The sequence below is a fragment of the Cucumis melo genome, chromosome 6 (genome assembly GCF_025177605.1).
Source record: "Cucumis melo cultivar AY chromosome 6, USDA_Cmelo_AY_1.0, whole genome shotgun sequence".
NCBI lineage: Eukaryota > Viridiplantae > Streptophyta > Magnoliopsida > Cucurbitales > Cucurbitaceae > Cucumis > Cucumis melo.
Window position 1 is genome coordinate 34,835,337 of NC_066862.1, and position 65,628 is coordinate 34,900,964.

The 65,628-nt window shown below is 34.3% G+C and overlaps 2 protein-coding genes across 2 annotated transcripts; both read left to right on the top strand.

Moving 5' to 3' along the window:
* The first annotated feature begins 25,435 nt into the window (after positions 1 to 25,435).
* Positions 25,436 to 28,338, top strand: LOC103493398 (probable pectinesterase/pectinesterase inhibitor 59). The gene is made up of 2 exons (XM_008454116.3): positions 25,436 to 26,369; positions 27,378 to 28,338. Exons 1-2 carry the CDS (start codon positions 25,463 to 25,465, stop codon positions 28,070 to 28,072), a joined length of 1,602 nt encoding a protein of 533 aa, XP_008452338.1. The 5' UTR covers positions 25,436 to 25,462; the 3' UTR covers positions 28,073 to 28,338.
* Positions 28,339 to 32,844: 4,506 nt separating this feature from the next.
* LOC103493397 (uncharacterized) lies at positions 32,845 to 33,774 on the top strand. Its single transcript, XM_008454115.3, has 2 exons — positions 32,845 to 33,383; positions 33,528 to 33,774. The coding sequence occupies exons 1-2, from the start codon at positions 32,933 to 32,935 to the stop codon at positions 33,578 to 33,580; spliced, it is 504 nt and encodes a 167-aa protein (XP_008452337.1). The 5' UTR covers positions 32,845 to 32,932; the 3' UTR covers positions 33,581 to 33,774.
* The last annotated feature ends 31,854 nt before the right edge of the window (positions 33,775 to 65,628 follow it).

Here is a 65,628-nt window from a genome sequence, read left to right on the forward strand (position 1 = left end):
TGAATCTTAATCATAACATTCTTAATCATAAGATTAATATTTCATGCGTATACATCAACATCATCAAATATCATCATCAACATAACTCAGTCATAATTATCAGTCATCATAAACATAAACTTTGTCATGACTATCAGTCATCATAAACTTAAACTCAATATGCATCTTAGCTACATCAATGCAAAGTGGAAAATTATATATAAACTCTTACTTCAGTTCGAATTTCTAGTAGAAGAATCTCTTACCTAGAAATTAGCTTAATTCGAAAATATTTCTAACAACAAGGTCAAGCTTTCCAAGAAAAACCCTAAACAGTAAGCGTAAAATACTAAGATAATAATTTAATGGTTCCTTAAAGACCCAAAATTCATTTAATTCAATTTATCCAAAGTTAAGGTCGAATCCAAATTACTCTTGGTTGGGAAAATTCCATCACTCAAACTTCCAATTAAAATCTAACCAAATTAATCCAAAATTAAATTATTTAGGGTTCAAAATTAATCTTTGTTGGGCATTAACCAAAACTCAATCAAACTTACCAAAAATAGGTAAAAAAAAAAAGGAAAAATAAGCTTGATGGCTTCAAAATGGCTTGGCTAGAGGGAAAATCAACTAGGCGTCTCGGCTGAGGGAGGGAAACGGCTCGAATAAGGATCGACTCGAGTAGAGACCGACTGGGATGCGCTTCATGGGAGTAACGGCTCAAGACGGGTCGGACTTCATGTGTGTGGCTTGCGACTGTACTCACGACTAGGCTCGGTTGATCGACAAAGGCTGACAAAATGCGAAGCTCGGCGATGCGCTTGAGGCTCGAGAGGAGGTGGCATTCGAATGGTTCGTAGATGACGGTTGACACAATGAGACGAACAGAAAGAGTATCTTGCAAAAGGTGACGACGTTTCAAGGTTCTACAAAACAGAGAGAGGGAGTCGACGAAGAGTAACGGAGGTGGACGGTAGACTTGCGGCGGCTAGGGTTTGTGAAGCTAAAAACTTTAGAGTTTTTTTTTTTTTTTTTTTGTGAGGAAGAAGATGGTGAGTCAGGATTTCCAATGAAGATGATAAATAGTAAATGCATGCACACTATGCCTATTTAAACAAAATAATAATAATAATAAAATTATTATTATTTTCTTTTATTTTTACTTATTATTTTCCAAATAACCAACTTCTTCTCTCTCTTCATTTAAAACACACCAAATCTTCTTTTTTTAAAAAAAAATCAAATATTCTCTCTCTTCAATAATTTTTTCTATCAAATCTTCTTTTTATCTTCCCTAAAATAAATATATCCTTAAATAATTATATTATCTTCATAATATAATTATTTTAACTTCAAATTTAATTAATTATATAATCATATATACAATTAATCAAAATTTCTTTAAATACAATTCCACCAACCACATTTTTACTTAAAACAACCAATTTCAATCATTAATCCAAATAACACCAACAATAATTTCAACAAGCTCAAAATTAAACTTAAGGTAATTAATCTTAAAATTTACTTACTTTGGGGCGTTACACTACTATCTTGTTGAGGAAGTCATTAGGCGACAAGAAGAAGACTTGGAGTAGGCGTTTAGAGGAATGAACTTAGTGTTTTGTGAGTGATTTTCTTTAAAGAAGGAACATAGCTTTCTAAAAGTGTTCTTTCTAAAGTCTCATGTTACCTTAGTAATGTTGTATTACATGTTAATGTTTATGAGAAAGTATGATTTCTAAAGAAGGCCAGTTTCTATGTTATATTGTCAAGCTAAAGTTTCCATGTTTAATGATTGTATGAATGTCATGTATGCGAGTAAATTATTAGCTTTATTCCTATCACAAGCTAGATATTATGTGCACATAATGAGTCAAGGCAACCATGGGGGGAAAGGACCACAGGATAGTAAAACGTTAGCCAATGCATTAAAAGAAGTGTATTGAGCTAACAGCCTGAGCAACGAGAAATGAATTAGAAAATTCTCCAATGAATGCTGATGATGCAAGAAATCACAGTAGTCTATGCATGAGAATGGTTCATGTTCTTGGCGAAAGGAATAACTAGAAGCTAATGTGTGATTTACGTTTTAAATGAAGCGTTGAGAGCCTGTTTATGAAAATGAATTTATATATTTTATGCTAAAAAAGATTTCTAAAACCTCACTCACTAAGTACTTGACTTATGTTTTAAGTTTTCCTTTCCAAAGTTACAAGGTGTTGAGGTTAAGTTGAGGAGGGTAAGGTGAGTAGCTACGCAATGAGGCGTTAGCCAAGCATTTTAAGTTTAAGTTTGAAGAAGTTGTGCTGGGCGTTGAAGGCCTGAAGTCTTTGTTGTAAAGAAATCACGTATTATGTATCAAAAAAAATGTTGCTAAATTGATAAAAATAAGTTTATTTGTTCTATCTTGCGTTATGAAGTTTGTTGCCCAATAGTAGTTTAAAGTTTCAAGTCGTTTAGTGATTCTAAGAGTCCAAGTTCAATCTAAACGTTAAGTGTAAGATTAAAAGGTTTAGGGGGCGTTTGGGGGAAGGGTTGGGTTATGGGGGGTTAGAGTTATGTAATCCAACCCTCGTTTGGGGAAGGGTTATGTAACCCTAGTTTTAGCCCCTTAACCCTTCCTCAAATCCTTCTTCAACACTTCTTAACCCTTCTTCAAATTTTCCTTAACTCTTCTTCAACTCTTCCTTAATCTATCATAACCCTACCCACATAACCCTTCTCCCAAACACATCTTATCAAAACATTATCATAACACTTCCTTCATAACCCTTCCCCCAAACACATTTTATCATAACACTTCCTCCATAACTCTTCCCCCAAACACATCTTATCATAATCCTAGGTTTATCATAACACTAGGTTTATCATAACCCAACCCTTCCCCCAAACGGCCCCTTAAAGTTTAATGTTGAGTGTTTTAGCGTTTCGTTTAGAGGCGCCAGGACTGCTCAAGTTGCGTTCGCGTGCCACAACGTAAGGGTTAAGACTTGTTGCAGAGCGGGGAGTGACAGTTTGTGTGAGTGATGGAAAATTATGTGGATTGAAGACTTATGACTCACATATTCTACTTCAACGACTTATTCCTATTGGTGTTTGGACCCATCTAAGAAATGATGTTTATACACCTATTGTGGAGTATGTAAGCTTTCCATGATTTAGGCGCAAAAGTAATATGTGTTACAGAATTTGATCGATTACAATCTAATATTGTACTCGTATTATGTAAATTTGAAAAACTTTTTTAGCTGGCTTTTTTATGTAATGGTTCATCTTGCTGTTTACTTGTCATATGAAGCAAAGGTCGTTGGTCCGGTTATGTATAGTTTGATATACCCTATTGAGAGAAGCTCACAAACCTTGAAACAATAAGTAAGAAACAAACCTAGTTCTAAGGGTTCAATAACAAAAGGTTTTATCATGAACAAATCCTTGAATTTTTGTTCGATATATCTAACTAAAATAGAAACATGATTTAATAGGGATGCATGTAATGATGACTCAATTCCGGAAAGCATAAGTTTTGGAATTTTTTTTATGCATTTAGGCAAAATGTATGACCATTAGGAGGGTCAATTTCGAAGTTGCTAACAAAAAGTGAGAAACAAATGGCGCATTGGTATGTATTGAACAATAGTTCGAAGATAACATCTTATCATATGTATGTTTCTCGTATCCTATAAGTTTAGTCAATGTCTTTCAAATTTGATATTATATCTAATGAAAATTTTGTTTCATTATGTGTTATTACTTATAAATAGGGAACATTTGATATTGATTCATACTCGTTCAGATAGAACATTAGAATTACAGCAAACACATTGGTCATAATTTCCTGCTTCATTCAAAGACTATGTAAGTATAGTTCTCCAATTTGAAATTTATTCAGTAATAATGAGTTATATAATTTGAGTTGTAATAATCAATTATAATTAATAGGTTTATCCATTGTGTCAAATAGGAAAAGCATACGACGATCTTTACTTAATATCACTTGGTTCTTTCAATCAAGTTCGTTTTTATAATGGTTGCATTGTCAATGGAGTTCGTTTTCACAGTATTGTCTAATTACTCAAAACACTGGAATCATGGTGCCTGGACAAACAGATAGTAGAGTCTAATTATTTTGGTGTACTCGTTGATGTTTAGACTTAGAAAGTAGCCATGGAAGACGTGTGGTTCTTTTCAAATGTAAGTGGTTTGACAAAGACCCTGAAAAAATAAAGTATGACAAGAATTTAGGGTTCATGTCTATAAATACATCTCATTATTGGTATATTGATGATCCCTTCATCTTTGCAACTCAAGCCAAATAAGTTTTTTACATCAATGACAATAAACTTGGCAATAATTAGAAAGTGGTGGAAGTTTTCCAAAATAAACACCTTTTGGATGTTCCAAAAGCAAATGGACTGGTAGATAATGAATTAGAATTTTTGGAAGTAGAAGGAATAATTTAGGTCGACGTATCTATCCACGATACAATATTATGTCGAGACGACGTTCATCCTACTATTGTAGAACGTCCAGTTTATCCATAACAATCCAATCAAAGTATACCAGTATATTTAGAGAACGAAAATTTTGTAAATGATGCCCGAACATGTAGAAGCATCTATAGAGAAGAGTTCTAGTTCAAATGAATATCTAGAGTTTGATGATCAAAATAGTGAATAAATGTATAAAAAAAAGTTTAATTCATATTTTATAATTTTTTTTGTTATATATGTTCATAATATGTATAATTGTAAGATTATAGTAGGACAACATCAAGATCGTTTGGCTGATGAACTAGTTCGAGAAGTTAACACTTTGGCTATAGATCCCTCTACAAAAGCGGACACTACCCTCATATAAGGTGATAGTAATGATCTTAAGTTGACCAACTAAATGTTATAGTAACATTTAATTGAGGTAGTATATTTGTTCTTGTTACATGCAAGATCAAGTTGATCTGAACTAAAAAAAAGCATGGGTGTGGTCATAGTCGAAACATTAGTAAACACATGTATGTACAATGACATGGAAAGATCCTAATTACAAATGATGAAAAGGTTGGAGGACCAGTTATGGTTTTTGTTACAAAGTTTAGCAACGCCATTGGAACTGCAACTCGAGACACCATTTCATTATGTTGTTCTAAGTGGAAGGCTCGTCTACAAGTAAGTACATGTCATTGCTAATATCATACTTGCCTAAACTTTTATTATGATGATCACATACTCATACTTTCCTAAACTTTTATTGAATATGTAGACACATTTTGTTGTGGATATGTTCTCGATGGTCATCAATAAGTACATGCATTGGTAAATACAAACCTCATTTTGAGAATATAGATCAACGCTACATAAGCACTATTGTTCGTTTGAGAATCCTATTAATGCTCGTGAAAGCCCACCAAACAGGCTAGTGAACAAAAAAGACTAGGAAATTCTTTGTGATCATTGGGAGACCACTAAATGGAGGTAAGTTTATGTATTTTTCGTACATATATTGTACTAACAAATTGATTTGACTAATAAACTATATACTTTTGTGTAGGAAAAAGGGTAGAAGAACAAGAAAAGTAGATAATGTATAAATTTCAACCATTATTATGGGTCAAAATCTTTTCTTCATGTGCATAATGAATTGGTATGATAGAAAACAAATTCATTATCATTTTATTCATTCTTATTGCATCTAAAGAACAATTTCTTTTATTAAATTATAGAGGGTCGATAAGAGTGAAGAAGTAGACCAAGTGGAGTTGTTTTACAAAACTCACTTCTCAGAGAAGAATGGATCGGTAAGCGAGTTAAACAAAGAAGCATATGTAAGTTATATTGTATAATATGTTTGTAAGTTTATACTAACCCTTGTATGCAATATTTAACATCTAAACCATTATAAATATAGTTGACAATGCAAGAGGAGACGAGAAAATCATCAGAACATGAATCTAAACAACCCCATAGGCAATTATTTATGAATAGATTTTGGGAAAATGTTTAGGTTATACTAAAGGTCTTGGATGGAAGGCAACCTACAATGTACCAACATGCGGTACATTGGTCTGTGTGTTTGAGAAAGATATTGGGGATAAGTATGAAAAGCTTCAAGCATAGGTAACAAACTTAAAGGAGGAAAATACCATGTTGAAGTCAACAATTTTGTGCTTCCAAGTTCAATTGACTAACATCACAAGACAACTTGTTGCACAATAAAGGTAAGAAGGTGGACTTTCAGACAACTAGGTATGTCATAACAACTTTGAATTATGCTTAATAGAGTTAGGAATTTAATTTCATTGATTTATCGCTATCATGCAGTTATGGTAACCAAGTACGAGCATTTTAGTGTAGTTAGGAACTTAACTTGTTGTGTTGTTATCCTGCAGTTATGGTAGCCAGTTTAAATATGAATGCATCAATCTCTATGTTTGAATAAGGGTTTTTTTTTATGCATGGTTTAGGAGGGAAGAGTTCACTTTGTCACTTTATATGCATTTGTCTTACTTCTTTGTAGTTTGAAAGGGTGGTTCATTATGTGGAACTTAGGACATGTTTGTAGTTCTTATGGTGGGGGGAGTGGGGGAATGGTCTTTTTACATTACAAATTTTATGCATTATGAATGAATCCATCTCTATGGTTAAATAAGTTTTCTTTTTCTTTTGTGTGCGTGGTTTTCTCTTGAAAGAATTTTAGTTCAATTGGGTGAAGTTCTCTTTGTCTCTTTATATACATTTGTCTTGCTTTTTTGTAGTTTGAAAGGGTGGTTCATTATATAGAACTTAGGACACGTTTATAGCTTTTGTGGTGGTGGTTCATTATGTGGAATTTAGGACATAATTGTCACTTTGTCACCTATTGCTATTTTCTTACTTTGCCACTTGTTTTACTTTGTTGCTTTATCGCTTTATGTTTCCACTTCGCCATTTTTGTTACTACTTTGTCATTTATATTGGGTTTCTTATTTCAGATTATATGTATGAATTCTCAAACATCGGTTTTTGGAGATTGCAAGAAGATTTTAAGATGATTACTTATTTTGGTGTAACACGTTTCACTTATTTTATGTTAAGGGTATATTTTGGTTAGGAGAATGAAAAACTTTTTTGGTGTAGGAGATTTGTGAAAAGTTAGAATGACAAACTTTGACTTAGGGAATGATGAGGTTTTTTTATATGTGAGATTTTGGAAAACTTAACAATCCTCAAATGTATATATACAACTAATGTTACATTGTTGAATTGAATATTAGTTTTATTTTTAATATAGAAGCTTATTTTTGTTATACTTTTTTTCCTCAATCGATTTAGTTGTTGATTAATTATTGTTTATGCATAATTAGTTATTATTGAAAATTTTTGCCTAAAAATTGCTTATTTAGCAATTACAATTTATATATAAAACTGTAAACCACTTATGTCGATGAAACAACGTTGGCAAACATATGTTTTTTACCGCATTTTGAAGAATGGTTATGCCGGCAAAAAGTATATTTTCGTCGAGACAACTTATATGCCAACATAATAATTTTCGTTGGTAAAACAATATTATGCAGACAACGTTCATTTTCATTAGCAAAACTTGTACACTAATGCAACCATATACGTCAGAGAAAAGGTACTTATGTTGGAAACTCAATTTTGTCGACAAGAACATCTCCTGACATGAATATGAAGACATTCTTGCCACACAAAAAATACGTCGGCATAACTTAGGTTGACGTTTTGTGGAGTTTGGTCGACATTTATTTTTGTTAGTAAAGGGAAAATTCTTGTAGTGCCTTTAGCTGATGACACCCTTTCTCACTCATACGATTTATGTGGAGAGAAACCCTAGAGCTTGATTTTTTTTTAGAATAGTTAGATTGATAATAAAAGTTGTTGATGATAATACTAAATTAGTTACCATTTAAGTTGCATGAGAATGAATTGTTTTTTAGAGAACATAATTTTGATTTAAGTTTCTATACTTAGATATAATGTTTATTAAAAATTTCATGATTGCATAAGTCACAACTTAATGAAACATGTAAAAAAATCAATACCGTAGAACATCTCATACCTGGAATTCTCACTTTGATTATTGTTTTCGCTATTCAATATCACTTGAAACAATTTCAATTTCATTTTCCATCTGCTTAGATAAAATTAAATCAATTCAAGAATAGCTAAATTAAGAATACAAGTTTGATCCATAAGGAATACTCGACCTTTCAAGCGAATTTATTATACAACCTAACCACATGCACGTGTGTGTCCCACGTTAGTATTAAAACTTAAAAAAAAAACAAAACTATAAAAAAGTGGTAACTTAATCGAGAATTTTTAAAACATATATATAAAAAGTATTTTATATACTGTATTTTTAAGAAAATTTTCATAAATATAATAAACTACTAAAATATTTACTGCTCGCGTAATAAAATCCATGAAATTAGTCCTTTTTAAATAGGGGTCTTTCTAAAAATATAAAAAAGTGGTAAAATATTTATAATTTATAAAACAATTTCGAAAATGAAAAAAGTTCAGAAGTCTACCATGTAAAATATCAAAAATGCCCCGTCAACAACGTGCATATAATATATTTGCGATCGTTTAGATTTGGTTATTGTTTAGTAGACGATCATTTAGATATGACTACGATTTATCTTTTCAATTCTATCATTTATTTTTATTACACGATCGTTTAAATTTGAATTTGGTTACACCATCGTTTAGATTTTAGGACCCAAATCTAAATGATTTTTTTTTCAAAATTTGGTACACGATTTTTTTAATTCTTTTGGTACACGATCGTTTAGATTTCTCTAAACGATGATTTTTTTTTTTACACAATCGTTTACTTTTTTTACACCATCGTTTACATTTGGCTACTCCAATCCAAATGATTTTTTTCAAGATTCTTTATACACTACACGATCTTTTTTTTTTTTTTTTACACGATCGTTTAGATTTGGGGACCTCATTCTAAATGATTTTTTTTTCAAAATTTGGTTCACGATTTTTTTAATTCTTTTGGTAAACGATCGTTTACATTTCTCTAATGATGATTTTGTTACACGATCGTTTACTTTTTTTACACGATCATTTACATTTTGCTACTCCAATCCAAATGATTTTTTTTTCAAGATTCTTTATACACGATCTGTTATTCTTTTTACACGATCGTTTACTTTTTTTAAACGATCGTTTACATTTGGCTACTCCAATCTAAATGATTTTTTTTCAAAATTCTTTATACACGATGTTTTATTTTTTTAATACGATTGTTTACTTTTTTACACAATAGTTTACATTTGGCTACTCCAATCTAAATAATTTTTTTTCATGATTCTTTATACACGATCTTTTAGATTTTGGTATTTTTTTGTACATAGTCATTTAGATTTGGTTAACCAAATGTAAACGACGTAAAAAAAGAAGAAAAGAAGAAAGAAGATGGAAAGAAATTGCAGTGAAAAGAAAAGAAGAGGAAAAGTAGAAAGACGATCAAAAGAAATCGAAAAAAGAAGAGGAAAATAAGGAAGATAGATTAAACGACGTAAATAAAAAAATTGAAAAATAAGAAAGATGATGGAAAGAAATCACAGAAAAAAAAGAAGAGGAAAGAAGAAGGACGATGAAAGAAATTGCAAGAGGAAGACGATTTCATCACGAGGAAGAGAAGAAAGATGGAAGGGCAAACCTGGAATATTTAAAAAATGACTAACTTTATGGATTTTGTTATACGAGATGTAAATAGTTTGGTATTTTGTTACATTTATGAAAGTTTCCCTTTTAAATATTCTAGGTTTGTCTCTCCGCCTTTCTTCTCCTCTTGGTTCTTTTCTCTACTGTGATTTCTTTCTATCGTCTTTTTTTTCCTCTTCTTTTTTTTCCACTGTGATTTCGTTCCATCGTCTTTCCTCTTTTTCTCTTCTTTTTTATGTCATTTAGATTTGGGTAACCCAAATCTAAATGATCGTGTACAAAAAAAATAGCCAAATCTAAGGATCGTGTGTAAATAATCTTGAAAAAAATCATTTAGATTGGAGTAGCCAAATCTAAGGGATCGTTTAAAAATAATAAACGATCATGTAAACAAATCTAAACGATCATATACCAAAAGAATTTTTAAAAAAATCGTTTTGCCAAATTTAAATGATCGTCTACCAAATTTTGAAAAAAAAATTGTTTAGATTTGGCTATCCAAATTTAAACGATCTTGTAACTAAATCTAACGGTCGTGTAACCAAATTAAACGATCAGATTTGGCTATCCAAAACTCAATGATTAAATTTAAACGATCTTGTAACCAAATTAAACGATATAATTGAAAAAATAAATCATTTAGATTTGTCTATCCAAATTTAAACGATTGTATACTAAATAATAGTCAAATATTGTGTACCAAATATATTACGTACGTTGTTGACAGCGTAGTTGACGATGCATTTTTTGTATTTTTCATTGTGGGCCTATAAGCTTTTTCCATTTTCGGAATTGTTCTATACAGCGTAAATATTTTGCCACTTTGTTATATTTTTTAAACGATCTCCTATATTTATTTAATATTTTAAAAATAAATTAAAAAAGCCAAACGAGGACATGATACTCTCCCCAGCCCTACCTCGTCCCAACTGAGTCGCCTAATTTTAATCCCTAATTTGACCCTTATCTCTAATCAAAACGAGAATTCTCTATCCCGATCAAGGCAGGGATCCATAAGAACCCATCCACACATGTTTTTTTCTTTTTCTTTTTTTTTTTTTTTGGGTTATCCCCAATTTTAATATCTCATATTAAAATTAATAAATGTTTGAACCATATTCAAATTCATTAATTATCTAATTTTCTCACTAACTTGAATTTCATTTGAATTAAATAATTAAGTTTTTTAATCATGTTCAAAATAAACTAATCCTCCCATTCTCTTTAATTTGAACCTTATTTGAATTAAATAATTAATAACCTTATATTTAAATAAATTATTTTTCTATGGGTCAAAAGTTTGTTTTACCTCTATAATTATTTATATTTTTTTAAGTACCATTGATCCTCTAATAATGAATAATTTATTTATGGTCCAATAACAAACTAAATCTCTCTTGTGATAGTAAGAGAGGATGGGGACTCGTATATGAAGCCCGCACATAAGAGAACAACTCATCTACTTATTTTATATGAAATGAGTGAATTATATCTTGTAACAACTTCCTATTTGGTCAAGTCTCAAAATGGTGTGGATATTAAATTAATAACTCGAATCACTCTTACTCATGCAAATCAAAGGACTAATCATTATAAACAAGAGTTTACAGCTCAAATAAAATTAAGATTGGGGCAAATAATTAAGATCATCATGTGAAATATTAACCTCAACAATTACTTTGCATAGAAAAATTAAATATTTTTCAATCCAGTCTTATACAAACTCTTTGTGTTGGAAACTATCACTCACATGTCTCTATACATTACCGATTTAGATTAACTTGTTTGTAAAAGTTACAAATTTTGTATCCATAGTGCCACCAGAATAAGTCATCCAACTTTATCCACGTATTATATGCTCTCTAGGTTATTGCTTGAATATAATTTACTTGTTTGTCAACCACATATTGTAGATTACACATATACTAATCTTGAATTTTCACAATGTTAGCTTTTGTTAAGCAAAACAAAACAACAAATTATCTTGTTAAATATCAATAAATATTTTTGGAAAACTATCAATTTAAATCCTGAATTTTGAGAGTCGTATCAATCTAAACCATAAACTAATAATTGTAACAATTTAAACCATAAGCTTTGGGGTTGTCTCATTTTAATCCCCAAATGAATAGTTATATCAGACTAATAGTTATATCAAATTAGACTGTGAAGTTTCATAAGTGTATCAATCTAACCTTTAACTTTCGTATTTGTATAAATTTAAATCGTCAATTATGTTTTATTTGGATACACTTATAAAGGTTGAGGGTTTAAATTGATACCTTATGAAAGTTCGGAGTCTGATTTGATATAACTATTAGTTTGGGGTTTAAATTGAGATAACCACAAAGTTCAGGTTTAAATTGCTACAATTATTTGTTTATGGTTTAAATTGATACGACCCTAAAAATTAAGGGTTCAAATTGATATTTGTTCTAAATATTTTATTACAAAACTACGAGCTTTATGACATTAAATAAACAATCTCTCACTTGCACTAAAGGTAATGTGACTTTAAAAAAGATGAGGCATATCTCTTAGACCTAGATTTTCTAAATGACTCTCAAATACTTTAATCACGAGAGTTTCTATATACGAATCGACGTATGTTTTTAGATGCACTTTAACTTTCATGACAAGGACATCTCTTTGCACGATCTCTCTAATGAAAAATGATATTTCCTCTTTATATAATTTCATCTCTTATCGATTTTAGTTTATTTGGAGTTTGCCATTTCACCATTGTTATCACAATATTACGTGATGGGTAAATACATATCTTGAACCACTTCCAAATCTTTCGATAACTTCTTGTACCAAACAACTTATTTTACTACTTCAGAAGTAGCTATATACTCGACTTCCATGATAGAGCCTACAATGCAACCCTATTTGATGCTCCACCACATTATTAGTCAACAAACAATGAATATTGATCTCAATGTAGTTCTTCTTGAATCCTTATTAGTCTAAAATTTGAAGTCAATTTATTCGGTAAGAATCAAATCTTTAGTTTCATATAGAAGCATACAATTCCTTGTTCTTCTTAGATATATGAAGATTGTTTAGACTGTGTTCCATTGATCATATCTTGTATTGTATTAGTATATATCTATTGGTAGTCTCTACTCCATAAGAGAAGTTAGATTTTATAGCAAACGTGAGATATATAAGGTTGCCTACAATTGAGGTATAGGAAATGTGTCTCATCTTCTCGATTTCGATGTCTCTCTCAAGACATTGTTTCTTAGATAAGATAAAATATCATGTCTAAAAGGTTAATTTTTCTTCTTGGAGTTTTTTCAACGAATACTTAACAAACAATTTGTCAATATAAAAGTCCTTACGCTGCAAAACAACACAGATACCTAACTCAGAGAAATAATCATATTGTAAAATAAAGATATTAAGCATGCTTTCTAACATTAAAACACAAAGAAATCTTACTCCATTGGATACTCTAGTACACCAAAATGTTGTTGAAACATCACCAATGGGAGTTTCTTCTATTCTTTGAGTAACTCTGATGTTCTTGATTTGTGGGAGCTAATTGAGATTGTGAAGACTTATTGAAGGGGGTGTGACAGATGGTATCAAAGCGAAACCTCTCCCAGTTAAAATGTGGTTTTCGGGGACAAACCAAGTGGAAGCTGGTGGTCATGTAACGACATGAGTTTAGTGATAGATAGCATACCAAACGCAGTGGAATAAGGATCGAAAAATTACTCTATATGCAACTAAAAGCTTTAGTGTGTGCTTGGGGGAAAGGTTGGGTTATGGAAGGGTTAGTGTTATGATAAAACTAGTGTTATGATAAACCTAGTTTTATCATAACCCTTGTTTGGGAGAAGAGTTTAGAAATGTAGTTTTATGATACGAGGTGTTGGAGGAAGAGTTATGATAGTGTTATGAATAAGATGTGTTTGGGGGAAGGGTTATGTGGGTAGGTTTATGGGGATTTTATGATAAGATGTGTTTGGGAGAAGGTAATGTGGGTTGGGTTATGAAAATTTCATTTCTTTATTAATTATTTTTTAAAATTCACATTGTACATATACGAAAGAAATTATTTTTGCATATATATTTTTTTTTTTTACGAAAGCGTCAAACCTCTCTTATTGCAAATTGTTTTTTTTTTCTATGTCTAATGTGATTAAATTAGTAAACACAGTTGACCAATTTTGAAATAATTTGTTAACAAATTGTACTAATTTTATTCTATGTCATTTTTTACGAATACAAAAAGTTATTTCGTATTTGTAATTAGCGATAGCATCGTACATTTATTTTTAACATATTTAATTACGTGGTCTAACGCATGCATCCATATTTATATTCATTAATTAAATTACTTATTACATAGCACTTGAATGGCATATTGCTCGAATTGTTACTATTTGCCTTCATTTGAAAGAAACATTTTAAACCGAATTGAAAGGATGTAGAAGGAAAAAAAAACATATGCATAAACAGGTTAGAAATCATATAAGGGATCCAAGTATTGTACATACGAAAAAAAAGTTTGTTAAAATAGGAAAACAAAGAACAGTCAACAACATAGTCTAAGTGAAGTAAGAACAAACAAACAAATGAATGAAGAACATAAACTATCTAAAGATGTCTCGTAGGAGGACTTTGCAAAAGTTATGTCTCTCATCATCAGTCAATTGTACGAAACCCCGCATGTCGTCCATACGAGACAATAGATGCCTTTGGTACAATGCCCTATCCAAACTGGTTAGTTCCAACATCTCACGCAATAGGCATAAGAATTCCTGGTACACGTGGGTGTCATTCGCAGGGCGCATGCAGGCCACTCGACAATCGTCCTGAGTTAGTCGTTCGTACACTCGAGGGCCATATGTATGACTTCAATCTTGCCCTCCCGTTGGCTTCCCCTCTTCCTATTCGATTCGCTCGATCCTACCCTACCCTCTGACGCGCGAGAAGGTCATAATGCGCGTACATTCTCCTGGGACACGTCAATCCCCTGGCTGTACATGGCGTTCCCATTAGACATGTCAAATCCCTCATATCTGGTAGGCTCGTTAGACCCGACGTCAGTGAATGTCTCAGCGAAGCAACCCATTACCCTATCGCGTCCAAAATCATATGCAAGTTCGTTGTAATAGGGAAAGGGTTTGTTAAGGAGCCCCTTCGTTGTAGGATACAACTGCATAAAAAATAGGACCACTTAAAAATACTAATAGGAAAATTGTGAAGTAAATGTACACTACGCAAGTAATGTGATGTTTAGATTATTTTTCTTACCATAACCCAGTAATCTAAGACTTCTTTCTCCATAATTATGCATTTTGTGTCATCGTTCCAACCAAACCTACTGCACGCTGGCCTCCGCATTTCTACGATGGCCTGGAATGTCCGCTTAAATGTCTTTATTCTGCAGTCGATTATAGTGGTTGCGCGGACACGACATCTAAGCAATTTTTTAACCAACAAGCGTACCAGTTGGGCCAGATAACTTGGTTGAAACGTACCATTGTTGGATTTCTATCCCCCATGTACATCAACTCCACTAAACACATTTACGGGACGAGGTTGTCATACTGAGAATGACAAAGAATAAAAAATACATGGAATACATTAGTAATTTCATATTTTCACATTTACGAGACAAAAACGACTAAGAAATAATAGTATGACATATAATTTATGTAAAGCATGCACACTTACATTACATATGAAAAAATACATAGTATATGTCATTTAAATTGGCATACAACCGATGGATTCTAATTTAAATCATTTTAACCAAGCGTTATGCAACTATCATTCTGTAACATTGCTTCAGCTAATTCGTCGCGCCATTGAGACCACTCATTTGTGGTCTCAATGTATTGAATGTATTCTGCAGCGGTGGTCGTGACGTACGCGGAGTCCCCCTCGTTAACGTTGTCAATGTCGTCGCAATTTGTCATTTCTCTGTTTATCAAATTATGTAGCAAGCAACATGCTAGGATGGCGCGACACTGCACTTGGAGGGGATAATATGACTTCCCACAAAGTATTGTCCAACGACCCTTCAAAACACCGAAAGCGTGCTCAATCACATTTTGTATAACGCCCCGAAAAATAAGATAATTTTGGAGTTAATTATCTTAGTTTTGTTTAATTAGATTTAATTTATTGGGGGTTATTTTGAATTCATTTAATAAGAAGTATTTGATTTTGTGGGAATTGAAATTAATTAAATATAATATTTGTTGGATGAATATTTAATTAATTTAGAGGTTTTGGCATGTGCTATTTATTGAGATTTTGATAATTATATGTATATATGGATATATATATATATATATATATATATATATATATATATTATGTTGAAGAAAAAGATAATTATATTTGTTGAAATATAATTATTTAAGGAAAAGATAATTTGATTTTAGAGAAAAGATATTTTTAAGGGAGAAAAGGGAAAATAATTATATTTATCCTATATTTTGGATAAATATAATTATTTATAAAAGGATATTTATTTTCGAGGAAGATAAATAATAATTAATTATTGTGGAAGATAATTAATTATTTTGGAGAAATATAAATAATAATTAATTATTGTGGAAGATAATTAATTATTTGGAAGAAAGATAAATAATAATTAATTATTGTGGAAGATAATTAATTGTTTTGGAGGAAGATAAATAATAATTAATTATTGTGAAAGATAATTAATTGTTTTGAAGAAAGATAAATAATAATTAATTGATAAATAATAATTAATTATTGTGGGAGATAATTAATTATTTTGGAGGAAGATAAATAATAATTAATTATATTATGGAAGATAATTAATTATTTTGGGAAAAGATATTGGAATAAAGATATATGTATATTTTGGTATTATATATATATATCCTAAAAGGAAAAGGAAATAATAATAATAAATATTATTGTTATTATTTGGGTTTATAAATAGCATTGGAATGCTTAAGTTGAAAAGAAAAGGAAAAAGATAAAGGTTCTTCATCTTCTTCACTAAGATAACATTCTGTTGTCGCCGCCGCCTTACCAGTTTTAGTTATGATTGGTCCTTTTGGCCAAAGCTGGAAGAATTGATGAATTTTCTCATCAAGGTTTAGACAATTTTTCAACCTCCATTTGGTTAAGTTTGGATCTGCTTTAATTGGGAGATTACTGTGAGCAAAGAAATATTTTAGATAATCTCCAGGTAAGAGATTCTCCTACTAGACCTTCAAACTAAATTTAAGAGACTGCATGTATTTACGATTATGCATTGATGGTAACTAAGATGCATAATGTGATGCTATAGATGATGATTGATATTGTTTTGATGATGATTGATATTATAATTGATGATGATGACTGATATTATGATTGTTGATGATGACTGGTATGTGTATGATGTTTATGATACATGATATATTAATCACATGAATAAGGACGTTATGATTAATATTCATGTCATGTTGTGATGTTTATAATGATGTTACATGCTTTGGATTGTGGTGTATCTGTTAACTTTGTCTGTTGAGCTTTTTACCCCACATGTATTGTGATCCTATCTATAGGGTCACTTGCACAATTAGGGGTGTTCCTACAGGATCACTCGCACGATTTAGGGATGTACCTACATATCGCATTCACGGTTAGGGAACAGTTATATTGTGTATACGGGGTCACTCGCACGACTAAGGGTGTTCCGACGGGACCACTCGCTCGATTAGGGGTGTACCTACATATTACATATATGTTTATGGGGTGTGTACCTACGGTCACTCGCACGACTAGGGGTGTTCCTACGGGATCACTCGCACGATTTAAGGGTGTATCTATGGATCACATGCACGATTAAGGGACAGCTATATTGTGTATAAAGGGTCACTCGCACGATTAAGGGTGTTCCGATGGGACCACTCGCATGATTAGGGGTGTACATACGTATTACATATATGTTTGTGGAGTGTGTACCTGTGATCACTCGCACGATTAGGGGTGTTCCTACGGGATCACTCGCACGATTTAGGGGTGTTCGTACGGTCTCACTCACTCAGGTGTGCTTCATTGGACACACAACGTTACGATTATGTTTCTAACGGAAAGTTAACAGATTACCTAGCAGGACTAGTAGTGAGTCCCTTACTGAGTATATTTATATACTAACTCTTTCCCATGTTTAATATTTCAGGCTAAGGTAAAGAACCTAAGAAGCTGGCGAGCGACAACGAGGGATCTGTGGCATGCCATATGGGGATATAGTTCAGCTTTCGCACTCATTTATATGTCTTTCAGTATTTTTAAATTTTAACCATTTTACTTAAAGATTTTATCCTATTTATTTGTTTTTAGTTCTTTAAAATTGTTAGAACCCGCGGGTCGCGTTTTCAAATTGTTTTTGTTAATTTTGAAAATCTTATGTTTTTTGTGAATGTCTTGATATTAATTTTATGAAGATTTTAGTTATCCTCTTTTCAAAAAAGTGTCTTTTGATGTTTATCTTTTGAGTAATGACCTTAACTTAGTTTAAAAGTTCGGGTCGTTACATTTTGTGCATAATAGTACTTCATGTTGAAGTATTCCTTTGCAATGGTTCGGACATTTCCATCACCACACCACTCTTGCAAGTGGTACTGTTGGCCTCTGTATGGAACGAGAAATCCCTCAGCATTTGGATAACATGCATCACACAGATAATAATATCCTATACCGAAAATCAATGCTTTATGTGCGTTGAGTGGTTTGATGAAAAATTGTAAATACCCTTTGGCACTTGCAGTTCATTTTTTCGGACAAGGGCATCCCAGAGAATCTACGAGTCTGCTGCAGATCCTTTTCAACCGGCGAGGACATATACAAAATCTCCTTTTGTATCACAGACGTCGAGTACATTAGTCGTAATTTCCCACTTAGCGTTCTGAACGTAGGGCGATCTGCTGCAGGCACGTTAACCTTTATGTACGTCCCGTCCAACATCCGAAGGTAATTCTGCAGGTCTAAACAAACACGCTTACATTAGTGGCACGTACTGATATGTGACATACAAACTACTTCTACTACGCCCACATTAAAACACTTCAAACGTTGATCAGTGCAGTTGTTTATTACCAGCATAGGTTTCTTTATCAACTCGTCGTGGAGTCGTAGCACAACCAACAAGATGAGGTTAAAATGTTGTGAGACTATCTCTCCTGATCGTACAAATTTTCGTTGAATTACGCAGTCCTTCACGTCATGTGCAAGGACGTTCAAGAACATGACAACCATTTCCTCAACATCGACAATCACTATCGACGAAAGACTATCTACAGTCCTAAGTGGCATAGAATTGTGAATGTTCGCCTGTCCATACGCGTGCTTTGGCGACACACAAGATCAGACTCGTATATCATGCGAAAATATGCAAGTTGCCTAATCCTATGCTTTGTATTGTACAATGTCTGTGGGAGACGCTTATTATCATTCATTAGTGCCTCAAATGTTAGGAGCATTTGATGTTGGCCCATTGTGAACGCAGTTAGGACTCTAAGAAGGGTTTGTTGATCCATTTGAAATTACCTAAACTATCCTAAAAAATATTTACTAACTATGTTATTACAATGACCATATACAATGCACATAAAGTTAGTATATGGAAGGTACAAACAAGTATTTCAAAACAAATAATGTGAAAACCAGGGCAACACGTGTTTCATCATGTTTCCAAAAAACAATTTGTTGTTTAGTACATATAAAGTGCTTCATGTTTACTTCTAGTCATTGAGTTTAGGATAATTGTAAAAACTCTTCTCCAAAACAAATAACTTATTTTTCTTACAAGTTATTTTGAACATTATATGAAAAGTTATACTAAATTGCGTTTCCTGAATCTAAACGACCGTGTACCAAACAATAGCGAAATCTAAACAATCGTGTACCAAATATATTGCACGCATCGTTGACGGTGTTGTTGACGGGGCATTTTTTGTATTTTCCATTGTGGGCTTGTGGGCTTTTTCCATTTTCGAAATTATTCTATACAGTGTAAATATTTTTTCGCTTTATTATATTTTTTAAAAGACCCCTAAATTTTTTTTTAAAAAAAGTAGTTTTCATTGGGGTATTTTTTTCATCAACTCTTTCTAACCGAAAGTGTTTTTGTTTACCAGTTTATTTGATTTGTTATATGCCAAAGTATTGTTTTTGTTATGTCTAATTGTTATAAAGAATGTCTATAAAATACTTATGAACTAATACTTAAAATAATGGTCGATAAAATGTTGGTTGTTTGGGTGATTGTTGTCGAAATTGGCGGCTAGTGGTGTATGGTGATGGCCAAAGTTGATCAACAACAATGGTACCAAAGTTAGTCGGTGGCAATAGTCGAAGAAGTCGACTAATGCAAAGTGGTGGTAGTCACAACAATGTAGTGAAAATGAGGTAGATGACATTTGAGATGTATTGATAGTTTTAAGAATTATATCAATTAGAGAATGACATTTTACGCTTAAAAGTTTTTTGTTTTAAGTTGATTTCAAATATTTATCTTCAACTTATTTATATTTATTAGCTTGTTTTTGTTTTCTAAAAAAAATCTAAATTATGAGTTGTTTTAAAAAAATTTAAAGAATTCTTTTTTAAAAATAAACACCTTATAAACTAATTCTAGCACATCCTAAATAGTTTTGACATATCATACAGGGGTTTAAATATTTTTTTACTTTTATAATAATTTAATCTTTAATTTGAAAACGCTATTTAATTGAAAATTACTTTTTTTCTTAAGGTTGTATCAATATTAAACATAATATTTGGTATCAGTTTAGAGTTCATCCTAGGTATTAAATTAATACAACGTAAAAGAAAATTATGAATATATATAAATTGAAAATATTGATTCTACCATATATATTGTTTAAAAGAATTAAAGTGATCTGTCAAAGATCTTATAGCTTATTAAAGGATTATCACATGATAAGTGGAAGCCTATTGATCATATAATTAATTAATTGGTTAAGTATTTTAAAAAACTTTCCCTTAATCTTAAAGACTAGTCTATATTAAATACATATCAATGGTCCTATCCTATTTAATTAATGATCTACGTATCTTTCAAAGGTAGCACATGGGCGTCCCACATATTAACCCTACTTCCCCTTTTATTTATTCCCTTCTTAATTATTCAATTTACTTCTACAAAACTTAGAGATCCAATCTACCATACTGCTATAAAATATTATTACTATATTTTTGATCTAGTATCTACTTCCTTTCCTTGGATTTATATATTAACTTCAATTCAACAAATATTGCAAACTCAAAAGAAGTACTAATAAGACGTATCAAGGGATTCTCATGTAATATTTGAAAAATTAAAGCCCTCACGTCTTCACATTTTTTATAATATTATATGAGTTTAATTTTCCTATTGTCAATTACTTCCCGAAAGACATGTTGAAGTGATCTACTCTTCTCATCATCTAATAGAGATAATAATAAATGATAAAGTATTTAAATCTAATTTTGAAATGTTAACTTATTTATCTCTCTCGTATATTAAAGGGGTTATGCAAGGAGAATGATCTTTACATAATCCTTTTACCCGTACATTTTTTATAAATTTCCATATTATTCTTCGTCGAGTAGTCGTAATTTTTCGAGTGAAATCTTTGGTGACTTAGTTTATTTGATGTTGATGGGATGCGACTCTTCAAGACAAGACATGATACATCTATTCGATGTAAAGATGTCTTACATTAGTACATTGATTTTTTCTACGTCTTTCTACGTCTATATGAGATGAATGTGTGCAAAATAAAACTAAAATAAATATATTTATTATTCTTAAAAACAATTTAATTAAACTAAAATACTTTTTTTTCTCTCATTAAACTAGATAGATTTTTTTTTTTTCAAAATGACAATAATACAAAAGCATTAAAATAAAAATTATTGCATTATCTAATTTCTAATTCTATCTATTATATGTCCAGAAATTACAATTTAAAAGAAATTAATTGAAACTACGACATTTTACAGGGACTGTTTTATCTCAAATATTTACAAAAACTTATTGATATATATATATATATATATATATATATATATATATATATATATATATATATATATATATGTGTGTGTGTGTGTGTATGTATATGTATGTATGTATGTATATATATATATATGAACTTGACTTAAGGTATCATTTGCAAATTATTAAATTGATAAATGAAAACTTAAGTTTCTATTACTTATGTTTTTCTAAACAATCTAAGCACAAAACATGCACCTCTTATCCCAATTCTAAGCTTTTATCAAAACTATGGGCCTAACGGCTCTTTAATAATTTAAATTCGAATAAAATAAACTTCAATAAAATGTAAAATAAAATAAGTTTATCTTGGCGAAGCAATTAAGCAAGGCTAGTTTATTTAATTTATTTATATTTTTCTTTTCCAATTTTGTAATGATTGATCTATGAATTTTAAGAAAGGGTACTTCGAATTGCGATTATTAAAGTCTTCAAAAGTTTTAGTAATGTATATGTCTTGAAGAAAAGTAAGGTAATTATATTTCTGGTTTTTAAAATTTTTTTTATAAAGGACATCGAAAGTAATCTTTTCTTTAAAGTTTTCCTTTCTCAAAGTTATTCGTCAATTTATTTTATATATTTAATAGAAAAACTTTCATAAACATAATAAAATACTAAACTATTTACATAACGTGTAACAAAGCCTATAAAGTTAGCAATTTTTTAAATATTCCAGGTTTGTTCTTTCATCTTTCTTCTCTTCTTCGCGGTTTTTTTCATGTTTTCCTTCTGCGATTTCTTTCAATCGTCTCTCTTCTTTTTTTTTCTACAATTTCTTTCCATCGTATTTCTTCTTTTTCTCTTCTTTTTTTTCTGCTGTGATTTCTTTTCATCATCTTCCTTCTTCTGATCTTTTTTTACGTCGTTTAATCTTTTCATCGTATTTCTTCTTTTCCTCTTTTTTTTCGTTGTGATTTCTTTCCATCGTCTTTATTCTTTTTCTTTTTTTTACGTTGTTTAAATTTGGGTAATCAAATCTAAACGATCATATACAAAAAAAATATCAAAATCTAAAAGATCGTGTATAAAGAATTTTGAAAAAAAAATCATTTAGATTGGAGTAGCCAAATATAAACGATCGTGTAAGAAAAGTAAACGATAAGATCGTGAAAAAAATAAAATATCATATATAAGAAATCTTGAAAATAAACATTTAGATTAGAGTAGCCAAATGTAAACGAAATAAAATAAACGATAAGATTATGTATAAAGAATCTTGAAAAAAAATCATTTAGATTGGAGTAGCCAAAAGTAAACGATCATGTAAAAAAATAAATTATCGTTTAGAGAAATCTAAACAATTGTGTAACAAAAGAATTAAAAAAAAAAAATTAAAACAAATCGTGTACCAAATTTAAAAAAAAAATCGTATACCAAATTTTGAAAAAAAAAAATCGTTTAGATTTGGGGCCCCAAATCTAAACGATCGTGTAATCAAATTTAAACGTAACCAAAATTTAATGATCGTGTATTGTCGATTTTTAATATATTTTAAAATATGATAGGCAAAATTTTAGATTCTAATAAAGATAGATATTAATGCACTCGCCTTCGGTGCAAATCTAGAAATTTTTTACATAAAGCACACTATATAATAAACACACTAAAACTCAAAGCGTGAGAGTAGGGGTAAACCACTGCACTATGACCATATTTTATTTAAAATAAAGCATTATTTAGTATATAAATTGTAATATGACATTTCAAAATTAATGTTAAAATATAAAAATTGATAACATAAGGGGGTGTCATATACTCGTACCGGCCTCTACGTAATGCTCGTCTTTTATCAAGTATTGCTAAAAATACATACCAGCAGAGTTATAGTATTTACACTTGGTAATGAGAAATTAAAAGCAAAAGAAAACAAACCTCAGAAATTCAATTAATACAATAGTTTGGAAGGAAAAACTAAAATCAACTAAAGAAACAAATATTGATATTAAAATAAGAAGAAATAAATGTGACACCGTAAATGACACCATGAGTGACGTGTGCTCTACTCCATAATTTCAGAGATTGTTTTGTTTCAATATTTAATACCTTTTTTAAATATTTTGTTTGATCCTCAAACTTTGCTTAAACGATTAACATTAATTACTCCATTTGAAATTTCAAATAGCTTAATTAAAATTCTTTTTTAATATACGCAATTACTCATCACATGCATAGCAATCATTTAAGCTGATTTGATAAATATATCATAAGACTCTTTTGTTTTCCTTTTTTTTTTTTTTTTTCTTTTCCTTTTTTAATTAAATCGATTAACATTGCTTTTACTCGTAAATTTCTATATTTTATAGTTATTCATTATTTGAAAAAGACTTTTTCTTTTTTCATACATAAATTTATATGTTTTATTATTATTTATTTTCTACTCATGCTTTCAAAAACTAATTAAATCTTTAGAATCTAACTTTCAAAAAGTATATTAATATTAAGGAGAAAATCCAATTAGACAAAATCAACTGAGTCAGATAAATTTCAGAGAACGAGGATAGTAAAATCTAGACTTAAATACTACTTTGGTATCTATAACTCTAGTTTTGAATTATTCTTTTTAATATATTTTTAGTTTCAATTCATTTCAGTTTTTATTTTTATTTTTACTTTCATATTTTTAATAATCAAATTTGTAATTTTGGGAAAGTTTAAGAAATAAAACGAACTAAAGTAAAAAGTACAATAATCAAAATGAATATTTTAAAATACATTGATAAAGTTGAATCACAATTAAAAGTACATAGATCAAAATCTATATATTCTTTAGAAAAAATGAGCAAAAATATCAAAATTGAAATTATTAGGAGCAAAATGAAAGTTTATTATTGTTTTTTTTTTTTTTCAATTATGCAAATCAATGAACTTCTCTCTCTAAACTTATTTAGTCTGTTAGCTAATTTTTTTAACAGTGGTTTCAAAGTTCAAGTAAAGTTTTAAATATCTTTTAAAAGTTGCTTTGAAAGCCATAGTTAAAAAGATAAATTAAAATTTGTACAAAAGGGAAGGAAAGAAAAGATGATTTTCAAAAAGAAAAAAGGAACAAAAACAAAATAACAATCAAACTGAAAGCTCGTTTATCTTTTATCTTTTTTGTATCTATGATGAAACCATGGAACTAATAGAGTAAATAGGAAGCTACAACACTTTAAAAGAAAGCATTGATAAACCAAAGATATTATGTGTTCAATATTAATTTCTTTGAATTGATTACATAGTGATATAACTAACACTAATTAGAGATAAATTAATGAGGAGTTTATAAAGATTTCTAATAATAATAGCTTAGTTAGTTGAAGATAAATTATAAAATTGATGTTCTTCTATAATGCAACTCACCAAATGTTTGGACCCAATGAGAAATGGAGTTGACAATTAGTTTTTGTTTCACAAAACAACTAAAAAGAGATATGCGATTCAAATTGATAGAGTAAAAGAAAATTAGAAGTATGATTTTACATACTCAAAAGAAACACCCATGCATAAGGAAGGAGCAAGAGAGAAAACAAAAGCAACAATCTTTCCTTTCCTTTCCTTTCCTTGTATCACAAACCTGCTCCCATTCACTTTCTGTTTCTGACACATATTTGGTCAGAGTCGGCACAAAAACCTACGCAAAAATAATTAATAATTCTTTTTTCCCACCTCTCAAAACAAAACAATTCAACAATAAGAACAATCCCCATCTTCTATTTTCTGTCATTATCATTCCCATTATTCCATCTTCTTCATCCCTCCTTTCATGGCTTCACATTACAAAATCATCCTCTTCATTTCCATAACTTTACTTTTCACAATTCTTTCAAATAATGTCTCTGCCAATAATCCCATCATCAAATGGTGCAAAACGACGCCGCATCCAAAAGTTTGCATTTCCTTCATGTCCCCAATCAAACCTCCACCACAAAACAGAGAGGAGTTTCGACAAGTGGCCATTCAAACCACTTTGGAAAAAGCCGATGAAGCTAAAGCTTACACTGCCCGGTTCGGTCCGACCTGTAAAACCACGCGCCAGAGAACCGCCTGGACTGACTGTTTCAAGCTCTACAACGATGTCGTTTTCCAATTAAACCGCACACTACAATGCCTCGTTACGGATGAAACAATCCACCGCCGCCCCACTTGTACGGATTTCGATGCGCAAACCTGGCTGAGCTCTGCTCTTACTGACATCGATTTATGCAACTCCGGCGCGGCGGATCTCAATGTCACGGATTTTATAGCGCCGATCAAATGCTTGAACGTTTCGAAGATGATTAGTAATTGTTTGGCTATTAATGGTGGATTCTTAGAGGAAGAAGGGGTTAAATATGATGATGGTGGAAATGGGTCGTTTCCGATGTGGGTTTCGGAAGGTGATCGGAAATTGTTGGAGTCGAGGCCGCGGAGAGTGAGGGCTAATTTGGTGGTGGCGAAAGATGGGTCGGGAAAATTTCGGAGGGTTCAGGCGGCGATTGATGCAGCGGCGAGAAGGCGTGGGAGGGGGAGATTTGTAATTTACGTAAAACGAGGGGTATATAGAGAAAATATTGAAGTTGGGAATGATAATGGGAATATAATGTTGGTGGGAGATGGGATGAGATTTACAGTGATTACAAGTGGAAGAAGTGTCGCCGCCGGTTTCACCACCTTCAGTTCGGCAACCGCTGGTGGCTTTCTCTCTCAGCCTTCTATATTCTGCGCTTTATTTTACAGTTCTATTTAGTTTATACCGTTTTACAAATAGTTATTTATTATTACACTAAGATAACCATTTTATTTTTCGTTTCTGGTTTTTTAAAACTAAATCTATTTCCATCTATTCTGATTTACATTTTCTTTAAACATAAATGTAAAATTTTAATTCTAGTTTTAATAATACAAACAAGTTTTTAAAAACTTTTCTTTTAAATTCTAGTTTTGTTTTTTAAACCATCAAAATAGAGATAACAAATGAAAAAATTTAAAAGAAAAGTTGTCTGATTTTAAAAAGCAAAAAATCAAATAGTTACTAGAACCTTCTTTAAATTTTTTCTAACTTTTAAAAATTAAATTTATTAACAATAATCTATCCCTTACATTTCTCTCTGTAACTAAAAAGAATCATAATTTGTTTATGCTTTTAGAATTTGAATCCATTCTTTTTTATTATTATTAAATGAGAACATGATAAGAAATAAAGAGAGAAAACAAATTTTAATAACAAAAACAAAAAATAAACCCTAAATTTGTGGAGTGCATTTTAGAAAATTTAAGTTTTGTTTGTAATAAGCAACATAATTAATATTAAATTTTGTATTTAATGGATAGTTAACCTAGCCAATTTTTATTTAAATAATTTAATTGATAATTAGTCTATAAGATTATGCGAAGAATACTAAAATTTCAATTTTATATATGTTTATTAAATATATCTAACTTTTTTTTTCCAAAATGTCAAGCATGTCAATTTTGGGAATCTACCTAACATAAATGTGAAGTTTAAAGATCTATTACACTTTTTTCGATTAAAAAAACTTAACTATTAGGCATTTTAAGTTCGTAGACTTGTTAAATACAAAATAAAAAACTTAAATATATATCAAACATATAAATTCAAGAACTAATAAATATTATATCATAAATTCATGTTTCCTTTTCTTAGATGTGACATGATTAATTTATGGAGGTTATTTCAGGTATCCAAGGTCCAGGCTTCATAGCTCGAGACATAAGATTCGTGAATACAGCCGGTCCACGAATGGGGCAAGCAGTGGCATTGCGATCATCATCAGACCTATCAGTGTTTCATCGATGTAGCTTCGAGGGCTACCAAGACACACTAATGGTCCTTTCACAGAGGCAATTCTATAAACAATGTTATATTTACGGTACAATTGACTTCATTTTCGGCAACGCCGCAGTAGTTTTACAAAATTGCTTGATCTATGTTAGAAGACCGTTAAAGGGACAAGTCAATGTGATCACAGCCCAAGGTCGAGAGGACCCATTTCAAAACAGTGGAATCTCAATCCACAACTCTCAAATAAGAGCCGCGGCTGACTTGCGACCCATGGTTGGCTCGGTGAAGACCTACTTGGGTCGGCCATGGAAGAAGTATTCACGGACTGTGATAATGAGAAGCTACATTGATAGCTTGGTTAGCCCAGCCGGATGGTTGGCGTGGCAAAGTAGTAAATTTGCTCAAGCTACGTTGTATTATGGGGAGTACCATAATATTGGGCCTAGAGCTTCAACACGGTTTAGAGTTAAATGGCCTGGCTTTCATGTCATTAAAAGCCCAAATGTGGCATCTAAGTTTAGTGTTCGGAGACTTATTGCTGGCCAGACATGGCTTCCGGCCACCGGAGTTCCCTTCAAGCTTGGAGTCTGAGTTTCAAGGTGTGGAATTTGCTTATCTCACCATCTTATTTTCATTTATTTATTTAATAAAATATCTTATTTGTATTGGGGAGTGATTTGGGATCTAACTATTGTGTTAAAATAGAATGTAGGAAGGGGAAATTTGTATAATTATATCATCGCTACATCTTCTTTCATTTTCTTTTCTTTCTTTCCAAATTAGTTTGATGTTAATAATGCATTCCTGATAGATTTATTTGAATATTTTTTTTTTATGAATTTACCATTTGAATATCAGTCTTGTATATCCACTCTTGTTCATGATTGTTCTTATAGATTTACCATTTTTGGATATCAACCTCGTATATGTTGGAAGCGTATTGACGAGTTTACTCTAAATTCACTCTAAATCTCACAAACTTTTAAGGAAAGAAGAAACTTGTTCTCTTACAAAACTAAAAAACACAGGAGTGAATAATATTGTTCTCTTGAAACGAATTCACTTTATTTATAAACTTCAATTTGCTTCCTAAGTAGGGAAATACTTTATAAACTTCAATTTGCTTCCCAAGTAGGGAAATGAACTATTTATACAGTACTCAGGTGACACTTCCTAAAATGTACAAAATAAATGAAGTACATCTATACATGTCATTCACATACTTGAACAGTTAATTACATGTATCTAGAAATACATGTATGTTGAAATTAGAAATGCATCTAAAAATGTGTTATCCATAATGTATCTATCTTATTAATTTCTACGAGTATATTTACTCCTAAAATTGGAAAACTTGTTTTGTATATTGAAGAAATCAATTTATGACCTCAAGTAAGCAATGGTTTTCAAAGTTTTTCTGATGTTCTAATCTCTCACTACAAAAAAGGAAATATATTATGCCAGTTCATTCCATCCCACATTAAAAGGAGAAAAGAAAAAAAAATGTCATATTCTATAATTTTTTGTGTCATTGTTCATATTTTCTCTTTTGTCAGATGCGTGTAGTAGTGAACACAAAGATCTACGAAATTGGAAAGATGGGACAGCAATATCATACTGCTGGCAATGAATTCGACAGGTTAGCTTGCTACATGAGTTAAATAATTATGTCGTTTTAGATGGTTGAAACGTAAATGCAATCATGTTGTGTATGGCTGGTGGTGATCCATTCGAGTCTGATTTCTTTTTTCACTTTTAGTTACAATAAATGGAGCTTTTGAGAATGATGGTTGAAGTGAATTTGTGTATGTTTATGTATGTAGTTAATTGGGAAAAGAACTGAATGTGAAGAAAATAAATGATTATGTGATGTGTTGCAATTAACTTGCATAGTTTATACTTATTGACAATTGTGGTTGTTTTCATACCATTTCTTTATCCATAGTGATAGTTTTCATATTTACTTACTAACCATTTGATTTATATAGCTGAATGTTTATCGAATGAGGTATAAATTTCTTAATATTTCTTAATATAAATGTCATACTCTAATATTTGATTACAAAGAATAAAATCTTTCTTATATTCTTAGCTTGATGTGTAGAGTCGTACTCTAAAATTTCATTTTGTTTTCTTACTGGATTTTGCAAGAATACATTGGAGTAATGAAGCCATATTGGAGCAATTGATTGATTTATAGGCCTTTTTGTAAGTTTGGTAGCAAAATTTTGATTGAAATGTACTTATTTAAATAGCTTGTTGGTACCAAAACATGTATGTTCATTCTATCATTGTACAAACCCTTTACTAATAATTTGTACATATATTACAAAGTGTATGTTAACGTATATATATTAAAGCATTGACGATTTGTTTCCATATGGGTGTGTTGTATCTTTGTGCTTGAATTGGTCTGTATAATGGTAGGGCAGCAAGAAAAGTATGGACTACAAAAAAAAAAAAATAGGGCAAGAAAAACAGGGACTGAAAAAAAAAATATGACATTTGAATTTAAAAAAAAAATACCATGGAAAAAGTATTCTTGACAGTCAATTAAAGTAATGCTAGGTGAAATGATGACAGTTAATCATTATCATAAAATTTAAATAATGACATTTATTATCTGTCAATAATACTGGATATGTGACATTTATTTTCTCTCATAAAATATAAATAATGATAGTTATTATTTGTCATCAATAAGAGACACTTAACATTTATTTTCTATCCTGAAAAACACCTCAAACTGTTACAATAGACTTTCCATGACTGCTGGAACAATGATTGAAAATAATTGTCACGAGTTTTAAATATGACAGCATTTAACTATCATCGTTGACCCTTTTTCTTTGTTGATTAACAGCCTCGTGTTGATTATTTTTTGTTTGTATGAGGATATGATAGATACTTTTGTTGCTTTATTAGTATATATATGTGGATGAGATTGTTATTATTTTATATATATAATCAAAATTAAATTAAACAAATAAAATTGTTTCCTGGTTATTTTAAACCATACCAAACCAAAGATTCAATAAAATAAAAAAATAATAATAAAACAAACCAAATTAGTGGTCGTTTAGGTATTCACCGTTATTTATTTGTTCTTCTTTTAATTGGTGATGTAACACATATCTTGTATTTATGTTGTGAACTTATATGAAGCTTTACTTAATTTTGGCGAATTTCTAGTTATTTGGGTTTGATTTGAGTTACCTATTGGTTTAGTTAGAAAATTTCTTTACATATAAACAATTGAGAAGTTTGTACAAAAATTGTGTAAATAGAAAAAAAGGAACAATTGTTTTAGACTTGCACAAAAATGTAGTCAGTTTGATGGAGTTCTCAACAATGGCCTTCGATGATACCATGTATACTATATTTGATTGATGGACCTACACAAAGTACAAAACCGTAAGAGAAGGAATGGAGTAGTGATGTTTAAGTGGCAGAATGTTAGAACCCTAAACTTTTAAGATTTGTGAAGAAGGAATTGAAGTTTGAAGTAAGAGATTAACGTGATTCAAGATATTTAGAGTTTACAAAATTAAAATTTTTTGGGTATTTGAAGCACCATTCAGCATTTTAGACATGTGTCAAGAAAATGGAGATAAAATAACCAACTTTCTCTTCCTTCAATATTTCCAATAACTTCGGGTCACTATGAAAAACCAATTGGCAACTTTAACGGATCACCTTTGACAATCAACTTTGACGACCACCTTTAGTGATCAACTTAAGCAATAACACACCTAGTGGCCTACTCTCGTGAAGACCACATCCCACTTCATTTTCCACAACAAACCACCCACTAACAATTAGCTCTGACAAATAATTTCATGAACACTTTTGGCAACCATCCCTATGCGACTAACTCCAACGATTATTCCAACAACTATTTCATAGTATTTATCAATCTTCTCTTATTGTAATTTGACATTTAGATATATAACAAACGAAACAAACTTGCTTGTTATATTTTTAACAATTTTAAGAAAATGTAATCAAACAACACAGTATTTTTATTGTAAACATCTTTTTTGTTATTTTTTTTATTTTTAACAATTTTCTTCCGTAATTATATCATATGTTTCGAAATTATGGATCTCATATCTCCGATCTCTCTAAAAATACTTCCATCTTTTTATTTTCTGAAACCGATGGGTGTCACTCTAATTTAACAATATTTCCAAATTTTGTTTGACTTTTCTAACTTGTTTTCTCCCTAGTTTTTTTTTCTTCTTATTATGTCTCCAACTTTACTTCTATTTTTGAATACTTGTTTGGTAGTTATGTTTATCCAATAACATCTTCAAAACAAACACATCCCATATCGATATCAATTGTATCTATAGCCCTTAACATAATAAAAAAAACATTATTAAAATTAAAGACAACTACTTTCGAACAATCACACCTTGTGAGGGAATAATAAAGAGTTTGAAAGATACGTACATTCAAACCATCGTCTCATCAAAGAAAGGGTAAAATAGACATTTTGAACAATACAAGGATAAAACATGTAAACAAATATTCTCCTTTATACCACCTTTTATATAGATAGAACATATGTGTAGCGATATATGAGTTTATCAAAATTTGGTCCAGGAGATCTTGTCATATTAACCTTTTCATTTTGATTTGATTTAAGATTCCCTCTATTTTGAGAACTGGTTTGTTGATTTACATCAAAGGTAATATAGTCATTAGCCCTTTTTGGATTCTGATAAAAATAGTTTTTTCTTTTTTATGACTAATTAATTAGGATGCTTATCCAATTCACCCTTTTGATATTTTTACAAAAAAAAAAAAAAAACATATATATATATATAATAAAAATAATAAATTACTTTTTTTAACAGTCAAGTTTTGAAGAATATGTATATTTGATTCCTAAGTTTTACAAAATGTATCATTTTAATTCCAAAGTCTATAAAAATAAACTTACTTGATCCCTAATTTTCAAAATATACACTTTAAGTTTTAACTATTGGTCATTGAAAAATTAGATCGTAAGGATCTCTCGTTATTTTAAATTCTTATATGATATTTTAAATTTAAAAAATCATACAATTTCTGAAACTATTCATTCTTTATACTTTTAGATATCACACAAAACGAATTAAATATAATTTAAAAAATTAAATAACTAAAAATTGTAATTTTTTTAAAATTGAAGAACTAAACTGAGAGAGACGTTCTTCAAAATTTAGACACCAAAAAGAACATTTTTGCTTAAAAAAGAGAAAAGTGGGCTTAAGGAAATGGTAAAGAATGAATGGGCCAGAAATAGAAAGAACGGGCCGTGAACAAAGAAGTAACAACAAAAGGGCAAACTAGTAAAATCCCCAAAGTCTTCCACCGTATTTCTTCAAAACTTCCCCCATCGAAACAAAGAACATCAAAACAACCCCTTCTCCTCTTAAAATTCCCCTCTTCTTTTAATCTGCCATGGCCGCCATATCCCCCCATTTCTCCATTTTCATCTTCTACATTTCCCTAATCTCTCTCTCTCTTCCCCCATCTCTTTCTCTCTCCTCCACCACCATTCACGATCTCCTCCGCTCCAAAGGCCTCCCACCGGGCCTTCTCCCAAAAGAAGTGAAATCCTATTCCCTTTCTCCAAACGGACTCCTCCAAGTGTTCCTGGATGGTCCTTGTTTAACCAAATACGAGAACAGAGTTATTTTTGAAAGCGTTGTTACAGCTAATCTCAGTTATGGAAGTCTAATCGGCGTTCAAGGTCTCACTCAGGAAGAACTCTTTCTATGGCTTCCTGTTAAAGATATAATCGTTGATGATCCTAATTCTGGTTTGATTCTGTTCGATATTGGTGTTGCTCATAAACAACTCGCGCTTTCGTTATTCGAAGATCCGCCCAGTTGCAAATCGCAACCCAAAGGTATAGGGAAATTAAATTAGGGATTCCAATTATTTAATCTCATCGATTGCTGTTCTCAATTTGGATTTTCTGTTGAATATTCGATCTGAGGGATTTGATTAATTAAAATATTTTTTTTTTTTTTTTTTTTTAAATTTTGTGTAGGGGTTTTGAGGAATCATGTGAGGAAGGAGAAAGGATTTGAAGGTTTCAGATAGAAATGAGGAAGGAAAATGCCAAAATTTCTGCTGGAAAATTTTGTTTTTTTGTTTCTTTAATTGTCATAATGGTTATATAAGTAAATTAGTTCAAATAATAGTTTACACTGTTATACGAGTTGAGTTTTTATTTATTTTATTTTATTTTTTGTATAAAAAAGAAAAAAAAAAAGACTATTTTCCTTTTGTTGGAATCCTATGCCTATATTTTATTTTGCAAATTTTCATTTTTCTAACTATTTGATATTCTCTAGGGCAAATCTTTAATAATAACGGAGAATATATATATATATATATATATATATATCATTAGCGTTAATACATGTCTTGTCCTATGCCAACTCATTAATAATGTTTTCCAATTAATTAATTAGTTTTTTTTTTTGTTTGGGGGTCTAGGTTTGAAGCTCAAACTTCAAGGGTTTTACTTTGATAAATAATTAGCTTTGTAACATGTTTTTTTTTCCTTTGAAATAATTTATTAATTAATATGTCTCTGAGTAAATATTAATTAACATGACTGTATTTAAATTTGGTTTATGTAATTTGAGGTTATTTCTAAGAAAGAAGCATTTGATTTGGTATGTTCGAAAAAGGTGGAGGAAGATACCATTGGATTTGGAGATTAAATATGTTTTAATATTGAGTAAGATATACATTATAATTAAAATGAAGAGATACTTAGATTATTATTTAATTTGATGCATGTGTATGGTGGAATTCATTATTCAAGTAGTAAAAATCGACATAATTTATTTATTTTAGTTTGTATAATTGGTTATACAAATCCTTGATTATGTTTAACAAAGAATAATTGAAATGATTATTTGATGTCATGTAATTGGAGTGAAGAAAAAGGGTGTGATGGGATAAGTAATTAATAAAAAGAGGAAAAGAAAAGGAAAAAGAAAAATAGTGGTGAGGAGGAATAAAGAAGGTTTTAAAAATGATAAGTTTGAAAGGAAAAGCCAGAGATCACGGACAGAAATTGCGGGAAGGTAAAGGGTTTATTAAATTATTAGTTTAGTGTAAAGGGGAATAATAATAATAATAATAATAATAGTTAGAAAAAAAAAAAGAAAAAGAAAAAAAAAGAAGAAGAAGTAGAAGAAGAAGAAGAAGAAGAAAGAGTTTTTGAAGAAATTGGGGGATTTAATTTGGGCTTTTAGGCTGTCTGAAGGGGATCTTCTCCTTTTAATTCCCTTTTTACGCGGGAAATCTCACACCCCATTATGAGTGGGCTCCACCTGCCCCACCCCCACCCCCACCCCCACCCCCTCCTCAATCCTCCTTTTCATTTTCTCTTTTATTTATATTTTTGTCTTCAATATTTTATTGGCTCTAATTTTTATTTGATAGGTTGATATTTTATATGGTTCTATGGGTTCGATTTGATACAAAATTAATTTATATTCCTATTATACTGCACAACAAGTTACAAAACATAAAATTTTTAATTATTATATTCTTTATTTATTTATTTTAAAATTTTTAATTTTATAAACTTTTTTGACTTCGCTCTGGTTGATAACCACATGCTTGATGAAAGTTTTTTTTTTTTGTGTTACATCTCAAACTTTTATAAATTTCTTTTAATTATATTAAATTTTTTTAGATGTTTTCTTGGAGGATTTGATCTAAAATTGAAATATTGGATTAAGATAATTACGTTGAAAATTATAAAATTTTAAAATAACTGATTTATTATATATATGAGTATGCATATTTAATTAATAATTTAAATTTTTAGTTGAATATGATATTAATTATTTGGTTTTGTATAAATAATTAATATGAAAAAATAATGAAATGTAAGTATAATTGTTGGAAAATAAAATAATTAATGAGGTGAGAAATAGTTGATTTGATTCAACGAGGAAAGATGGTGAATTTAATTGGGAGAGTAAAGAAGAATTTAAATAAATATATATGTTTATTATATATTTTAGTGAGAGAATAATAACGAAGAAATATTATTATTATCAGTGTCTGCATTTCGTGCATTTAAGAAGTAAACAAAAAGTTCTTCATTTTCTTCCCTTAGAAATCCTAGCCGACGTCTTTCACTGTGCAACCATGTTCGTCCGCATCGCTTAGTTCCTCTGTCCGCAGCTGTTCGCACCGCTTAGCTCCTCTGTCACGACTCACTAATCTTGGTTTGGTGAGTTTGAGTGGGTGTTTTTGGGTCTTTTTAGATGAGTTTTGAAATAGTTATAAAGTTCAGTTTATTCTTTGAGTTAATTTGAGTTTTTCTTATCGAGCTGTGAGTGACCCCGTCGAATCACTCATAATCATGTCTATGTTAATGTCAATGTCATACTGAACTGGTGATCCCGTCGGACTACGCAATCATAAAAAGGTGGTGATCCCTAGAGACACTCATGTGGGTACGAGTCTAATAGATAAAGCTAACATCACACTCTATCCGTAGCATGTAACATGTCATAACATTTTCGTAAACACGACGTATCATAACAATCATAGCATACTTAACCAATATCGTAAACATGAACATAACGCAATCATCCTCATCAACATACTGCTAGTCATAACATAACATCAATTCACGACATCAATCATTGATACAATATCAGTCATCATCAATAACACCGAGTTACGCAATTTAGCTATCATCCAAGCATAACCATAAATACATACGGTCTCTTAATCTCAGTCGAAGGTCTGGTAGTAGAATCTCTTACCTGGACATTTGCTTAAATCAAATTCTAACAGTAAAAGTCACGCTTTCTAAGCAGCAAAGTCCTAAATAGTTAAAACGCACCAAATTTAGTAACTTAACCCTCAAGGATTAGAGGTAAAAAAAAAAAAAAATCTGATCGAAGTAACTTACCCAAGATCAAGGTTGAGATCAACTTAGCCTTAATTGGAAAAATTTCTCAGTTCCACTTCTAAACGATTCAAACAACCTTTTAAGAAAAATAATTTTAATTTAATCCAAAATTAAACTATTTAGGGTCCAAAAATTGATCCTTGCTGGGAAAATAATCAAAACTCAAAAAAAACTTACCAAAAATAGGTGAAAAAGGATCAAAAATTAGTTTGGCGGCTCAAACGACTTGAAAAAGAAGGGAAACAGCTAGGCAACTCAGCTAGAAGGAAGAAGGCGGCTCGAGTAGGCGGCTCACACGCGCAGGGCAGCTTGCACGCACAATGGTGGCTCGACTGGGGCTACGTGTAGCTCGGATAGACTGCGGCTCGCGTGATGGCTGGGGGCGCGGCTCGGATCCACGTGGGTGGCTGGCGCGAGCGGACTCACACGGGTCAGGTTGAAGGCGAACCGACTCAGATTGTACGGATCAATGGCAGACGAAGGGAATCGGCTAACGGCGACGGCTGACGATCGACGATGGCTTTCAAATGGAGGAGATCAGATGGAGGGCATGGTGTGAAGACGATCGACTCGATAGTTTGGATGGTTGATGGCGCTTGGGTTCACGGGGACGACTTGGCTTACAGAAGTGGCGCACGGCGACTGCACAACTGTGGTGGCGGATTACAGCGGAGGACAGCGATCGACGAGAAGATGGTTGTCGATGGCGGCGGCGGATCTTGTGTTTAGGGTTTGGAAAGTTTGGGATTAGGGTTTTGTGGGTGTGAAGAAGAAGATGAATTAATGGGGCACGTAGAATGAGGGTCTACTTATAATAATAATAATATTATTATTATTATTCCTTTTTCTTTTCTAAATATCTCTCTTTTCTTTCTTTTTTTTAATTCTTTTTCAAAAAAATAAATCCTCTCTCTTCATTTAAATCCACTAAATCTCCTCTTTAAATCCAAATTTCCTTCTCTCTCCAAACCAATCATCATTATCTTTCAAAAATAAGTATCCCTACTTAATTACATTATCCACATAATATAATTATCTTATCTTCACAACTTAATTAATTATACAATCAACTATATAATTAATCAAAATTTCTCAATTACAACCAATTAAATCATGAACTCCAACACCACAACAATTAAATATTTTCTTAATATCTAAAATCAAATCTTCATAAGTCAATTAAATCAACAAAATAAAACACCCAAAATCACAAAAATTTAAACTTAGGATAATCAAAATAAATTACCTTAAATTTTGGGTCGTTACAATCTTCCCTCCTTTGAGAAAGTTTCGTCCTTAAAAGTTCTAATTCTCGAATAGCTCGAGGTACTAAGCTCTCATGTCGTCTTCTCTCTCCCATGTAGCCTCTTCCACTCCGTGGTTTCGCCAAAGAACTTTGACCAGTGCGATTCCTCGATTACGGAGCATCTTAACCTCTCTTGCCAAAATCTCCACAGGTTGCTCCTCGTAGCTCAAGTTCTCGTTAATTTGCAATGGCTCAAAGTCGACTACATGTGTCGGATCTGCAACATACTTCCTTAGCATAGAGACATGGAATACGTCATGAACTGCAAAAAACGTTGGAGGCAGTGCCAAACGGTAAGCTACTGGGCCAATTCGCTCAAGTATCTTAAATGACTCTACAAAACGTGGACTTAGCTTGCCCTTCTTCTCGAGCCTCAGAACACCCTTCATAGGTGCTACCTTCAGAAAAACCATATCTCCTTACGTCGGTCATTGGCATAACTCTTCTGTCTGCTCTGTGCTGTCAACATACGAGCTCTAATCTTTTGTATGGCTGCGTTGGTAGTCTTAACTAACTCAGGGCCTAATATTCTCTGCTCACCAACCTCACCCCAACATACAGGAGTTCTACAACACCTACCATACAGAGCCTCGAACGGTGCCATGCCAATGGTAGCCTGATAACTATTATTATAGGAAAACTCCATCAAGTGCAAGTGAACTCCCCGAAAACTCTAGCACACAAGCTTGCATCATATCTTCTAAAATCTGGTTCAACCTTTCTGTTTGACCATCAATCTGAGAATGAAAGGCTGTACTGAAATCCAACCTCATGCTCAATGAAAGCTGAAGTTCTTTCCAAAACTTCGATGTGAAACGAGCATCTCTTTCAGAAACGATAGATACGGGCGCTCCATGCAGTCTCACTATCTCGGTCATAAATAACTGTCTCCACTTACTAGCAGTGTAAGTGGATTTCCGTGGAACAAAGTGAGCTGACTTCGTGAGTCTTTTAACAATAACCCAAATGACTGTATAGCCCTTCAAAGCCCTAGACAATCTTGTAATGAAATCCATCGACACACTCTCCCATTTCCACCCTGGCATACTCAAGGGTTGCAACAAACCTGCAGGCTTCTGCCTTGGTGCCTTCACTTGCTGACATACCAAGCATCTATTAACGAAGTCTGCCACTTCTCTCTTCATATTTCTCCACCAATAGACACGCTTCAAGTCCTGTTCAGTAACTCTTGCAACTGGACCTTCAGCTCTTTCAGCTCCGCTGAGGCCATTATGTAAGGAGCTCTAAATATTGGAGCAGTGTCTGGCTCCAGCTCAATAGCAAAATCGATCTCCTTGGGAGGTGGGAGTCTTGGAAGCTCATCAAGAAAAACGTCGAGGTATTCTTTCACCACAGGCTTAGATGACACAGAAACTTCTGGCTCTCTAGTATCTACTACGTTGGCCAAGATACTCCAAGTACCTTTGTTGAGTAGCTTACTAGCTTTCATAGCTGAGATGACCTTGGGTAGGACCAATGTCCCTGCCCTCTTAAACTTGAAGCTTACCGTTGAAGGAGGGTTAAAAACTACCTCTTTGTGGGAATAATCTATACTCGCATGGTTGATAAACAACCAATCCATGCCTAGAATTACATCAAAATCTTGAATGTCTAATACTAGCAAAGTTACATCTAACACATGGTTTGCTATCTCTACTTGACATGCCTTTATCTTATCTTTAGACAACATGACTTCTCCCGATGGAGTAGAAACAGAAAGCATACTACTCAATGTTTCTACCTCTACACATACATGTTGAACAAATGCTGAAGATATGAAAGAATGAGATGACCCAGAGTCAAACAATACAAATGCGAAGTGCCCCAAGATTGGGAGCATATCTACCACTACGGGACCTGCTTGCTCGACCTCCTGACGAGTAGTGGCAAAAACTCTTCCTTGCTGGAAAGTGGGAGTCTGGTTTGAAGTAATCTCAAGTAATTTCTGAGGACAAGAGTCAACTGTATGCCCTGGTTACTTGCACCTGAAGCAAACTCCACTTCCTACCAAGCAACGACTCCATGAAATCTCCCACAGCTCCGACACGTAGGTAGTTCTCTTACAGCCTTTCCTGCAGTAGCAAGCTCCTGGTGATGCCGCTGGAAAAGACCTCCTGACCTCAGGTTCCTTTATGGTGTTACAGTAGGCTGCAACTCAGCCTTCCTCTTCTAACCTGGGGTTGTCCCTCTTCCTGCAGTCTTGGACGGATTTTCTCTCTCGTACGGACTCATTTCTAGTGCCAGGCGTAGTGCATCAGCATGGGTGGTTGGCCTGAGGGCTTAAACAAAACTCTAGAGGTCTAGTTTGAGACGTCTAACGAACTTTTCGGTCCTGGTGGCCTCATCCTTTACTACCTCAAGAGTAAAATGAGATAACATATCAAACTCTGCGTCATACTACTCAAAGGTCATGTCGCCTTGCTCTAGGTTCAGGAACTCTTACTACTTAGCGTACCTCATGTTGGCAGAGAAGAACTTATCATAGAAGCTCTCCTTGAACTGCTCCCAGGTTATCTTGTTAACATCTCCACCCAGCATCCTCTTAGCAGTCTCCCACTAGGCGGTACCTCTATCCTCCAGGAATAAAACTGCACACTGAACCTTCTGGTCATTAGGGCACTTCATGTACCAAAAGATGGTCTCTATGGAAGTTAATCACATCTGGGACTTGGTGGGTTATCCAAGGACCCGTCAAATGTTTTAGGATTGTACTTCTTAAAATCTATCAGATGTTTGGCCTCTCTCGATAATTAGTTTAGCACGGGCTGAGGTTCCACTGGGGTTAGAGGAGGGGCGATCAGGGTCTGTTGGGTGTCACAATCGTAACTTCTCAACACGATTGTGCGGCACTTGCTTAGCTCGATCAGCAAGTCAGCCGTTCGAAAATCAGAATCGGCGGACAAACTCGTGGTATGACGTAGCCTCCCTCCCCGTTCTTGGGAAAATGTTTTTATAAAACGGGAGAGAGAAAGTAAATAGTTGAAAACGTCATAAAGAAAGCATTGAAGACTGTCAATTGCAAGGAAAATAGCTTAACATGCAAAGAGTGCGACAAGGCTTAGGCGGGGGTCGGACTACTCATGTACCCCTATAGTACATATTGAGAATTTTGACCTTGGCAGGCTTGCATATGAAAAAGCTGAAATGTCACACTGTGACTCGGCGACCCCTAAACGAAAGAATTAACCTAAACTACTTTCAAGACATAAAGATAAAGTGATTTGAGGGTATTCGGGCATACGGCCATCGGTAAATAATACCTTGGACAATTATGCCCTTGACATTCTCCCCCACTTAAACGGTTGACGTCCTCGTCAATTGGCGAAGCTGGAGCTCTTCGGTCTTCTGCGTCCAAGCTTCAAAGTCTTCGAGAGGTCCTCCACTGGTTACCTCCACGAGGGGCTTCTTCCGCTTCACCAGGAATTTATGTATCTCCCTCGTGTGTCTTCTGCCAGTCCTTACTCTGTCAGCAAGGGCTTCTTCGACTTCTCTATCTTCCTCCAGGTCCAGGTTGACAGATAATCATACGGCGTTGTTGCACCGTCAATTGGAAGCTTAGTCATCCCCTCGAACTCGAGAGGGTATCGCCTTTGATCTCCCCTCTCCTCCATCGGCCTTGAAGCTTCTTCTAGGAACACTCGAGCGATGTTGGCCATCTGTTCACATTCTTCTCCCACTCGGTGGACTTGAGGGCGGTTTCCTACATAAGGGTCATCAACGATGGGCGGCAATATAGAATGCCTCTTACCTTTAATCTCAAACAGACTTCTCTTGATCAGCGAGTCTGTCTGAGCACTATGACTGAATTGGGTTACCTTCAGCAGTTGAACCCAATTCTTTTGTCTGCCATCAACACAATGATGCAGGTATTCTTCGAGCACACAGCTGAGTTGCTCGGCTTCGACTTCAGGAGTCTTGGTCGCATCGACGACCCCAAGACTTGGCCCCTCGATCATGGCTTGCTTTGAACCATTGAAGGTGACCTGACACTCGAGGTTCTCGCTCCACTGAGTGTCTTCTTCTCTCGATGACCTACCTTGGTGGCACTCCCCCACATGACTCAGCACGCTCATCTGATTCTGCACAGAACAACACTTTCCTCCCTTGGCATCAGTAAGACTCAGCGGCACCACGGGGAACTCGTATGCTTCATGCCTAGAGACATAATGTTTCTCAAGTCCCTTTGCCTTCGTTGTTCTTACTCGACATTGCCTCTGTCGGTCGTCTGACTTTGGGAGATGCTTCACTCCATGTGGGCAGTCCACCCGCCTCGTGAGCATAGGGAGTGGACATTTACGCCGGACCGTGAGCTTACTTTAGGTATGACGGTCAACACACTGTTGTGGGCTTCTGTCCTTCTTCTTCAGGGAAAGGACGCGGGCTCCATACGGAGCTTGTACAGATATACTACACCCTGTATTCGACAACATCTCTGATGGTTTTCGAAGTCTGGTTAACTCCGGCGGTGCCATGTGATAAGCATTCTTCGCATGCACTTTTGCCTCTGATGGCGACTCTACCCTATGGTCGGTTCTCCTTCGCATCGACGAGGGCTTGGGCCAACTACTTGGCATCACACCATGGTGCTTCTTCGAGACACAAAGAGTGTCTTCGGGGACTGTCTCCCCCGGCTTTTCCAACATCCCAAGCAGGATCTCCACAGATGGTGGTTCCTCTTGGGTGCGACTCTCGTCTAGTTGCATGGCTGATATCATTTTGAACCCGTTAGGCTGACGAATATCTGCTTGTACTACTGTGGGAAAGGATCCGGTAATCGCTAGACATTTGGTTGAAGGCATTGGAATGACTTGATGTTCAAGGAGGAACTCCATCCTCAGTACTACATCAAAGTCGTCCATCTTTACAACCACAAAGTCTACGGGGCATTTCCATCCTCCCAACTTTATCGTCGTTCGCTTCACCAACCCGACGATGGGTAGGGCAATGGAATTCACGGCCTTCATCTTTTCTGAATCCCTCTCCCAACGAAGCTTTAGACGTCTAGCTTCCGCCTCAGTTATGAAGTTGTGGGTTGCACCAGAATCAACCATTGTGCTCTTAGTCTGTTTTTGGTTGATCCAGGTGTCAACATACAGTAAGCCCCCTTTTGTTGGTACGTGTCTCTCCCCTGACTTTTTCTGGAGAGCTGACATGTACTTTATGGCCCCTATTCGAGTCCTTTCGCCCTCATCTATCTGGCCCATTTCGTCCTCAGCTTGATTTGACTTATCGTCTGAATCCACGATTAATGATCCCTGAAACGCATGGAAGTCGACTTTATTCGAGCATTCTCTTGCCAGATTTGGCTTCCCACATATGAAACAACTGAGGGGACGCTTGGGTGGGCTTCGATTATTCGGCCTTCGCCATGTGTTTTCTGTGTTTGACTGGTGAGATTTGCGGTCTTTACCAGGACATTCGTCTCCCCCGACAGATTTGGGAGAACTCGGACGACTATTCCTGTTCCTTCCAGGTGAGGAACTTTGGTGATGTCTTACATCTTGAGAGTCACTTGTCAGATCAAACAACCGTTCGGCTGCTGCATAAGCTGACGTGAGGTCTTGAACCCTTTGTTCATACAACTTGGCCCTTGCCCACGGTTTCAGCCCTTCGACAAAACAGAATACTTTGTCTTTCTCTGACATGTCGCGAATGTCTAACATCAACCCCGCGAACTGTTTCACATACTCCCGAATCTTGCCAGTGTGTCTTAGATCGTGCAACTTTCGTCGAGCCAGGATTTCCACATTCTCGGGGAAGAATTGCGAGCAGATTTCTCTCTTCAGGGCGTCCCAAGTTTCTATTGTGCAACGCCCTTCCTGTATGTCCACGTACCGGGACCTCCACCACAACTTAGCATCTTCAGACAGATGCATCGTTGCCAATGTCACTTTGGCTTCCTCGGTGACGGTGTTTGTAGCCTTGAAGTACTATTCAAGGTCGAAAATATAATTCTCTAAAGCCTTTGCATCTCTTGCCCCACAGAAGGGATTTGGTTCCGAGATCTTTACTTTGCTAACCGAAATTGCTCCTCCAGCTAGAGCTTGGTTTGCAATTGCTCGCATCGTGAGGTTCAGCCTTGCGTTCACGTCTGCGATTTCATTCCTAACGACATCGAGGGTGACTCTAAAATCCTCTGACATGTCGTTTATCATCTCTAAGAGTGTCGTCTGAGAGCTATCTAGCTCGCTGACACGTTCTTCCATGTAGGCAGCAAAGTCCGATGAACTGTCCCCACGCTCGTAGTTAATAGTTCTTCCGACGTTTGTGTTTGCTTCTAAGGTGTCGACCCTTGCCAACAACTCTTGTATCGGCAACCCTTCGACACGACCAGCTACCACATCGATCATATCAGTTTTCTTAGAAATTTCATCGAGACGAGACTCCAAGTAGCGGATGGAGTCGGGAACTTCGACTAGGTAGAGCATATGCTCTTCTAGCTTTACTAGTCGGTCTTTCTGGGCCTTGTCCGATGGATTCGACGAAGACATGTTTCGGTCTTATCGTCAATTAGCCAATTTGGCTCTGATACCACTTGTCACAATCGTAACTTCTCAACATGATTGTGCGACACTTTCTTAGCTTGATCAGCAAGTCAGCCGTTCGAAAATCGGAATCCGCGGACAAACTCGCGGTATGACGTAGCCTCCCTCCCCGTTCTTGGGAAAATGTTTTTATAAAATGGGAGAGAGAAAGTAAATAGTTGAAAACGTCATAAAGAAAGCATTGAAGACTGTCAATTGCAAGGAAAATAGCTTAACATGCAAAAAGTGCGACAAGGCTTGGGCGGGGGTCGGACTACTCATGTACCCCCTATAGTACATATTGAGAATTTTGGCCTTGGCAGGCTTGCATATGAAAAAGCCGAAATGTCACACTGTGACTCGGTGACCCCTAAACGAAAGAATTAACCTAAACTACTTTCAAGACATAAAGATAAAGTGATTTGGGGGTATTCGGGCATACGACCATCGGTAAATAATACCTTGGACAATTATGCCCTTGACATTGGGCAGCATGGAACGGTGCTAATGCATCCCTCAACATATCCTGATATTTCTTCTCCATGGCAGCGAGATCTACCTGAGTGACAAATGCAGTAGGGTTGGCAGCTTGCATGGCAGGCTTCTCTTCAGGCTGGGTACGTCCAGCTCCTCTGCCTCTTTTACCACCTCTACGTACTCCTCTACGCGGTGACATTTTTCCTAAATTCCACTAGCAGAAGTTTTTCACAATAAAGTCATAACATTCATACTTTAACTAGTTTAATTCAGGCAAGGTTATAAACATAACATCAACTTAATCATAAGGCATACCTGACGAGTGACGAAGGACCGTATTAGCCATAGGGGTAAAACAAAAACAAAGACTTACATCGTAAGTCAGTCTACATAACCTAAAACTTAGGCTCTGATACCAACTGTAACGACCCAACTCCTTATACTAAGCCAAAGTCATTACTAATTTAAAAGATAAATAAAATTTATAAATTTAAAATAGAAAAATAAAACAAAACCTCGAATTTCTCATTGAAAGCATAAACAAAGGTATATGGAAATAAGTCTAAAAATAAAAGAATAAAATAAAAATGCAAACCCTAAAATAAAATCATAACTCGGGCCCTATCTAGTTTTCAAGAAATAACATAAAAATAAAAGAATAAAATAAAATGCAAATACTGAAATTCGAACAATGACATAAAGCGAAAGCAAAATAATCCCTATGACTCGTTACTGTCACTTCTTATCCACTACAAGAAATCAGGATTTTTCCGACGTCGAAAAACGTCAGGGGAAGTGAAAAATATGTCGGGAAAGGATCTCTCGATGCAGTCCTCGACATCGGAACAAACGTCGGGGGAAGTGAGTCGGGATAGGCTTTTCCGACGCTGTGTTGGTCACGCGTCGGGAAAGCCTCTCCCGACGCCATCTTTCCCGACGCAATCCACGACGTCGGGAAAGCCTTGTCTGCTTTCCCGATGCAATGTACTGCGTCGGAAAAGCCTCCCCCGATAGGCTTTACCGGACAACTTTGTTAAGGAACCGTTTTACTGACACTATAAAGCTCGAGAAAAGCACTTGAAAAGGTTCGTTAAACTTAAGATTTTTCTTGTTTGTCCAATGTTAGGCCAACCCTATGATGCAGAGACACACACATATTCATTCAATGAAAGTTGTTTCAATAAAAAAAAATATTCATTAAGATATATTTGTTTTGAAAGTCATTGACTGACTTAGCTACAGGGTGACAAACGAGATCCTAAAAAAGTGAGAATGGAGAGAGAAGAACTTGAAAGATAGCAAAGAGAAGGTTGACGGCGAGCTACGGATGGAGGAAGGCTGAAGCTGAAGTTGCAGTCGCAGCGACGGACGGGAACGTTTATGGAAGGGACCGCGGCGAGCTACGGACAGCGAAGAATGTTTCTCTCTTCTCCGAACCCTTTCCCTTTCGTTTTTAGTTATGTGTAAAACAGAAACTAAATAAATAAGCAGGGGATCTCCTAACGCACTACTTAGAGCGTCGGGAAAACCGAGACCTTTCTCGACGCACTACTTGCCTTTCCCGACGCACACTTACCGCATCGGGAAAACCTAGGCCTTGGACATACCCCTTATTTTCCAAGTGAGGCTTTTCCCGACGCACTCCTTATGGCGTCGGGAAAACCTAGGCCTTTCCCGACGCACTACTTGCCTTTCCCGATGCACACTTACGGCGTTAGGAATACCCCTTATTTTCCGACGTCTTGTGTCCGACGCATGAACTGTGCATCAGAAAACCTCTTATTCCCGACATCTTACTTTATGCGTCGAGAATAGCTTTTTCTCCCGACGTCTTACTTTATGCGTCGGGAGAACCTCTTATTCCCGACGTCTTTTATGTCGATGTCTTTTTTGACGTCGAGAAAAGTCTGATTTCTTGTAGTGATCAGTCGCAAGCTTGCCCTTGCCCTTACCTCTACCTCTGCCTGAAAAAATTAAACAAGAAAGAGTGAGTATAAAAAAATATACTCACTAAGGGACCCACTACTAATCCCGCTAGGTGCCTGTCAACTTTCTATTAGAGTCCTGTAAAGTGGTACCCCTGAACTGGTACATTCTCGAACACGTTCAATTTGTGATCCTGTAGGAACATATCTAGTCTTTGGTGACCCGAAGGAACACCTAGGACAAACTGGTTTGTAGTGTACCCGAAGAAAACACTAAGACAATCAGGCTGTGAGTGACCCCGTCGAATCACTCATAATCATGTCTATGTTAATGTCAATGTCATACTGGACTGGTGATCCCGTCGGACTACGCAATCATAAAAAGGTGGTGATCCCTAGGGACATTCATGTGGGTACGAGTCTAATAGATAAAGCTAACAGCACACTCTATCCGTAGCATGTAACATGTCATAACATTTTCGTAAACACGACGTATCATAACAATCATAGCATACTTAACCAATATCGTAAACATGAACATAATGCAGTCATCCTCATCAACATACTGCTAGTCATAACATAACATCAATTCACAACATCAATCATCGATACAATGCCAGTCATCATCAATAACACTGAGTTATGCAATTTAGCTATCATCAAGGCATAACCATAAATACATGCGGTCTCTTAATCTCAGTCGAAGGTCTAGTAGTAGAATCTCTTTCCTGAAGATTTGCTTAAATCAAATTCTAACAGTAATAGTCACGCTTTCCAAGTAGCAAAGTCCTAAATAGTTAGAAAGTACTAAATTTAATAACTTAACCCTCAAGGATTGGAGGTTCAAAAAAAAAAAAAAAAAAAATCTGATTGAAGTAACTTACCCAAGATCAAGGTTGAGATCAACTTAGCCTTAACTGGGAAAATTTCTCAGTTCCAATTTTAAACGATCCAAACGGCCCTTTAAGAAAAATAATTTTAATTTAGTCCAAAATTTAACTATTTAAGGTCCAAAAATTGATCCTTGCTGGAAAAATAATCAAAACTCAAACAAAACTTATCAAGAATAGATGATAAGGACAAAAAATTGGCTTCGTGGCTCAAACAGCTTGAAAAACAGGAAAAACAACTAGGCGGCTCGGTTAGAAGGTAGAAGGCGACTCGAGTAGGTGACTCACACACACAGGGCTGCTCGCACGCACAAGGGTGGCTTGGTTAGGGCTACGTGCGGCTCAGATAGACTACGGCTCGGATTCACGCGGGTGGCTGGCGTGGGCAGACTCACATGGGTCGGGTTGGGGGCGAGCTGGCTCGGATTGCACGAATCGACGGCGGACGAAGGGAATCGGCTAACGGTGATGACTGACGATCGACGACGACTTTCAGACGGAGGAGATCGGACGGAGGGCACAGCGTGAAGACGATTGGCTCGACGGTTTGGATGGTTGATGACACTTGGGTTCACACGGATGGCTCGGCTTACAGAAGCGGCGCGCGACGACTGCACGGCGGTGGTGGTGGCTTGCGACGGAGGACAGCGACCGACAAGAAGATGGTTGTCGACGGGGGCGACGGATCTTGTGTTTAGGGTTTGGAAAGTTTGGAATTAGGGTTTTGTGGGTGTGAAGAAGAAGAAGAATTAATGGGGCACGTAGAACGAAGATCTACTTATAATAATAATAATATCATTATTATTATTCCTTTTCCTTTTGCAAATATCTCTCTTTTTTTTTTTTTGTTTAAATTCTCTTTCAAAAAAACAAATCTTCTCTCTCTTCATTTAAACCCACTAAATCTCCTCTTTAAATCCAAATTTCCTTCTCTCTCCAAACCAAACATCATTATCTTTCAAAAATAAGTATCCCTACTTAATTATATTATCCATATAATATAATTATCTTACCTTCACAATTTAATTAATTATACAATCAACTATATAATTAATCAAATTTACTCAAATACAACCAATTAAATCATGAACTCCAACACCACAATAGTTATATATTTTCTTAATATCTAAAATCAAATCTTCATAAGCCAATTAAATCAACAAAAGAAAACACCCAAAATCACAAAAATTTAAACTTAGGACAATCAAAATAAATTACCTTAAATTTTGGGACGTTACAATATATCTGCAGTTAAATTATTATTATTATTATTATTATTTAAAAAATCTCAAAGTTATATTTGAAGAATTAAATTTAGTAATTATTAAAACTGTTTGAATTAAATTTCAGTTTATTGAAAATAACACTACTAAATTTGGAACCGATTCTACGTGATTTAAAAGAGAGTTTTTCTTTTAAGGGCAAAGACCATACGAATCTCAAGACTGACTACTCTCCCTACTGGTGATCTCAACATCATCAAGAGAAGAAACTATCCACAATTAAATAAAAAAAAGAAAAAAAATCTTTTCTAATCAAATAATGCCCTACAGAAGATGTTAAAGTATTGATAGAATGAACTGTTTTATTCTCCTCATGGGAACAATGACAAAAAACATAAAATTAACAATCTTCAAACACAAAGTATCCTAGATAAGGATACCAGGATACTTTGTGTTTGAAGATTGTTAATTTCTGCATAAGAATACACTTCCCTATTAAGAATACACTTTCCTATTAAGAAGATTGGTGAATTACAGCTTATAGGACTCCAGCTCTAACAGAGGAATAGCACCCAAACACATCCCAACAAATACCATCTTAAGAATGGCTTCAGTTTCTAGTGAACTCACACTGCAACCTTTAGGAGAATGAACTTACAACCTCTCAAGATCGCACGATTGTAATGGTCCAAACAAGCCAACCACGACCTCCTCTCCCACATTTCGTCTGACCAAACGACGCTCACTTTTAACTTTCCAACACTTCTTTAGTTGGAGGAGACCACTGAAAGAGGACGAGGAGCCTGAGATAGGACCAACCACACAAGACCACCAAATGCAACTCTATAATCAAGCTGGAGGAGAGAATCAATCTTCATGCTAAGGTAGTCAAGATTATGCCGGGAAGTCTTTCTGAAAAAACCTATTTATATGAAGTTCTAAAGACTCCATAATAATCATTTCTCAATCCAAATCCCACTTGCCCCTGCCGTCATTAAATGAGCCAACATAAGAAGGGAAGTAGAAAGACCAAATTTTCTTAAAGAACTTAAACTCCAGCATGATATGGCATGTGGCCACCTCTAAAGACCTACAAAAGCAACATAGCCTATTGGTAAGAATTGCTTTAGGCAAAAAGTTAGCTTAGATATCTAGGTTAAAAAACATTTTAACTTGTATATATCTCCTTGTGTCGTTATATATATATAGTTGAGATTTATTGGCTAAATTACATGAATTAGAGTTGTATAAGAAATTACCTTTCTAGCTTCCAAATCACTCGAAAATCTGTACACGATCTTGACCAAGCAACCAATAATAGTCACCCTTACTATCTTCTATACTCAAAATCGAATTGTGGGACCCGATAGATGGAGGAATCGAGAGTGAGAGATTTGAGTGAGAGTGATGGAAATCGAAGGTGATAACTTTTTTTTAAGGTTGAAAATGGAGTTTGGTTTTGTGGAGAATAACTTTCAAAAATAATTTTTTTAAATGATCAAAAATCTTTTTTAATTTAATAAGACTTTTTTAAATAACCTAATTATATGCAACTATTTGTTGAAATTAAACTCGTAAGTTTTGTAGTTTAAATTGTATTCTATTCAATAAAATGATTATTGAGGACTTAGTGAAAATAAAATACTATAATCTTGAATCCAATAAACTAAGGTCCCAAGGCTATTTAGTGTAGACTTGAACTTTATGTAAAGACATAAACGTGGATCAAGTTTAATTTAATTTATGAACGTTGGTAAGAAAGTAAAATGCCAAAAAAAATTTAATATTTATATGGTAAAACAAGTACATTGACTAATACGCATGAGTTTGCAAAGTTGTGTTGGTACGTCATATTTCATTATGGGTAAGAGAGTGACATTGGTACTTCAGTCATCACAACTCAATTTTCTGAGTTTTAAAGTAGTTTTAGTTTTAATATTGTGTTCTCTTTTATAGTATTGATTTGATTGTACATTAGGCTGAAGGTTGAAGACTGAGAAAGTTGAAGGTTGAAGCGAGTGACACTACTAATATTGTGTAGATAGCCAGACGATTGTTGAAGCTTGAAGACTGAGAAGGCGTTTAGGATTTCTTATTTAAGTCTTGTATTTGAATCTTATTTCATGTACTATTAGATAAATACAATATTAAGATTTCATTTTGTGTATACAAATGTAAAAGACAAATATTATAGTTTCTAAAATAAAATTAATTTTATTGATTTTGTTGGAGTGAAAAAAATATTTTTCTACATGGACTCGATGTTGGTTTATAAAAAATGGACAATAATGCAAAAATTAAATAAAAATAAAATTGTAAAAAATGGACCCAAAAACATGACTTCAATGTCAGTTTTATACTGACATTATTGGAGATCTATAATATCGGTTATAAATTGGCATTGTTGGTCTCTTTAATGTTAGTTTTAAAAGGACATCAAAGCCCAACCAACATTAAAGGGCTTCAATAACACTATCAAAGATGCCGGTTTTAAACCGATATTAATGTTGGTGTCGTTTTTAAACTGACATTAAAGAGGCCTTTAATGTCATTTTTAAAATAACATTAAAGTCCATTAATAACACTAACAAACATGTCGGTTGACAACCAACATTAAAGGTCAGATTTCTTCTAGTGCATGTCTAGTTTATTCATGAACCTATTACTTTAGTCTTCTCTTGCTCTCTTTTGACCATTTTTCCACTGATTCTGAATTTACCTATAACACCAAAAATGAACTAGTTTTAGAGACGAAATTTAATTTTAACAAAAATTTAAATTTAAAAATACAAATATCGAAATGAAAAAAATTCTCTCAACTTCAAATATAGAAACCAAAATAGTATTTAAGGAGGAATTGAAACCCTTCCCTGAAACAAATTTTATCAATTAAAAGTATAAATAGATTTGGCTGCAGAGGTACTCATCATTGAATATCTATATACAAGATTGACAAAAAAAAAAAAAAAAAAATCATTTTGAAAAAGAAAATGAAAAGAAAAAAAGAAAAAGAAAGAGAAATAAAGATATAAAGAAAAAGAATGAGACAAACTAATTTATTTATTAGGCCCTTTTCTTCTATTTAATAATTAATATGTAGAATAAAATGATTAAGAATGATTGTATTGGTAGGGTGTTTGGGGTCCTATATATATGAACTTTTGAGAGGCTCTAAATAAATAAATAAAGTGGTGAGCAAAGAAGACATTAAGAAGAAACAAAACAAAAATTATGAGGTGGACAAGTATTTGTCGCTAACCTGTTGGTGTTAATTGGTGTTCTTTCAAACTTTAGGGGCCACCTCCAGACTTTTTAACGCACTTCTTTTCTTTTTCTTTTTCCCTTTAAAAAAATGAATTTAACTCTACACTTTTCAAACTTAATTCTTCAATATATACATTTTGATCGATTTTTTCTTTTGTTTTAGGCACTTATTACAACACACTTGTGTTTTATCACTATTATTGTTTTTAACCCTATCGAAATATTTGTGGGTATAGATTGAGGTAAAAAAATTTGAACTATAATTTAAATTATATTCTGCACTACATATATTTATAGTTGAGTTAAGCTTTTATTGGTCTTATTGGTAATTTTCGAATTAACACTACCAAGAATAATTTCAATTAGGTGTGTATAATCCAACTCATATTCATATTATAAGGGTTGAGTTTGGTTAGTTTAAAATTTGGTTGAGTTGGGATTATTTATTTACTATTGGAGTTGAAAAATTCGACTTAACCAAAGGCTAATCAATTTTTGTCTAAATTTAATAATTTTATTTGTAGAGTTCTTTTTGAACCTATTTTAAAAAACATGGACTAAATCAATTAAATGTATCGATACTCATGAGAGAACAAAAGGGGTAATCTTTCGTAAAGGAAATTATGTATGAAGACTCCTGTGTGCTTAATCAAAGTTTTGTTTCTAAGATAGGATTTATGTGTTTACGAGCCCCTAATTGGTATAAGTATTTATTACTACTTGGAAGTTTGGTCCTTAGTATGTGTTGCTTAGGTTGCGTGAGTTTTTTTAGCTCAAAATATAATATTAACTAAGAATAATAAGCATTGGAAGTACATGACGAGGAGACTTGGTGACAGTGCCATGGACTAGTATCAATATTTATGCATGATTTCTTGTTATCGAGATATTTCATATTTTGATTTAGACCCCTTGAGTTCTCCACCAGCTTCTTCTTTTCACATAAAAGAAGAATGGTACGACATTTGGCTCCTTCAACCTAGCCCCACATTTGATGGCATTGGCTCCATGGTTTGGAGATCTTGGCCTTTCCATAAAGGCGATCCTAGCCTGAAAGCATCTCCACTGGTTATGAACAAAGAAAAAAAGAGGAATGAAAGAACTAAGGATCCTAGAAAGTTCTACATCATATGACAAAAAAGCACAACCACTGCTAGAGGAGTCTTTTTCAACTTGACATTAAATTGTTATGCCTTGACCTTTTCTTTTGTTCTGGGATTAAGGTTCTGCTTTCTATGGATCTCCTTCTACATTGATGGGCTTCATGAAGTTTGGTCGTTATCGCATTTGATTTGCTTCTTCAAAAAGGACCACTCTGTTGTGTTTTGTGTCCAATTTTGCTTCATTTGTATTTTATCATTTATTGATTGGCTTGTACATTTTATCCCTCTTCTCCTCGTTCTCATTTGGTTGTATCTATCTCTATTTGGGTTCTGCTATTGGCTTATCGGTTGTTCCCCTCTTATGGGTATCTCTATTGTAATGGATCCCTTGACTTAACAGTTTTAACTCTAAATGTTTTTTTTTAATCAACGTTTTTAGGAGCGAACAAGAATTTTGCTTTATTTTTTCTCATTAAATTGTCTTTACAATGTTCTATTTATTTACAAAATTTTATTTTACCTCAAATTGTGTTAGACCCCTAATTATACATCAGTACCCTAGAAGAGAGAAGAATGTAACTAATTGTGAAAAAAACAAATATAACTGTAAATGAAGGGGGAACCACGCTAAGGGAATATAAATGGAAAGGAGAGAGAAAGGTAGTTAGTTAGTTTTCGTTTTGGTGAAGTTTTATTCTATGAACTCTTTAGAGATAGGGGTACAACTTAGATAGAGTGAGTTGATTAATCGAATTACAATCTGTGCAATTTGATTTCTTCGATATTGTAAACATTTCCATTGATAATCAATAAAGAAATTCTATTCTCTTCATTAAGAATTTGTGTTGAATTTGAGTTCCAACATATTGGTATCAGAGCACAAACCTAGAAAAGCCAAAAAAGATGGCGAAGAAACATGAAGAGCGATTCGAATCCCTGGAACAAGAAGTAACTGAGATGAAAGTTGATCTACAGAAATTGCCGATGATGGAGGAGAAATTGTCGACGATCATGAAGAACATTGAACGACTAAATGTGCAAGGCGAGAAATAGGATAAGCAACAACAAGCCTTGATGAAAAACTTGGATTGGTTGAGTACGAAGGCTGATAATCAGCAACAACAACATGAGGTACTTACGAAATACATCGAAAGTATCGTTAATGAAAAATCGACTACTACTTTCGATATAGAAGGTTCATCTAGTAAATAAAAAAGGTTCGGGGGGAAGAAAAACGAGAGTGGGACGACAAATGAAGAACTCTTAGAGGAAACAAAAAGAATACGAAGGAAAAAGAAGATAAGGCTGTTGACCGAAACAAGTTTGAAAAAGTAGAGATGCCTGTTTTTAATGGAAATGATCTGGACTCGTGGTTATTCCGAGCCGATCGTTGTTTCCATATCCACAAACTATCAGATTCGGAGAAGATGACCGTTTTTGTGTTTTAACGAACTGGCTCTCGACTGGTATCGTTCACAGGAAGAGCGCGAAAAATTTAACGGTTGGTATGATTAGAAAATACGATTACTAGAGAGATTTCAATCCATCAAAGAAGGTTCATTGTATAGTCGACTTTTCACGATAAAGCAGACCTCGACTGTAGAAGAGTGTAGAAATTTGTTTGATCGATTGGTGGCACCATTCACAGATCTTTCAAATAGAGTGTTAGAGGAGATCTTCATGAATGGGTTGTTCCCGTGGATCAGAGAAAAAGTAGAGTTTTCATAACCTATTGGGCTTTAACAAATGATGCGACGGGCCCTGATAGCTGAGATTAAGGAGATAATATTCGAAAGGAAGCTAATTTGTTCGAATATTCAGGTGGAAAATATCACTTTTATTCGGCAAATTTTACCAAACCAAGTACATTCCCAAATTCAAATGAAAGTAAGGCAAGAGCTACAATTCCAATAAGAACCATTACTTTGAGAGAAACAACAAATGGAGAGAACAAGAAAGAAGGGCCTAGCAAGTGGTTATCTGATGCTGAATTCAAGGCCAAGAGAGAAAAAAGATTATGCTTCAAATGTGATGAAAAGTATCATTTGGGGCATAAGTGCAAGAAACGTGAACAAAGAGAACTGATAATGTTCGTAGTGAGAGCTAATAATGTAGAAGAAGAGATTATGGAAGAAGACTACTATGAATAGAAAGAGTTGAATATGATTGAAATGAAGGAAGGAGTTAATTTCGTTATGGAGTTATTGATCAACTCTGTGGTTGGTTTTACAAATCCTGGCACTATGAAGGTTAGGGGATGAATTTTAGGAGAAGAAATAGTGCTCGTTGATTGCGGGGCCATACACAAGTTCATCTCAGAAAAGCTTGTGACTGACTTGAAGTTGCACTCTAAGGATACCTCCCATTATGGGGTAATTCTGGGGTTTGGTACGACTATCAAGGAAAAGGAGGTGTGTGAGAATGTGAAGCTTATGTTGAATGATTGGAGAGTGACGAGAGACTTTCTACCATTGGAGTTTAGGGGGGGGGGGGGTAGATGCAATCTTGAGGAGGCAGTGGCTTCACTCTTTAGGAGTTACAGAGATGGATTGGCGAAACCTTACCATCACCTTTGTCCATGAGAAGAATAAGGTGGTTATCAAAGGGGATCCGAGCCTGACAAACACTAGAGTCAGTTTGAAGACATTAATGAAAATATGGACTGATTCAGATCAAGGGTACTTAGTTGAGTGCAGAGAGCTTTAAAAGGAGAACTAGCCATAATTGAAATATCATCTAAAGAAGAGGCGACCATGGTACCCAAGGGTATCCAAAAGATGCTAAAAAAATTTAATGATTTATTTGAATGGCCAGAGGAGTTACCTCCAAGGAGGGCAAGTGAGCATCACATACACTTGAAAACGGAGATTGATCCAGTAAATGGAAGACCTTATTTCGACAGAAGGCAGAGACGGAGAGACTTATTGATGAGATGTTGTCTTTTGGGGTCATTCGACCGAGCACTAGCCCCTATTTAAGTCCAGTTTTGCTAGTAAAGAAAAAAGATGGAAGCTGGAGGTTTTGTGTGGATTATCGAGCCCTTAACAATGTTACCATTCCAGATGAGTTTCCTATCCCTGTCATCAAAGAATTATTTGATGAATTAAATGGTGCAAATCTGTTTTCTAAAATTGATTTAAAGGCTGGTTATCATCAGATCAAGATGCATAAGGAAGATATAGAGAAAAAAACATTTAGGACTCATGAAGGGCACCACGAATTTTTAGTAATATCCTTTGGCCTAACAAGTGCTCCAACCACGTTTCAATCACTTATGAACTCTATTTTTCGATCTTATCTAAGGAAGTTTGTTCTAGTCTTTCTCGATGACATTCTGGTCTATAGTAGAGGGATAGATTGGCACTTGCAATTTGGAGATTGTGCTGGAAGTATTAGTGAGCATAAATTATATGCTAACAATAGAAAGTGCAGTTACCTAAGAGTTGACTACCTTGGTCACATTGTTTCGGGAAGAGGAGTGGAGGTTAACCTAGAAAAGATTAGATCAATCAAGCAGTGGCCTATCGCAACTAATGCATGAGAAGTAAGGGGATTTCTTGGGCTATCTGGATACAATAGATGATTTGTTCAGTATTATGGTTCCACTACAGCCCATTTTAACTCAATTGTAAAAGTTGGGAGTATTTAAGTGGATAGATGAAGCTTAGTTAGCTTTCACAAGGCTGCAAGAGGCTATAATGACATCGCCTGTGTTAGCATTACCTAATTTCAGTGTGCCATTCGAAGTTGAAACAGATGCTTCAGGATACGGTGTAGGGGTGGTATTAATGCAGAATAAAAGGCCAATAACATTCGACAGTCACACATTAGCGCTAAGAGATCATGCTAAACTTTTGTATGAGAGGGAACTGATGGCAGTGGTGTTGGTTGTGCAACGTTGGAGACCGTATTTGTTGGGAAGAAAGTTTTTATTGAAGACAGACCAAAGATCTCTTAAGTTCTTGCTTGAACAAAGAGTGATCCAACATCAATAGAAAAAATGAATTGCAAAATAGTTAGGGTACTCATTTGAAGTTGTGTACAAGCCTGGGTTAGAGAATAAGGCTGCTAATGCCTTGTCAAGGATGCCTCCAGCAGTGCACCTTAATCAATTGAGAAGCCCAACATTGATAGATTTAAAGGTCATCCGAGAAGAGGTTGAGAAGGATGAGTGCCTTAAAGGAATTATAGTGAAACTTCAGAATAATGAAGAAGTGAAGAACTATTCACTACAGCAAGACATGTTGCAGTATAAGGGGAGGTTAGTGATTGCTAAAACATATCATCATTAATTCCAACCATACTTCACACATACCATGACTCTGTTTTTGGAGGACAGTTGGGGTTCATTAGAAAGTATAAAAGGCTGACAGGCGAATTGTTTTGGGTTGGAATGAAAAGTGATATGTAGAAGTATTGTGAAGAATGCCCCGTGTGCCAAAGAAATAAGTCAATGTCCCTTACTTCAGAGGGATTGTTGACACCATTGGAGATTCCAAATAGAGTATAGGACGACATTTCTATGGACTTCATTGAAGGCCTTCCAAAGGCAGCCGGTTATGAAGTGATCTTGGTGATGGTGGACCATTTTAGTAAGTATGCTCACTTCTTAACTCTCAAGCATCCCTATGCCAAAGTTGTTGCTGAATTTTTTTGTAAAGGAGATAGTAAGATTGCACGAATTTCCACAATCTATTGTTTCTAATAGAGATAAGATTTTTCTAAGTAATTTTTGGAAATAGCTGTTTCGATTGGCTGGAACCAAGCTGAATAGAATCACAACCTATCATCCTTAAATAGATGGGCAGACTGAGGTAGTAAATAGGTCATTGGAAATCTATTTACGTTGTTTTTGCGGGGAGAGACTGAAGAAATGGATCAAATGAGAGTTTCTCCTTTTCAGGTCGTTTATGGTAGGCTACCATCATCACTTGCTATTATGGGGATCGTGATACCTCAAACTTTACCTTTAATGAGCAATTAAAGGAAAGAGATATAGCTTTGAAAGAGCCATAAAGGAACATTTAAGAGTAACACAAGAAAAGATGAAAACTTATGCTGATTTGAATCTCAGGCACGTGGAGTTTGAGGAGGGTGAAATGGTTTACTTGAAGTTATGGTCGTACATACAGGTTACTATGCGAAAAAGAAGAAATGAGAAGCTATCCCCTAAGTATTTTGGCCCCTATTGTAAACCGGATATTTTCTTGGTGTAATTTCTTTAAATGTGGAAAGAAAAAAAAAAGAAAAAGAAAATGGAAATTAAGTGTAAATATATATATATATATATATATATATATTTATATTAAATAGTTTTATTAAATAAAGTAAAGAAAGAAAAAAAAAAGAAAGGATAAAAAGAAGAAAAGGAGAAGAAAATTTCATTTTTTCTTTTCTTCTTCTTCTTCTCTTCCCTTCACCGCCAAGATTTTTGAAGACATCCAACTTCCATTTTTTATTTTCTTTTTCCTTCTTCAATTTGCAGAGAACTTCTAAGAGAGAGTTTTGAAGAAGAAGAGAAATTTTACTAGAATTTTGAGGTTGAAGAAGAGGAGGAGAACTCAAGCAAAGTGTATCCATGCCTGAATTTTAGTTCATTCTGCACATCACTGGTTGTTAATTCGGTTTGAACTCTTCAAAAGAAATTAAGAGGTGAGACTTACATTTACTGAAAGTTAACTCATTTTCAAACAAACTTTATGAAGAACGTTGGAGCAAATTCGGATATTCATTTGGTGCTTTTTGATGAAGAAAACAGGGCAGTTGGTTTTCACTCGAAATCAGAAGGTCTCTAGTTTTTCTTGTATTTCAGAGTGTATCGGTGGAGTTAGAATCTCTATTTAGTATGGTTGGAAAGCTTATTCAATTTACTACAACTTTCATGCAGAAATTGTAAACCCAAATTGACTAAAAATAAGTTAAATTGTAGGGACAAGTTAAAGAGGTCGTGTGCGCGTGATTCTGGAAGTGGTTCTGTTTTGCGGGTTATATGTGTTTATGCACGGGGAATAAGATTTATATGTCTTCAGGTAAGTTTTAGAGGATCTCAAAATAAAGATTTTGATATAAAGAACACTCATTTTGGTTAAGTATTGAGAAAGTTATAGTCCTTTGAAGTTTATGTTAGAAATCTGGAAATTTTAGAGAATTGTTGAAATAGGATTTTATTTCTTAAGCTTTGTTTTCGTGAGCGTCATCTTTGGTGCGACATGTTATTTAGGAAACCAGAATGTTTAGAGTTTTAATACTCGGTTGGGTTGTTGGCAGGCCGAGAAGAATTAAACCAAGCTTATAGACCAAGCATCTAGCCCAAGACTGTGAGTGATAAAACCAACTTTGAAATATTTTCCATAATTGTTATTATGATTGAATGCGATAAATGTTTGTTTACGAAGCCATGAAAGATATTTGAATTTCATGACTATTTCAAGTATACATTTGGAGACTAGATTTCTTAAAGAAATTTATGCTAGCACGTAGATATTAAATGTTTGGAAAGTATTTAAACCACAACATTTTAAGCAAAGCATGAATTAGTATGAAGTTTTGTTTTATGAACTACAATTTTCCACGAAAGAGCTGAGTAAAGTTCGAGCTTTGTGTAAAATTTATAAGCAGGCATGTTTTAATATTTTAAGATGATTTATGAAATTTTCATTAACTACATGACTGAGATCTTAAGCCTGAGGCTAGAGATTACCGTGTGCACACTGGTTAGATTCCTTTGTTGGCGTTGAGTGTACTCCGTAACAACGATGCTGTCGTGAGTGCTGGGCGGGGCCCACTACGACAAAGACGATGGGAGTGCTGGGCGGGCCCCACTACATCGTATTTCTTGTAAATGTTGTTGTACTAGGTGTACTCTACACAACGTAGATTCGTCATGTTAGTTAAAATGCTTCGATATACTTGATATGCCTTGCTAGATTTCAATGATGAACATGCTGAGTATTTAAGGAAGTTATTCTTACTATTACACATTTACATTTACGACTTGTATAAACAGATTTATATGTGTAAAGTTTTCACGTGCTCTTATCTTTAAATTCATAGTTTTAAACCGAGTCACTCACTGAGCTTCATAGCTCACCCTTTCCAAAATGTTTTATCCATTTTCCAGGTAGAGATCGAGTTCCCGGTGCCTGATAGACTGCCTTAGTCTGCGGAAGCTTCATTATCGATTGCTTGTACGTGTTTTGAGTTGGGCATAGAGTCTGTTGTGTTGTAATGTATATACACCCTTGTATGTTATAGATACTCCACAGTTTGTATAAGCTTTAGGAGTTGTAGTTGTGTAAATTTTGTTGGTTATATTTTGATTAAGGTGTCTTTAGGTTTACTCGTGAAATCGGTAAATTTTGAGGTACACTTCATACAAGGGAGTGAATACATCACAACACAACAGACTTTATGCCCAACTCAAAACACGTACTGGCAATCGATAATGAAGCTTCCGCAGACTAAGGCAGTCTTATCAGGCACCGGGAAGCCGATCTCTACCTGGAAAATGGGTAAAACATTTTGGAAAGGGTGAGCTATGAAGCTCAGTGTGTGACTCAGTTTAAAACTATGAATTTAAAGATAAGAGCACATGAAAACTTTACACATATAAATCTGTTTATACAAGTCGTAAATGTAAATGTGTAATAGTAAGAATAGCTTCCTTAAATACTCAGCATGTTCATCATTGAAATCTAGCAAGGCATATCAAGTATATCGAAGCATTTTAACTAACATGACGAATCTACGTTGTGTAGGGTACACCTAGTACAACAACGTTTACAAGCACTACGATGTAGTGGGGCCCGCCCAGCACTCCCATCGTCTTTGTCGTAGTGGGGCCCGCCCAGCACTCACGACAGCATCGTTGTTACGGAGTACACTCAACGTCAACAACGAAATCTAACCAGTATGCACACGGTAATCTCTAGCCTCAGGCTCAAGATCTCAGTCATGTAGTTAATGAAAATTTCATAAATCATCTTTAAATATTAAAACATGCCTGCTTATAAATTTTACACAAAGCTCGAACTTTACTCAGCTCTTTCGTGGAAAATTGTAGTTCTTAAAACAAAACTTCATACTAATTCATGTTTTGCTTAAAATATTGTGGTTTAAATACTTTCCAAACATTTAATATCTACGTGCTAGCATAAATTTCTTTAAGAAATCTAGTCTCCAAATGTATACTTGAAAATAGTCATGAAATTCAAATACCTTTCATGGCTTCGTAAATAAACATTTATCGCATTCAATCATAATAACAGTTATGGAAAATATTTCAAAGTTGGTTTTGTCACTCACAGTCTTGGGCTAGATCCTTGGTCTATAAGCTCGGTTTAATTCTTCTCGGCCTGGCAACAACCCAACCGAGTATTAAAACCCTAAACATTCTGGTTTCCTAAAGATATACATAACATGTCGCACCAAAGATGACGCTCACGAAAACAAAGCTTAAGAAATAAAATCTTATTTCAACAATTCTCTAAAATTTCCAGATTTCTAACATAAACTTCAAAGGACTATAACTTTCTCAATACTTAACCACAATGAGTGTTCTTTATATCAAACTCTTCATTTTGAGATCCTCTAAAACTTACCTGAAGACATATAAATCTGATTCCCCGTGCATAAACACATATAACCCTCAAAACAGAACCACTTCCAGAATCGCGCACACACGACCTCTTTAACTTGTTCCTACAATTTAACCAATTTTTAGTCGTTTTTGGTTTACACTTTCTTCATAAAAGTTGTAGTAAATTGAATAATCTTTCCAACCATACCAAATAGAGATTCTAACTCCACCGATACACTCTGAAATACAAGAAAAATCAGAGACCTCCTGATTTCGAATGAAAACCAACTGCCCTGTTTTCTTCATCAAAAAGCACCAAATGAATATCCGAATTTGCTCCAATGTTCTTCATAAATTTTGTTTAAAAATGAGTTAACTTTCAGTAAATGTAAATCTCACCTCTTAATTCCTTTTGAAGAGTTCAAACCGAATTAAAAACCAGTAATGTGCAGAATGAACTAAAATTCAGCCATTGATACACTTTGCTTGAGTTCTCCTCCTCTTCTTCAACCTAAAAATTCTAGTAAAATTTCTCTTCTTCTTCCAAACTCTCTCTTAGAAGTTCTCTGCAAATTGAAGAAGGAAAAAGAAAAAAAATAAAGGGAACTTGGATGTCTTCAAACTCTTGGCGGTGAAGGGAAGAGAAGAAGAAGAAGAAAAGAGAAAATGAAATTTTCTTCTCCTTTTCTTCTTTTTGTCCTTTCTTTTCTTTCTTTTCTTTAATTAATTTAATAAAACTATTTAATATATAAATATATATATTTATATTTACACTTAATTTCCATTTTCTTTTTCTTTTTTTTCCACATTTAAAGAAATTAAACCAAGAAAATATCGGGTTTACATCGAGGAACGTGAGTTATGGTAGTGTTTTTCAGAGACAGAGCCAGAGAATACCTAGTTAACCCATTAGATCAACAGTAAGATCACAACCAGGTCAGGAGTCCATTGCTAGTACCGTCAGGCGAACACCATGCATGAGTTGTGGCAGGAACCATCGGGGTCAGTGTTTGGTAGGTGCCGGTGTATGTTACCAGTGCGGACAGCCAGGACATATCAAGAAAGATTGTCCGTAGTTGAACATGACAGTTCAGAGAGATCAGGGAGTTGGGTCCCAAACAGTTGAGCAATCGAGAGTTTCAGTGGTTCCAACAGAGGGCACCAGTGGTGCAAGGCAAAAGGGAGTTGTTGGAAGACCGAGGCAACAGGGAAAAGTCTATGCTATGACTCAACAAGAAGCGGAGGACGCACCAGACGTTATTACTTGTACGATTCTTATTTGTAATGTACCTGCAGATGTTTTATTTTATCTAGGTGCTACGCATTCCTTTGTTTCTAGTATATTTCTGACTAAGTTGAATAGGATGCTAGAGCCTTTATCTGAGGGGTTAGCTATATACACTCCAGTTGGTGACGTTTTACTTGTTAATGAGGTGTTACGTAATTGTGAAGTTTTAGTAGAAGGTATCAGTTTGCTAGTGGACTTGCTACCACTAGAGTTGCAGAGGTTAGATGTAATTTTGGGAATGGATTTCTTATTTGCTCACTATGCATCTATGGATTGCCATAGGAAGGAAGTGGTTTTCAGAAAACCAGGCTTTGCTGAAGTGGTTTTTAGAGGTATGTAGAAGGCCGTTTCTAGAAGTTTAATCTCAGTTTTGAAAGCTGAGAAATTACTGAGGAAGGGTTGCACAACGTTTCTTGCACACATCGTAGTAGTGCAGAGAGAAAAGCTAAAGCCAGAAGATGTTCCTGTGGTGAAAGAGTTTCTTGATGTATTTCCAGATGATCTGTCAGGTTTGCCACCTGATAGAGAGATTGAGTTCACCATTGAATTATTACCAGGAACAGCACCTATTTCACAGGCCCCGTATAGAATGGCTCCAAGCGAGCTAAAAGAATTGAAGATGCAGTTACAAGAACTAGTTGACAAGGGATACATCAGGCCTAGTGTTTCGCCGTGGGAAGCACCAGTGCTTTTTGTGAAAAAGAAAGATGGTACCCTCAGATTATGTATTGACTATAGACAGTTAAACAAGGTTACAATACGTAACAAGTATCCTTTACCACGCATCGATGACTTATTTGATCAACTAAGGGGAGCAGCGTTATTCTCTAAGATTGACTTAAGGTCAGGATACCACCAGTTGAAGGTTAGAGAATCAAATATTGCTAAGACAGCATTTAGAACGAGGTATGGGCATTATGAGTTTCGAGTTATGCCATTCGGTTTAACGAATGCGCCAGCGGTTTTCATGGATCTTATGAACAGGATCTTCCATCGGTATTTAGATCAGTTTGTGATTGTGTTCATTGATGATATATTAGTTTACTCGGTTGACAGAGAATCTCATGAGGAACATCTGAGGATTGTTCTACAGACTCTACGTGAAAAACAGTTATATGCTAAGTTCAGCAAATGTGAGTTCTGGTTGGAACAAGTAGTATTTTTTGGGCATGTAGTTTCAGCAAAAGGAGTTAGTGTCGATCCACAAAAAGTAGAAGCAATTGTCAATTGGGAAAGACCAATTAGTGCCACAGAAGTACGTAGTTTCCTGGGTTTGGCAGGATACTATAGGCTTTTTATTGAGGATTTCTCTCAATTGGCATTGCCTTTGACCGCTTTGACAAGGAAGAATGTTAAGTTTGAGCGGTCAGATAAATGCGAGCAAAGTTTTCAGGAATTGAAGAAAAGACTAGTTACAGCACCTATTTTGGCACTTCCTGTAACAGGGAAGGACTATGTGATTTATTGTGATGCTTCAAGGCTAGGATTAGGTTGTGTGCTTATGCAAGATGGGAATGTAATAGCTTATGCTTCAAGGCAGTTGAAGGAGCATGAGTGTAATTACCCTACCCATGATCTTGAGCTAGCAGCAGTTGTTTTAGCACTAAAAATCTGAAGACACTATTTGTTCGGGGAAAAGTGCCATATTTTCACAGATCATAAAAGTCTGAAGTATATTTTTGATCAAAAAGAGCTAAATCTAAGACAAAGGCGATGGCTAGAACTGATTAAAGATTATGATTGTACTATAGAGTATCATCCAGGTAAGGCCAACGTAGTAGCAGATGCATTAAGTAGGAAGTCAAGACTTTCGAAGAGTGCCTTGTGTGGTATTCGAGTAGCTTTGTTGAATGAGTTAAGAGGTTCAAGGCAGTAGTAACTACAGAGGATTCAGGAAGTCTCTTAGCTGAATTTCAGGTTCGGTCTTCTCTAGTAACTGAGATTGTAAGAAGACAGTCAGAAGACAGTAATTTACAGAAGAAGTTTGAGAAATCCAAGAAAGGCTTAGAGGTGGAGTTTGAGCTGAGAACAGATGGAGCCATTGTTAAACATGGAAGATTATGTGTTCCGAATATCAGTGAGCTTAAGAATGCTATTCTAGAATAAGCTCACAGTTCAGCTTACGCTATGCATCCAGGTAGCACCAAGATGTACAGAACTTTAAAGAAGACTTATTGGTGGTGTGGAATGAAGCAAGAGATAGCTGAATATGTTGATAGATGTTTGATTTGTCAACAGGCTAAACCAACAAGACAGAGGCCAGAAGGATTTCTTAATCCTTTGCCAGTGCCAGAGTAAAAATGGGAGCATATTACTATGGATTTTCTATTTGAATTACCTCGTACATCCAGTGGACATGATGGTATATGGGTAATAGTAGACAGACTCACCAAGATGACACAATTTATACCGATTAAAATGACATCTACGTTAGACCAGCTAGCGAGATTATATGTTGATAAGATTGTGAGTCAGTATGGAGTACCAGTGTCCATAGTTTCAGATAGGGATCCGAGGTTTACTTCTAAATTTTGGCCTAGTTTACAGAAAGCTATGGGAACAGGGCTAAAGTTTAGTACATCATTTCATCCCCAAACAGATGGTCAGTCCGAGAGGACC

Excerpts from the sequence above, each read along its gene's own strand:
- LOC103493398 (XM_008454116.3), top strand. The coding sequence starts at position 25,463 with ATGGCTTCACATTACAAAATCATCCTCTTCATTTCCATAACTTTACTT. Across the intron at positions 26,370-27,377 it reads CTTCAGTTCGGCAACCGCTG|GTATCCAAGGTCCAGGCTTC; the intron begins GTGGCTTTCTCT and ends AGGTTATTTCAG.
- LOC103493397 (XM_008454115.3), top strand. The coding sequence starts at position 32,933 with ATGGCCGCCATATCCCCCCATTTCTCCATTTTCATCTTCTACATTTCC. Across the intron at positions 33,384-33,527 it reads TTGCAAATCGCAACCCAAAG|GGGTTTTGAGGAATCATGTG; the intron begins GTATAGGGAAAT and ends AATTTTGTGTAG.